The sequence below is a fragment of the Urocitellus parryii genome, chromosome Y, assembly GCF_045843805.1.
Source record: "Urocitellus parryii isolate mUroPar1 chromosome Y, mUroPar1.hap1, whole genome shotgun sequence".
NCBI classification, from domain to species: domain Eukaryota; kingdom Metazoa; phylum Chordata; class Mammalia; order Rodentia; family Sciuridae; genus Urocitellus; species Urocitellus parryii.
This window is the reverse complement of record NC_135548.1, coordinates 4,435,171-4,507,259: the sequence shown is the minus strand read 5'-3', so window position 1 is coordinate 4,507,259 and position 72,089 is coordinate 4,435,171. Positions and strand designations below refer to the sequence as shown.

General features: G+C 35.8%; 1 protein-coding gene across 1 annotated transcript; it reads right to left on the bottom strand.

Moving 5' to 3' along the window:
* Positions 1-35,387: 35,387 nt before the first annotated feature.
* On the bottom strand, positions 35,388-56,327 carry Xkr3 (XK related 3). The gene is made up of 3 exons (XM_077794096.1): positions 55,993-56,327; positions 46,819-47,072; positions 35,388-36,061 (listed from the first exon to the last, which is right to left on the bottom strand). The coding sequence occupies exons 1-3, from the start codon at positions 56,325-56,327 to the stop codon at positions 35,388-35,390; spliced, it is 1,263 nt and encodes a 420-aa protein (XP_077650222.1).
* Between the last annotated feature and the right edge of the window lie 15,762 nt (positions 56,328-72,089).

Genomic DNA, 72,089 nt, shown 5'->3' with positions numbered 1-72,089 from the left:
AGTCATTGGGATTGAAGAAGGCACAGAGATTAATACCAAGGGAATGAGTAACCTGCTGAATGAAATAATTACAGAAAACTTTCCAGAAATAAAAAAGGAAACAGATATACAAATTGTAGATGCATACAGGACACCAAGCACACAAAATCACAGTAGACTAACGCCAAGACACATTGTTATGAAGATATCCAACATACAGAACAAAGAGAAAATATTAAAAGCTGCAAGAGAAAAGAGGCAGATTACATTTAGGAGTAAACCAATAAGGTTAACAACGGATTTTTCATCACAGACGCTGAAAGCGAGAAGATCCTGGAACAACGTATTTCAAACACTGAAAGACAATGGATGCCAACCAAGAATTTGGATCCAGCAAAATTAAGCTTCAGGTATGACAATGAAATAAAAATCTTTCAGGATAAACAAAAGCTAAAAGAATTTGTAGCCAGAAAACCAGCATTGCAAAGCATATTGAGCAAAACATTACATGAGGAAGAAATGAAAAACAATAACCAAAACCATCAGTGGGAAGTGCCTCTATAAGTCAGAGGGCGGGGGGAAAGCTAATCTTGGAGAAACAAACTAAAAGAAGATAAATAATCAAACATGGCTGGAAGTACAAACCATACATCAATAGTAACTCTAAATGTTAATGGCTTAAACTCTCCAATAAAGCGACATAGGCTGGTAACATGGATTAAAAAAACAAATCCAACAATATGCTGCCTCCAGGAGACACATCTGATTGGAAAAGACATACACAGGCTGAAGGTGAAAGGTTGGAAAAAATATACCATGCACACGGTCCTCGTAAGCAGGCAGGAGTGGCCATCCTCATATCGAATAAAATCGACTTCAAGACTAAATTAATCAAAAGGGATAAGGAAGGTCATTATATACTGTTAAAAGGAACCATTCACCAACAAGACATAACAATTATCAATATTTATGCACCAAATAATGGTGCTGCGACGTTCATGAAAGAAATTCTCCTCAAGTTCAAGAATCAAATAGACCACAATACCATAATTATGGGTGACTTCAACACACCTCTCTCACCATTGGACAGATCCTCCAAACAAAAGTTGAATAAAGAAAACATGGAACTCAATATCACAATCAACAACCTAGACTTAACTGACATATATAGAATATATCATCCAACATCAAGTGGCTATACTTTTTTCTCAACAGCACATGGATCCTTCTCAAAAATAGAGCATATATTAAGCCATAGGGCATCCCTCAGTAAATATACAGGGGTGGAGATAATACCATGCATTTTATCTGATCATAATGCAATGAAAATGGAAATCAATGATAAAAGAAGGAAGGAAAAATCCTACATCACATGGAAAATGAACAATATGTTACTGAATGAGCAATGGGTTATAGAAGACATAAAGGAGGAAATAAAAAAATTCTTAGAGATAAATGAAAATACAGACACAACATATCGGAATCTATGGGACACAACGAAAGCAGTTTTAAGAGGGAAATTCATCGCCTGGAGGTCATACCTCAAAAAAAGGAAAAACCAACAAATAAATGAGCTCACACTCCATCTCAAAGACCTAGAAAAGGAAGAGCAAAACAACAGCAAATGTAGCAGAAGGCAAGAAATAATTAAAATCAGAGCGGAAATCAATGAAATTGAAACAAAAGAAACTATTGAAAAAATTAACAAAACTAAAAGTTGGTTCTTTGAAAAAATAAATAAGATCGACAGACCCCTAGCCATGCTAACGAAGAGAAGAAGAGAGAGAACTCAAATTACTAACATCCGGGATGAAAAAGGCAATATTACAACAGACACTACAGAAATACAGAAGACAATTAGAAATTATTTTGAAAACCTATATTCCAATAAAATAGAGGATAGTGAAGACATCGATAAATTCCTTAAGTCATATGATTTGCCCAGACTGAGTCAGGAGGATACCCACAACTTAAACAGACCAATATCAACAGATGAAATAGTAGAAGCAATCAAAAGACTTCCAACCAAGAAAAGCCCAGGGCCGGATGGGTATACAGCGGAGTTTTACAAAACCTTTAAAGAAGAATTAATACCAATACTTTTCAAGGTATTTCAGGAAATAGAAAAAGAGGGAGAACTTCCAAATTCATTCTATGAGGCCAACATCACCCTGATTCCGAAACCTGAAAGATACCTCAAAGAAAGAAAACTACAGACCAATATCTCTGATGAACCTAGATGCAAAAATCCTCAATAAAATTCTGGCGAATCGGATACAAAGGCACATCAAAAAAATTGTACACCAAGATCAAGTAGGATTCATCCCTGGGATGCAAGGATGGTTCAATATATGGAAATCAATAAATGTTATTCACCACATCAATCGACTTAAAGATAAGAACCATATGATCATCTCAATAGATGCAGAAAAAGCATTCGACAAAGTACAGCATCCCTTTATGTTCAAAACACTAGAAAAACTAGGGATAACAGGATCTTACCTCGACATTGTAAAAGCTATTTATGCCAAACCTCAGGCTAGCATCATTCTCAATGGAGAAAAATTGAAGGCATTCCCCCTAAAATCTGGAACAAGACAGGGATGCCCTCTATCACCACTTCTATTCAATATAGTTCTCGAAACACTGGCCAGAGCAATTAGACAGAGTAAAGAAATTAAAGGCATAAAAATAGGAAAAGAAGAACTTAAATTATCACTATTTGCGGATGACATGATTCTATACATAGAAGAACCAAAAGGGTCTACAAAAAAACTATTAGAACTAATAAATGAATTCAGCAAAGTGGCAGGATATAAAATTAACACGCTTAAATCAAAGGCATTTCTGTGTATCAGCGACAAAACTTCAGAAATGGAAATGAGGAAAAACACTCCTTTCACAATATCCTCAAAAAAAATAAAATACTTGGGAATCAACCTAACAAAAGAGGTGAAAGATCTATACAATGAAAACTACAAAACCCTAAAGAGAGAAGTAGAAGAAGATCTTAGAAGATGGAAAAATATACCGTGTTCATGGATAGGCACAACTAACATCATCAAAATGGCGATATTACCAAAAGTTCTCTATAGGTTTAATGCAATCCCAATCAAACTCCCAAAGGCATTTCTTGTAGAAATAGATAAAGCAATCATGAAATTCATATGGAAAAACAAAAGACCCAGAATAGCAAAAACGATGCTAAGCAGGAAGCGTGAATCAGGCGGTATAGCGATACCAGATTTCAAACTATACTACAGAGCAATAGTAACAAAAACAGCATGGTACTGGTACCAAAACAGGCGGGTGGACCAATGGTACAGAATAGAGGACACAGAGACTAATCCACAAAGCTACAACTATCTTATATTTGATAAAGGAGCTAAAAGCATGCAATGGAGGAAGGATAGCATCTTCAATAAATGGTGCTGGGAAAACTGGAAATCCATTTGCAACAAAATGAATCTGAATCCCCTCCTCTCGCCATGCACAAAAGTTAACTCAAAGTGGATCAAGGAGCTAGATATCAAATCAGAGACTCTGCGTCTGATAGAAGATAAAGTTGGCTCCGATCTACATATTGTGGGGTCGGGTTCCAAATTCCTTAACCGGACACCCATAGCACAAGAGTTAATAACAAGAATCAATAAATGGGACTTACTTAAACTGAAAAGTTTTTTCTCAGCAAGAGAAACAATAAGAGAGGTAAATAGGGAGCCTACATCATGGGAACAAATTTTTACTCCTCACACCTCAGATAGAGCCCTAATATCCAGAGTATACAAAGAACTCAAAAAATTAAACAATAAGAAAACAAATAACCCAATCAACAAATGGGCCAAAGACCTGAACAGACACTTCTCAGAGGAGGACATACAATCAATCAACAAGTACATGAAAAAATGCTCACCATCTCTAGCAGTCAGAGAAATGCAAATCAAAACCACCCTAAGATACCATCTCACTCCAGTAAGATTGGCAGCCATTATGAAGTCAAACAACAACAAGTGCTGGCGAGGATGTGGGGAAAAGGGTACTCTTGTACATTGCTGGTGGGACTGCAAACTAGTGCGGCCAATTTGGAAAGCAGTTTGGAGATTCCTGGGAAAGCTGGGAATGGATCCACCATTTGACCCAGCCATTGCCCTTCTCGGGCTATTCCCTGAAGACCTTAAAAGAGCTTACTACAGGGATACTGCCACATCGATGTTCATAGCGGCACAATTCACAATTGCTAGACTGTGGAACCAACCCAGATGCCCTTCGATAGATGAATGGATAAAAAAATGTGGCATTTATACACCATGGAATATTACGCAGCACTAAAAAATGACAAAATCATGGATTTTGCAGGGAAATGGATGGCACTAGAGCAGATTATGCTTAGTGAAGCTAGCCAATCCCTAAAAAACAAATACCAAATGTCTTCTTTGATATAATGAGAACAACCAAGAACAGAGCAGGGAGGAAGAGCAGGAAGATAAGATCAGCATTAAACAGAAACACTAGGTGAGAGGGAAAGGGAGAGAAAAGGGACATTGCATGGTAATGGAGGGAGACCCTCGTTGTTATATAAAATCACACATAAGAGGTTGCGAGGGGAACGGGTAAATAAACAAGGAGAGAAATGAATGACAGTAGATGGGGTAGAGAGAAGATGGGAGGGAAGGGGAGGGGGGATATTAGAGGATAGGAAAGATAGCAGAATACAACAGTTACTAATAGGGCATTATGTAAAAATGTGGTTGTGTAACAGATGAGATTGTGCAATCTGTATTTGGGGTAAAAATGGGAGTTCATAACCAACTTGAATCTAATGTATGAAACATATGTCAAGAGCTTTGTAATGTTTTGAACAACCAATAAAAAAAAAAGACAATGTATGGGCTAGGGCTGTAGCTCAGCATTGAGGGTTCACTTAGCATATGCAAGGCCCTGGGTTTGATCCTCAGCACCACATAAAAATAAATAAAATAAGGTAATGTTTCCAACTACAGCTAAAAAATAAATGTTAAAAAAAGACAATGTATGTTTCCCCCTTATATAAAGTATTTAGTGGGTCAAAATTGTAGAGCTAGAAAGCAGAATGGTGGTTGACAAGAACCAGTTGAAAAAGGTATGAAAGAAGGAAGTATAATTTCACTTCTGTCAAATGAAAAACCCATTCTGGAGTCATTGTGATGTGCATAACGTCTAATATTATAATTATAAATGGTTGCAATGGTAAGAGGTAAAATATGTGTTGTATCATGTTAACTTTGAACTTTACTAGAAATCAAAATAAAAATCCTTTAAAAGGTACAATCTCAAGAATCTGATTATATTACCTCAAAATTTCAATTTAAGAAGGGTGGCAGAAATTATGAAATATATCAAGGTATCCAAGACACATATTTGATTAACTGCAAAATTTCTGAGTATTAAAAATTTTAGTTTTTAAATGAATTTTAAATGATAGAACAGCCAAATGTATAGTGCACACCTGTAATCCCAGTGGCTTGGGGAAGCTGAGGCAGGAGGATTGTAAGTTCAAAACCAGCCTCCAATAGCAAGGTGCTAAGCAACTCAGTGAGACCCTGTTTCAAAATAAAATATAAATAGGGCTAGGGAATGGTTCATCAACCAAATGCTCCTTAGTTCAATCCCCAGTATCTCCCTCCACAAAAAATAAATGAAATAAAATAAAATGTCAGAACACTGAAAAAAAGAAGTAGAAGAAAACACTACAGGTCAAAAGAACCTCCCATATTCTTATATAGGAAGAATTAATATTGTTAAATGGTCCTTTTAGCAAAAGTGATGTAGATTCAATGCAATCCCTATCAAAATTCCAATGACATTCTTCAGAGAAAAAAAAGTTTTAGAAATTCATTAAGAAGAACAAAAGAATAAGAATAGCAAAAGTAACTCTAAGAAATAAGAATAAAGCAAGAGATAGCAAGCATACTATGTCATTTCAAATATTATTACATGGCTATACTAACAACAGTAACAAAAGAGATAGCATGACAGTGGCATCAAAATACACATGAAGACCAAGAAAATAAAATAGAAGACAGAGACAAACTTATATACCTATCGAATCTTGATACCTGAGAAGTGCCAAAAGTATATGTCGGAGAAAAGAGGCTTTTTGATAATAGCTGCTGGGAAAATTGAACAACCACATGTATTAGAATGAACCTACATCTATGTAGAAGAATAAATCTAGTCTACCTCTCACTCTGCACAAAAGTCAATTCAAAATAGGTCAAGGTCTAAGGAATTAGACCAGAGACTATATAACTCTTACAAGAAAATATGGTTAGTACCTCAAAACACATGTATGTGTTGTATCATGTTAACATGTCTCTTGTTATCATGTATAGGCAATAACTCTCCAAAAAGGATTTCTATAGGTCAAAAATACAAAGAATAAAGGCAATAGTGCCAATTTAAAAGGCTTCTGCACAGAAAAGGAAAAAATAAAAAGTATGAAGGCAGCTTATGCAATGGTAGAAATTTTTTCCAGCAGTTCTTCCAACAGATGATTAATATACAGAATAGAAAACTAAAAGAAAATCAACATCAAGAAACCAAATAACCCAAATAAGTGGGTTATTTGAACAAACAAGCAAGACATTTCTCAAAAGAAATGTCAAAATGTTATGAAAAACTGTTCCATATCTTTAGCCATTAGGGAAATGCAAATCAAAACTACACTGAGATTTCATCTCATTCCAGTCAGAATGACAATCATCAAGAATATAAATAATAGGGAGTGCTATTGGCTAAATTATATTGTTACATGGTATGCATTTGAATATGTAACAACAAAAATCCCATAATTATTTAGAACTCTAATGCATCAATCAAAAATATGAAAGGAAAAAAACAACAAATAATAATAAATGTTTGCAAAGATGTAGGGAAAAAGGATAATTTATACATTGTTGATGGACTGTAAATTAGTTCAATGACTATGGAAATCATTACAGAAGTTTCTCAAAAGACTAGGAATGGAATCACAGTTTAACCCAGTCATATGACTACTCAGTATTATCCAAAAAGACATACTAAAGACATACTAAAGGTCTATATGCATACCTATGTTCATTGCAGCACAATAACTAGACCCGTCCAGAAACCTACTATTTTTATTTTATAATGAATACTTAGTCCTCCCTTTTCAAAACATATTTACATATCTAAAATGGCCTTATAAAATGTATTATAAATAATAATGAGTTTAAAATTAATTAAGCCACAAAACAAATATTCCACTAAACAAGTACCTTTCAAATAATTTCTTAAAATAGGCAAAGATCAGAGGGTAACTTCAAGTATTAATTCTAAAAGCAACACATCATCTTCTTTGCTATATATGTTGAACAAAAAAATCAAATTTTGCTCTTTATGTAGCTATAAATTCACTGTTCTCCAAAAGAATAATCAGAACAATTTCATTACTTTTAATAACAGTATATTTTCATAGTTACAAAAAATTAAAGCAAACATTTTTAAGCAATTATCATGCTGTTTACTATTGAGCTGAAAAACAATTTTTTAAATTAACAGAGCTACTAAATTTAGGGTACTTGGTGCGAGGCTTGTTTAGTAACTGACAGATGAAGGAAACTAATGAATTCAAGTAGAAAGAACAAAAAACATTTTTACTTTCAAACAAAGCTGCTAGAATTTAAAAATTTCTCAACATAAAAAGATCTACACAAAAGTTGAAATAAATAATCCATATCAAATATTTATAATGTGTAGTTGCTTTTAGAATTGAAAGTCAGCAAAATAGAAGAAAGATCAGCAAAGTATGAAGGGAAGGAAGAATGGGAAAAAAGCAGAAAAGTGGAATAAATCTGACTGAGCTTTGTATGTATACAGACAAATATAGCACAGTGAATCTCAACATCCAATATATATACAAGATAATAATTATAAATAAATAAATAAATTGCAGAAAAATCAGTAAAGGGAGTGAAGAGAGATGGAAGGAGAAAAAAGATGGGAAGCTCTGGTGACTGAATTAGGGCAAACTATATTCCACACTTTTGTGATTATGTCAAAATATATCCTAATGTATGTATAACTAAAAAGAATCAATGAAAAAGAAAGATTTTCTCTTCTGCATAAAAAAGGGAAAGACAATATTTTGGACCAAAAAATAACTATGTTAACATTAATATTAAAAAGTTAACACCTTACTAGAGAGAAAAATTTTAAATGTTTTCTTGATTACTTTATTTTATTCCTTGAATATATACATATGCATTTCTTTTACCACATCCTATTTTAATTTTATGAAATCAATTAAGATTTGGGGCTGATTATAAACATATTTCTTTTTCTAATATGCATTTCTGTGAAGAACTTCAAATTTACAGAAATAGTTTATGGCAACATGTAATAATGGCTTTTTACAAACATTATCATTATTTTCCAAAGATTTATTTACTCTCATATTCACATGCCATAATTACTTATTTTCTGAAGTATTACCACTTGTTTTCAAAGACTTATTTATTCTCATATTTATGTTTTTTACTGTTTATTTGCCAAGCCACACTCTATGTGCATTAATATTAGATAAGCATTCTTAAAATACAAAATAAACTACAGCATATCTGATTCTTTTTTTTAATTGTTGATGGACATAATACTTTTTTTTTTGTGATGCTGAGTCACAAAAATAAGTGCTCACCTTACTCCTTACATGTAAGGTGAGCACTCTAACACTGAGCTAAAGGCCCTAGCCCTCTGGTTCTTATTTATTTATTTTTTTAAAAAAGCATACTTTTCCCTCTCATGATTATTTCAATGAAATTCTCAACGTACTTCTTTTTTTTAACAATTCTAGATATTAAAGCCTTTTTTTAAAAGTTACTTTAGTCAGGCACTTGGCACATATCTGTAATTCCTGAGGCTGGGGAGGCTAAGACAGAAAGTTCAAGGCCGGCCTTAGCACCTCAATAAGATCCTAAGCAACTGAATGCAACCATGATTCAAAATAAAAAAAAATAAAAAGAGCTGGGGACAGAGTTTAGTAACAAAGCACCTGGATTCAATCCCAATTGCCAATCATCACCATCAAGAAATTTTAAACATCATTTTCTTTAATTAACACCAAGCTTTCTCCAATTATCCCAGGAAATTGGAGACTGAGAAAAACCTCCGAAGATGGAAAGGCTTCCTATGTTCTTGGCAAGAAACATTACTAAATACATTATGTGAAGCCTGTGTAATTCTCACTCCAAAACGAGATAAAGACAGACTCATTAAAGAAAACTAGAGACAAATATCCCTGATGAACACAGATGAAAAAATCCATGATAAAATTTACCAAACTACATTCAAAAACACACCTAAAAAATAATATCATGAAGATAATGATCAAGTGAGCTCATCTCCAGGAGGCAAGATTCCAAGCAATATACAAACATATACAAATCAATAAATGAAAATCACTACTTAAACTAAATTAAGAAGAATCACACAATCATCTCAATAGATACAAGAATGTTTTTTGATAAATCCAACACCCATTAAGATTAAAAGTACTCAAAAAACTTATCTCAGCATTAAAGTCTGTACATGAAAAACGCAAAGCCAACATTATACTAAATAGAAAAAACACTGAAATCATTTCCTCAAAAATCAGGAACAAAGATAAAGATGTCCACTCTATCCACTTCTATTCAATATAGTACTTGAAACTTCAGCCAGAGCAACCAACAAGTAAAGGAAATTGAAGATAAAAAATAGGAATGTCATGCTAATGACATCATCCTTTATTTAGAAAGTCCAAAGGACTCCACCACAGTTGACTGCTGAGAAAAAAATTAAGAAAAGCATCACTTTTTATATAAAAAATATAATAGAATATTTGGGAATTAATCTAACCAAGGAAATGAAAGATCCCACAGTAACTACAGAACTCTGAAGAATGAAACTGAGGAAAACATCCAAAGATGGAAAGAACTCCCATGTTCTTGGATAGGCAAAATTAATACTGTCAAAATGTAATCCTACTAAGCGTCCTTAATTAATCCCCAAAGAGACCTGTAACATAATTGTGACATATAAGCTTCTCCCTTGTCAGAAATATTCTTACGAAGAATGTTAGCAAGATTTTTACAGAGAGCTATTACGCTTTGAAGCTTTTTCTTTCTTGTAACAGTTTTGCAATTAAGGTTGTTGCTGTTCAAAAATTACTATCTCTGTTTTCCTTGGAACTGTTATGTAACTATCCATTGAATTTAACCTCAAGAATTTCCAGACCTGGGGTCCAGTAGCCCCTTTGGACCACTGCAGCAAGATGAAAACCGGCTTCCTGAAAATTCCTCAGCTGTACAGCTTCATCTGTCCTGCATCATTTGGTGACCAGGATGGGACAGTGGCAGAAAAAAATGACATTATTGCTTCTTTTGTGTCTGGGGTCTAGCTTTTCTGGGACCTTCAATGGCAATGCTTTCCCTTGGTATACCCACAGGTCACTCTGCCTATAGGTGAGGCAACTCACCTGTTACCCTGAGCAGCAGCCCCAATCACAACAGTAACCCACAAGGTATAGGAACCAGGGATAGGGAACTTGGAGCACCACCCGATCAGACATGTAGGACCCTAGTTTGTTAGTGGTATATAACCTGACTTCCCCATAGAGGCCTAAGCAGGTGGAAAAGACGCTTGACCAACCTCTAAGGGTCCTTAATTAATCTCCAAAAGGAATTGGAGCTGAAAAGGACCAGAGAAGTTGCTCAAGTAGTCTCTGTTCAGGGGAAAATGTGACTCCTTTGGTTTTGGAATTTGCAGATTTAGGGCAGTATAAAATTTTTTTCTGATTATGTCTGTGTAATAGTATGTGAATAAAACAGTGGAAGGGTTCCAACTCCACTTAAGGGTAGAAACAAATGTTGAGTCCCAATCCCAATTCTATGATGCCTCATATAGTCAAAGGTAGAATTTTACCAATGTCTATATGAAAGCTCCTGGTCCAGGGTTTATACCAACCCATTACAGTTAATTCTCCATGAGGAAATTGGCTAGAGATTGACAAAGAAAATCTTTTCCTAAGTGTGCAACACTGATGCAAGGGAGAACACAGGAGATACATCAAGTAAACTAAGTACTTCAGAATATATGTTAGAAAACTTTAACAAAAGTTTTAAAGGTGACTGTGGGGGTGAACAGAGACTACTTGGGCAACTTGTCTGGTCCTTTCAGTATTCAACAAAAGTTGCATACTCTCTGTAATTCAAAAGTAGCCAACCTTGATGTGTAATGGCCATCAAAAGGGTTATTAGACAGAAGGATATTTACTGAGATCTTTTTAATAATTGTTGGAAGCCCTCAACAATTCCCATATATTGATTGCTGACAAGAGACAGTACAGAAGCAGCTCCCTTAGTTTGCAACTTATCTAGGGCTGGGGATATAGTTCAACTGGTAGAGTGCTTGCCTCACATGCAGAAGGCCCTGGGTTCAATCCAAGTACTGGAAGAGAGAGAGAGAGAGAGAGAGAGAGAGAGAGAGAGAGAGAGAGAGAAAACCTATCTAGATGGACAGTCCAAGTTGATATCAGCTTTGATTACAGCAACTTTTAAGACCCAGTGAGAAGGAAACAAGCAGGAAAAAACTGACAAAGGATAGACAATAAGAAAGTCAGTTTTGCCCAGTGAGTCAGGAGAGAACCCATCACCTTATGTACCATTCTACCTGTCTTTACTGAGACTACCAAGATAGCAGCCTGTTCCGGCAGATATCAATTACTTTACAGCCAACAAAATATTTGTATGTCACTTATATATTTCAAATTTCACCAAGCATTGTCCAAAACAGAATTCTATTAGCTTTTTTTTCTTTTTCTTTTTTTGGTACTGGGGATTGAATTCACTGAGCCACATCCTCAATCCTATTTTGTATTTTTGTATTTTATTTAGAGACAGAGTCTCACTAAGTTGCTTAGCACCTCACTATTGCTGAAGCTGGCTTTGAACCTGTCATCCTCCTGCATCAGCCTACCAGCCACTGGCGTGCACCACTGAACTGGCTCTATAAACTCTTATTGTGTGTTGTATTGGAGACTCAGCAAGAAATTTTTTTTTAAATATGAAAAGTTATCTTTATTCCTCAAGATTCATTATGTTCAGTTGTTTTATAAATTACTCCAAAATAATAAAATAACTATCCTAAAACTGATTTAAGTACTATTTTTCTATACTTAAAAAATGAGAGTAAATAATTTCACTCTCTCCTTATAACTCATGATTAATATTTTCTTAGATGTTTTAAGTCAATATGTACTATTTTGTTGCTGAAAGTTTTAAGAAAATTCATCATAATTATTTTATAAGGACTTAACCTTTTATCTCTTAAACATGAGAATAATTTATGCACCTCAATAATTTTTCTTCTAATACTTAAACTGTTATAAATTAAATAATTTAAACTGAATTTTTGTTAGGGATTTTCTCAGAATTGATTAAAAATAAAATGGGCGGTCAGTATCAGTGTGAGCCTTCTAGGATTCAGTTGTAATATTGTTGCTACTCTATAGTATTGAAATAGAATGCCCAGTCAGAATGCCTAATACCTAATACAAAGAGAGAAAAAGAGCTGGCAAAAGCAAGAATAACAAGTAAGTAGTATAAAAGCAAAGCAGCTTGCATTCAGTGCTCAGCCTTTGAATACAAATCTACTGGGCTAGTACTGGTATTAATAAAAGCTGATTCCTGATAAACATCCCAATGTCTTGTCTCTTTTAAGAATCCCACATTTCTTGGGGCTTGTGTTCTGGATTTGGAGGCAGTTATTGTACCTCCTTTATTGTGGTGGTGCAGACCCTGGGGAGGTAACCACCAGCACCAGATTACCAATTGATCTGTACGCCAGGACAAGAAACCCAGATCATAAAGGAACTTGATAGGGCCCAGGAACCACTTAAGGAAGTGCCACCCATCCGAGATGTGGATCCTGGATTCAAGATGTAGACCAGTCCCTACATGGTGGAAGAGAAACTGATTTGATCACTACCCAGAGTTCCCTAAGTATTCTCAAATGCAAAAGAAAAAATTACAATGCTAATGTATACTGGGTGATGGGCAGGATATGCTTTTTAAGTGTGAGTAAATGGTGACTCAGTGAGAAGAGTTAAGCAAGTGTATGATTTTTAAAATTTTTAATTAAGTATATAGAGTGTATGGTTTTTTTAAATGTTAGATATTCCAGAGGATATGGAGTTAAATTGACTATAGACCTTCTCTGAAATAAACTGGACTTGGTTCAAAGAAGGTTGGCCCTCCAAGGGGTCACTAGATAAAAAGCTACAAGAGCAGGTGCCCAGATTATTTTGAGACAAGGGTTGGGGGGGAGTGTCACTTCTAATTATAAGCTGCAGTGGGATATAAATTCTTGTTTTATCTGTTCTTGTGTTCTGAAATTCTGCTAAATTCCTCTCTAATGCTTGAAAACTGGAAAGACAGAGAGAGGGGATCTACAAAAGCCAGACAGATCAGATCCTGGTGTTGCCCCAAATTGAAGGAGTCAGCTCTATAATTTCTTCAAATGCCTCATAAGAGAGCCTAAGGGAGCCAGGAATATCAGGGGACACAATAGTCCCATCTTATGCTTCCCTTTTTCCAATTATAAAGTCTAAAGTTTATGTGGGTAGAGAACAACAGAGCTTTTCAGTTCCTCTTACTATGATATATGATGAGGATGATCTTCCAGCTCCCCTGGCAGTTTGATTAATCCACCACATTTGTTTCCTATTACAAAATCCACATAATCCCCAAATGATTGATGTTCAGTATACTGCAGTGGAATACAAGTTTATAAAGGATTTAAAAGCTGTGGTCTCTCAATATGGCCCTCAGTCTCCCTTTGTGCTAGGTATGTTAGAAAATTTAGGAACTTCTAAATTACTTATTCCCTTGGAGTGGGAGGCATTAGTAAAAACAGTTAAGGAAGGATTTCAGTGGTTACAATTGAGAGGTTGGTGGGAAGATGAGGCACGGAAAGTAGAGAGAATGAGACTCAAAATCTCCCCGGACTTATGGAGGACAAGTTAATGGGAGAAGATAATTACCATGCCTTAAGAGAACAGGCTCAATATAAAGATCAAGATATTCAACAAGTTCAACAGGATTTCTTAAGAGCTTGGAGACATGTAATACCCCCCACTTGTCAAGCACAACCTTCCTTTACTAAAACCGGACAAGGGGCTACTGAACCTTATACTGATTTTCTTGCCAGACTGCGTACTGCTTTAATGAAGGCAGTGGGTCAAGATCAAATAGCAAAGGTATTATTGGAAACATTAGCATTTGAAAATGCAAACCCTGAATGTAAATGTATTTTGGGGCCCTTAAAAGGGCAAAACGCCTCATTGAGTGAATATGTAAGAGCTTGTGCTGGAGTGGGAGGAATTGAACATCAAGCTTCCATATTTGCTGCAGCGATGGCTGGAGCCCTTAAACCCAATAAATCGGGAACTTGTTTTAATTGTGGAAAAGCAGGTCATTTTCGAAAAGATTGTTGCAAAAAAGGTAACAATAGTAATAACAGTATATGTCCCAAGACAAAAAAGATCCCAACTGAAGTTGCCGACGATGGTGTAAACGAGGTAGACATTGGACAAGAGAATGTCTTTCAAAGACGGATAAAGATGGAAATCATTCATCTCAGTTGGGAAATTACTCAGTGGGCCATCGACCTTGGGGCCCACAAACAATACCAGGGACCACCTCTCACTTATTTCCCACAACAATGACCCCCCCTGCCCCTCCCCGGGTCACCCACCAAACAATGCAGGAGAGTACTAAGTTAACTATTGATAATCTTTATGCAGCTACCCAACAAAGTGCTGCTGCTGATTTACCTATCAGTGAAAATGTTTTAATGTCTCCTGGAGGTGTTATTTACAAAATAAAGACTGGTGTTTGTGGACCTCTTCCCTCTAAGAGTTTTGGATTAATTATAGGTCTTAGTAGCTCTGCCTTTTGAGGCATCCATGTAATTTCTGGAATTGTTGATCCTGATTTTACAGATGAAATTTTAATCATGGCATATTCTACCAAACCTTTTCATTGATTAGTGGAGAACAAATAGCTCAGATTTTGTTGTTACCTTTTTTTCAATTTCCTTCTAAAAATCTGCCACAGTGTGGCTGGGCACAATCAGGAGACACTTGTCAAAATAAACGAACTTTATTTTTAGAACCACACACGCCAAACAAAACAGCTCCTCAGGAAAACCTTCAGAGCCCGTCTGCCAACTCCTGGCTTCTCACAAGCCTCTAGCCCAACCACAAGCCTCTCCACCTCCCACAATCCTCCTGCTCTTGAGGCCAATTGACTGGGTCGCATGGATGGTGCCAAAAAAAGTGCCCCAATGAGCAGCTCCGTTGTCTGAAAGGGCAGAGAAAAAGCCCAATGAGCATCACCACAGAGGAGCCAATGAGCTAGAAGTTTCTGGGGCTGCTGTGAGCCAATCATCAGCTGGCGGTGTGAAAGGGCGGGGAAACAGCCCAATGAGCATCACAGCAGAGGAGCCATCAGCAAGAAGTTGCTGGGGCCGCTGTGAGCCAATCATCAGCTGGCAGTCTGAAAGTTTGCTGGGGCCTCTTCGGCTGTGGCTCTCAACATCTCCCCCTCTCTGTTTAAACAACAAGCATGTGGCTTAGGGACCATGCCTGCCTTAGGTTGTCCAATAGTATATATGGTCCTTACCTGTTATCGGATGAGCTGACCTCAAGGCGTCAGCCTCCTGTCTTAGGTTGGTACCATTGCAATTGGATCTTACCCGTCACTGACTACTGGTCCAGTATACAGCCACATCTGTGGATAGGTATTTGTACCGGGGAGGGAGGGTGAGGTTCTTTGCCTCACCTCTGTTGGCCCCCAAATTTTAGCTGAACGACCATGACAAGCAGAAGGGAGGAAGATTCACCATGCCAATTGACGGCTCCTCTTGGAAAAATTGTACCACCAATGAAATCATCAGCAAAAATACCCCAGCACTACCAAAAGTCGCTGCACCAACAGATAGTTCACAATGCATACAAGTGAGTTCACAATGCATACAAGTGATACATAGTCCAGGCAAGTTCTGCAAGCAGTTCAGAGATGGCTATTGCAGAAGCTGTAGATTGGTTTTATCTTTGTCTTCACTGGCACTGGGATGAAGATAGGAATTCTGGTAAATATGGCTAAAGAAAAAATTATGTAATATTCCAGAAGGCACTAAAAGAAAACAATTTTCTTAACAATTTACATTGTCATCTTAACAATTTACATTATCTTGAAGAGAATTATTAAAAATAATGAAAAGGAAAGGTGAAAGTAAACAAACAGATCTGTTAACCTCCTTTTTTGTTCACATATTAAAACAATCCTCAACAGTTGTTTACCCAATTTAAATTAAACCATTTAAATCACGTGAAATAAAAAAAAAATATTTGGATCCATTTTTTCATGAGTGCTCATTATATATGATATATGTACATACGTACATTCAAACATATAACACAAAACACAAGTGTGCACACATAATAAAATACATACAACATATAACATAATAGTAAAGGCCTTATAACTATTTACAGGTGGAATCTACATTGCAATGTTTAAAAACTCTATACTCAAAAATAGAACTGATCAGCAAAACATTAACCTAGGTCTATATGAGCTCAAAAAACAAAATAGAACTTTATGATATGAAAAAGGGCAATAATAAAATAGATATTGAAAAAAGCATCCTGGTTCTGTTGCAGATGTAAGGATAGCCAAACTGAAGTTTTGGATATCAGCTGTTATGGATTTGAGCCAAATCATCTTCTTTTTGGTCTGTAGAGATCACTTTAGTTAATCACTCTAGAATCCAAATCGGCTGGTGTTCTCCCTGTGGAAACACACAAACAGACCCCGGACTCCAGACAATTACTGGGTCAGGACCTTTCCATTGTCCTGTTAGAATATCCTTCCAAAATAACTTGGGTTTATGCACATTTTTTGGACACATATGCCTTTCCGCAGCACTATGTCCTGATGAATCCAAATTTAAAAAATTTAGAGAAAAAAAGGGTAATTTTAAGTTTACCTTTGGGGAATATATACCCCTTCCCAATTCCCTCTTTTTGCTATACCAAATACATTTTAATAGTTTGATGAGCTCTTTCAACTACGCCTTCTCCCTGTGGATTATATGGAATTCCTGTTATCTGAGTAATGCCAAATGTTGAGCAAAATTGTTTAAAAGAGGTAGAAGTATAACCAGGGGCATTATCTGTTTTTAACTGTTTTGGATGGCCCACAGTGGCAAAATTTTGTAAGCAATAAGCTATAACATCTTTAGTTTTTTCTCCAGCATGAACAGAGCCCATCAAAATACAGAAGAAGGATCAACTGTAACATGCAAATATTTTAATTTTCCAAATTCTGGCAAGTGTGTGATGTCCATCTGCCAAATATGGTTAGGTATCAGTCCTCTAGGATTGACTCCAAGATTAACTTGTGGTAAAAAGGTCACACAATTTTAACATTGTTTTATTATTTGTCTAGCTTGTTCCTTCGTTATTTTAAAATGCTTTTGTAAAGTATTAGCATTGACATGGAACTTTTTATGAAAATGTATAGCTTCTTCTAGTGTAGAGAAAATATGTATGTCATGTGTAGTTTTATCTGTTAAATCATTGCCCAAACTAAGGGCTCCAGGCAATCCTATATGTGCCCTGATATGTCCTATAAAGAATGGATCTTTTCTGTCCCAGATTAGACTTTGTATACTGGAAAGCAAAGAGTAAACAGTTGAAGAAGGGGAAATCCTACCAGCATCTTCAAGGGATACTATAGCATTAACTATATACCATCTATAGGAAAATAAATTAAATACAGAATCTTTAAACATCACAAAAGCTTGTAATAATTGCATTAAGCTCTACCTTTTGAGCTGATTGTTTGGGTACTAAAAATGTAAAAGTTTTATCAGGTGTAACTACTGCTACTGTACCATTATTTGACCCATCAGTGAATATATTTGGAGCATTCATGATAGGTGTTTTTCTTGTCATTTTTGGAAAAATTACAGGATGCGATGACCAAAAAGACAATAAAGGATTAGATGGTAAGTGGTTATCAAATGAAATATTAAAGATTGGCACATGATTATTGTCCAAGTATTTAACTCATTAGCTAACTCATCAATTTGATTCATAGTATATGGAGTAATAATTTTATTGGGAGAAATTCCAAACACCCCCTTTGCTGCTTTTATTTATTTTTTATTTGAGTATCAATTGTCCTACAGCCTCAGGATACCTAGTAAGAATAGCGTTAGGAGAATAAGATAAATGTATCCATAATAATGGACCTTCTTGCCAAAATACTCCTATAGGAATATTTTTTGTTGGTATCACAATAAATAATAAAGGCAAACTTATATCAAATCTATCCAAATGCATATTTTCCATATATGTTTCAATGATTTTTAATGCCTTTCTTGCTTCAGGCATTAACATTCGGGGTGAATTTGGATCTGATGGACCTTTTAGGATATCAAAAAATTGTCCCAACTATCCTGTTGATATACCTAGATAAGGCCTTATCCAATTTATGTCTCCTAATAACTTTTGAAAGTCATTAAGTGATTTGAGTTGATCTACTCGTATTTGAATTTTTGGTGGACGGACCATGGTTGAGGATAATAGAACTCCTAAATAATTAATTGGAAATTTTTTTTTTTATTGTTGGTCGTTCAAAACATTACATAGTTCTTAATACATCATATTTCACAGTTTGATTTAAGTGGGTTATGAACTCCCAATTTTACCCCGGTTACAGATTGCCGTATCACATCAGTTACCCTTCCATTGATTGACAAATTGCCTTTCTAGTGTCTGATGTATTCTGCTGTCTGTCCTATTCTCTACTATCGCCCCTCCCCTCCCCTCCCCTCCCCTTTTCTCTCTCTACCCCTTCTACTGTAAATCATTTCTTCGATTTGTATTATCTTGTCTTACCCCTCCTTTCCTCTTATATGTCATTTTGTATAACCCTGAGGATCGCCTTCCATTTCCATGTGGTTTCCCTTTCCCTCCTACCTCTCATCCCTGTTTAATGTAAATCTTCTTCTCAAACTTTCGTCCCTACCCTGTCCTCGTTTACTCCCCTTATATCAAAGGGGTCATTTGGTATTTATTTTTTAAAGATTGACTAGCTTCACTTAGCATAATCTGCTCTAATGCCATCCATTTCCCTCCAAATTCTATGATTTTGTCATTTCTTAATGCAGAGTAATACTCCATTGTGTATAAATGCCACATTTTTTTATCCATTCATCTATTGAAGGGCATCTAGGCTGATTCCACAATCTTGCTATCGTGAATTGTGCTGCTATGAACATCGATGTAGCAGTGTCCTTGTAGCATGCTCTTATTAGGTCTTTGGGGAATAGACCGAGAAGGGGAATAGCTGGGTCAAATGGTGGTTCCATTCCCAGCTTTCCAAGAAATCTCCATACTGCTTTCCAAATTGGCTGCACCAATTTGCAGTCCCACCAGCAATGAACAAGAGTGCCCTTTTCCCCGCATCCTCTCCAGCACTTATTGTTGTTTGACTTTCTAATGGCTGCCAATCTTACTGGGGTGAGATGGTATCTTAGGGTAGTTTTGATTTGCATTTCTCTGACTGCTAGCGATGGTGAGCATTTTTTCATGTACTTATTGATTGATTGTATGTCCTCCTCTGAGAAGTGTCTGTTCAGGTCCTTGGCCCATTTATTGATTGGGTTATTTGTTATCTTATTGTCTAATTTTTTGAGTTCTTTGTATATTCTGGTTATTAGGGCTCTATCTGAAGTGTGTGGAGTAAAGATTTGTTCCCAGGATGTAGGCTCCCTGTTTATCTCTCTTATTGTTTCTTTTGCTGAGAAAAAACTTTTTTAGTTTGAGTAAGTCCCATTTGTTGATTCTAGTTGTTAACTTTTGCGCTATGGGTGTCCTATTGAGGAATTTGGAGCCCGATCCCACAGTATGTAGATCATACCCTACTTTTTCTTCTATCAGATGCCGTGTCTCTGATTTAATATCAAGCTCCTTGATCCATTTTGAGTTAACTTTTGTGCATGGTGAGAGATAGGGATTCAGATTCATTTTGATGCAAATGGATTTCCAGTTTTCCCAGCACCATTTGTTGAAGATGCTATCCTTCCTCCATTGCATGCTTTTAGACACTTTATCAAATATAAGATAGTTGTAGTTTTGTGGGATGGTTACTGTGTCCTCTATTCTGTACCATTGGTCCACCCTCCTGTTTTGGTACCAGTACCATGCTGTTTTAGTTACTATTGCTCTGTAGTATAGTTTGAAGTCTGGTATCGCTATACCGCCTGATTCACACTTCCTGCTTAGCATCGTTTTTGCTATTCTGGGTCTTTTATTATTCCATATGAATTTCATGATTCTTTTATCTATTTCTACAAGAAATGCTGCTGGGATTTTGATTGGCATTGCATTAAACTTATAGAGAACTTTTGGTAATATCGCCATCTTGATGATGTTGGTTCTGCCTATCCATGAGCAGGGTATATTTTTCCATCTTCTAAGGTCTTCTTCTATATCTTTCTTTACGGTTCTGTAATTTTCATTGTATAAATCTTTCACCTCTTTTGTTAGGTTGATCCCAATTATTTTATTTTTTGGGGGGATATTGTGAATGGAGTAGTTGTCCTCATTTCTGTTTCAGAGGATTTGTCGCTGATATACAGGAATGCCTTTGATTTATGCGTGTTGATCTTATATCCTGCCACTTTGCTGAATTCATTTATTAGTTCTAATAGCTTCTTTGTAGACCCTTTTGGGTCTGCTAGGTATAGAATCATATCATCTGCAAATAGTGATAATTTAAGTTCTTCTTTTCCTATTTTTATGCCTTTAATTTCTTTTGTCTGTCTAATTGCTCTGGCCAGTGTTTCGAGGACTATGTTGAACAGAAGTGGTGAGAGAGGGCATCCCTGTCTTGTACCAGATCTTAGAGGGAATGCCTTAAATTTTTCTCCATTCAGAATGATGCTGGCCTGTGGCTTATCATAGATTGCTTTTACAATATTGAGGTATAATCCTGTTATCCATAATTTTTCTAGCGTTTTGAACATAAAGGGATGCTGTACTTTGTCGAATGCTTTTTCTGCATCTATTGAGATGATCATATGGTTCTTATTTTTAAGTCTATTGATGTGGTGAATAACATTTATTGATTTCTGTATATTAAACCAGCCTTGCATCCCAGGGATGAATTCTACTTGATCATGATGTATAATTTTTTTGATATGTATTTGTATCCGATTCGCCAGAATTTTATTGAGGATTTTTGCGTCAAGGTTCATTAGAGATATTGGTCTGTAGTTTTCCTTCTTTGAAGTGTCTTTGTCTGGTTTTGGAATGAGGGTGATGTTGGCCTCGTAGAATGAATTTGAAAGTTCTCCCTCTTTTTCTATTTCCTGAAATAGCTTGAAAAGTATTGGTGTTAGTTCCTCTTTAAAGGTTTTGTAAAACTCTGCTGTATACCCATCCGGTCCTGGGCTTTTCTTAGTTGGTAGTCTTTTGATGGTTTCTTCTATTTCCTCTATTGTTATTGGTCTGTTTAGGTTGTCTATATCCTCCTGGCTCAATCTGGGCAGATCATAGGACTCAAGGAATTTATCTATGCCTTCACTATCTTCTATTTTATTGGAGTATAAGGATTCAAAGTAATTTCTGATTATCTTCTGTATTTCTGAAGTGTCTGTTGTGATATTGCCTTTTTCATCCCGTATGCTAGTAATTTGGGTTCTCTCTCTTCTTCTCTTCGTTAGCATGGCTAAGGGTCTGTCAATTTTATTTATTTTTTCAAAGAACCAGCTTTTAGTTTTGTCAATTTTTTCAATTGTTTCTTTTGTTTCAATTTCATTAATTTCAGCTCTGATTTTAATTATTTCTTGCCTTCTACTTCTTTTGCTGTTGTTTTGCTCTTCTTTTTCTAGGATTTTTAGATGAAGTATGAGATCATTTATTTGTTGGTTTTTTCTTTTTTTGAGGAATGAACTCCAAGCAATGAATTTTCCTCTTAGAACTGCTTTCAATGTGTCCCATAGATTCCGATATGTTGTGTCTGTGTTTTCATTTAACTCTAGGAATTTTTTAATTTCCTCCTTGATGTCTTCTAAAACCCATTGATCACTCAGCAACCTATTGTTCATTCTCCAGGTGATGCTTGATTTTTCCTTTCTTCTTTTATCATTGATTTTCAGTTTCATTCCATTATGATCAGATAAGATGCATGGTATTATCTCTACCCCTTTGTATTGTCTAAGAGTTGCCCTGTGACATAGTATATGGTCTATTTTTGAGAAGGTTCCATGTGCTGCTGAGAAAAAAGTGTAGCTACTTGATGTTGGGTGGTATAGTCTATATATGTCAATTAAGTCTAGGTTGTTAATTGTGTTATTGAGTTCTATAGTTTCCTTATTTAACTTTTGTTTGGAAGATGTGTCCAGTGGTGAGAGAGGTGTGTTGAAGTCTCCCATGATTATTGTATGGTGGTCTATTAGACTCTTGAACTTGAGAAGAGTTTGCTTGATGCACACAGCTGCACCATTATTTGGGGCATATATATTTATGATTGTTATGTCTTGTTGGTGTATGGTTCCCTTGAGCAGTATGAAGTGTCCTTCTATATCCCTTTTGATTAGCTTTGGCTTGAAATCTATTTTATTAGATATGAGTATGGACACTCCTGCTTGTTTCCGCGGTCCATATGAGTGATATGATTTTTCCCAACCTTTCACCTTCAGTCTATGTATATCTTTTCCTATCAAATGCGTCTCCTGTAGACAGCATATTGTTGGGTGTTGTTTTTTGATCCATTCTACTAGCCTGTGTCTCTTAATTGGTGAGTTTAAGCCATTAACATTTAGGGTTATTATTGAGATATGGTTTGTTCTTCTATCCATATTTGTTTATTGATGTTACTAAACCTGATTTGTTATCCTCTTTGACTACTTTCCCCCCTTTACTGTCCTACCTCCCATTGTTGGTTTTCAATGTTATTTTCCATTTCCTCTTCCTGTAATGTTTTGCCAAGGATTTTTTGAAGAGATGGTTTTCTAGCTGCGAATTCTTTTAACTTTTGTTTATCGTGGAAGGTTTTAATTTCATCTTCTAACCTGAAGCTTAATTTCGCCGGATACACGATTCTTGGTTGGAGCCCATTGTCTTTCAGTGTTTGAAATATGTTATTCCAGGATCTTCTAGCTTTCAGAGTCTGTGTTGAGAGATCAGCTGTTATCCTGATTGGTTTACCCCTAAATGTTATCTGCTTTCTTTCTCTTGCAGCTTTTAAAATTCTCTCCTTATTCTGTATGTTGGACATCTTCATTATAATGTGTCTAGGTGTGGATCTCTTATGATTTTGCACATTCGGCGTCCTGTAGGCTTCTAGGATTTGGGATTCTGTCTCATTCTTCAATTCTGGGAAGTTTTCTCGTATTATTTCACTGAATAGACTGTTTATTCCTTTGGAATGGAGCTCTGTGCCTTCCTGTATCCCAATGACTCTTAAATTTGGTCTTTTGATATTGTCCCATTATTCTTGGATGTTCTGCTCTTGGTTTCTTAGCAGACTTGCTGAGCTGTCTATGTTCTTTTCCAGTAGAAATACTTTGTCTTCATTGTCTGATGTTCTCTCTTCTAAGTGATCTACTCTGCTGGTAGTATTCTCAATTGAGTTTTTAAGTTGGTTTATTGTTTCCTGCATTTCTAGAATATCTATTTGTTTGTTTTTTATTACCTCTATCTCCCTGTGAAATTGATCTTTTACTTCCTGGATTTGTTTGTCAATGTGATCTTTCATTGTCTGATTTTGCTGTCTCATGTCTTCCTTGAGACTCCAGATCATCTGAAGCATATATATCCTGAACTCTTTATCTGATATTCCATCTGTTGCAGCTATTACCTCTTCTAAAGTTGAGTTGACCTGCATTGCTTGTGCTCCTTTCTTTCCTTGTCTTTTCATACTGCTCGCGTTTCTTTCTGCTTGGTGCAACTGTTGTGTTTTTGAAATTTACCCCCTATTTATTTATGTTGCTCTTGTATAGTTGAAAAGACTCCCTTGCAGGTGCGGGCGACGGCTGTGCCCCTACTCCAATTGGGGTGACGTGTCTACCACGCTGGCGGCTCTCTGGGCCTGTTCCGGGAGTGGAAGGCGGCTCTGCTCTGTCCCTATTCCAATTGGGGTGTCATGACTACCATGCTGGCAGGTCGCTGGGCCTGTTCCGGGCGTGGGCGGTGGGCTTGGCTGGCGGGATTCCACCTAATGGCAGTCCCTAACCTCCCTGCTTGCTAATTAATGGCTTCTCTGAGGCGCCACGCCTTCTGTAGCTGCGGGGCAGGCCGCGCGAATCAGTTGGCCTGGATCTCCAGGGTCATGCTGCAGGCTGCTGGGATCCCTGGCACTCTATCACTTTGATTTTTTCTGCTTGCCCCTCCCCCAGCGCTGGCTAGCCAGGTTTCCTTTTGGCTGCTACTGGGAGGAGGGGTTGGAGGACAGGTGTCTCTGGTTTCCCCCTAGCCTGTATGGAGGCTCAGCTTGATACTCCCTCTCCCGGCAAGCCTAGGAGAGATTTTATGCGAATTCCCGCTGTCTGGGGGGTGAGCTGAATGACACCGACCTGTTTTGATGTCGCACTCTGAAGGAGAGTGGCGGTGTATCCTTCAGCTTTCCCGGATGGTGGCCGCTGACTGCCTCGGTGGAGTGTCCGCTGTGGGGGATGGGACTGTACCGCTTCCTTCCCCTTCTGAGATCCTGTGCTCGACCCAAGGGTCCGTGTGGGCTTGGCTGGCGGGATTCCACCTAATGGCAGTCCCTAACCTCCCTGCTTGCTAATTAATTAATTGGAAAATTTAATTGTACTTTATCTATTGCTATCTCTATATTATAATTTTTTAATAAGTTTTTAAGTGTGGCATAACATTCTAGCAATGTGTTTTTATCTTTGTGTGCTAATAATACATCATCCATATAGTGAAATATTTGTAGTTCAGGATTTTGATTTCTAAGTGGCTGGATTACTTTGTTAACATAAATTTGACACATAGTTGGGCTGTCAGCCATCCTTGAGGGAGTACTTTCCACTCATATCTCTGATCAGGACCTTCATGATTCAGTGCAGGGATAGTAAATGCAAAACATGGACTATCCTCAGGATTAATTGGAATTGAAAGAAAAAAAAAATCTTTAATATCTATAACTAAAACATACCAAGTTTTTGGCAAAGCAGACAATTAAGGAATCCCCGATTGAGCAGGTCCCATAATAACCATCTCATTATTAATGGCTCTTAAATCTTGCAATAATCTCCATTTACCAGATTTATTTTGATGACAAAAATGGGAGTATTATGGGGAGATACAGAAGGTTGTATATGTCCTTCTGCTAATTGTTGTTTGACCAGGTCATGGGCTACTTGTATCTTTTCTTAGTCAGGGGTCACTTAGGAACCCATTTGTTAATGGATTCGACCAAGCTTACAGTGAAGGGTGCTTGAGGACCATAGGTTGTTACAGCCTCTTTTAGCTCCTTCACTGTTTTGAAATTTAAACCCTGGTAAATTCGCTGCCCTCCTACCTCAAATACAGGGCATGTTAATACTTGAGATCCTGTCTCAGGATCCCAACTACCAACTGCGGGGGTTGGGAGCCTCCTAGCATATGCAGGTGGTGCTGTTGATTGGACACTTATGCCCTCTGGTGATAGAGTGGTGTTAGTAGCAGTCTCCTGTAGAGGTGGTGCTGTTGGTTGGAGACTTACACTCTCTGACAGAAAGGTGTTATTAGCAGTCTCCTGTTGTAACTTTTCCCCCTGATGGCTTTTTCTGCTTTACACTTTCTTCCTCTGACTGACTAGTTCAAAAGACCTTCTCTTTTACTTGAATCTTTTCCTCTGTCTGATTAACTTGAGAGACCTTCTCTTTTACTTGAATCAATATGTCTTCTCCTTCCTCTACCTTTGTCTGAATTGAAGGCTTTGGACTAAGCAAACAAGATACGAATGTCCACAATGGCAATGTGCCAACTGGCAGAGTCCCTGTGTTGTTCTTTTCTATTCTTTTTAAATATTCACCATGATGGTCCCACTGTGATATATTTAACAACTCCTCCTTAAAAAGCCATGGGCTACATTTTTGTATTGTATCAACATATGCCCTGACTGCTCTTAATTTTACCGGGATGCCTCCTTCCTCTAACAATTTACTTAACACTCTTTCAGTTTGTTTTTTACTAATTTCTGATCCCATATTTCTACTATAATACAACGCAACAAGATAACACCAAACAAAACTGAGACAGAATGAAATAAACATGGAACCACAAAAATTCATTATAGCCTTTCTATCCTCCTGAAATGTCCATTTCTCCCTATCTGTTCCTCAGATGCAAATAGTTTTTCCTCAGATGTGAGCGGTTTTTCTTCCGTCTCACTCATCTCCAGGGACAGGCAACTTAAAACAAAAATGAAGCAAAACAAAAGAGGAATCTTAGAATGGCTACCCATCCTCTTGCCCTGCCCTCAGGGGCGAGCAGTTTACTTACCCTCTGTCTCTCCCCGTGCGAGCCACCAAATGCCACAGTCTGGCTGGGCACAATTCAGCAGCCACTTGTCAAAAGAAACTAACTTTATTTTTAGAACTGCAAATGCCAACCAAAACAGCTCCTTAGGAAAAAACCCTCAGAGCCCAACTGCCACCACCGGCTTCCCACAAGCCTCTCACCCCCCCACCAGCCTCTCCACTTCCCACAATCCTCCTGCTCTTGAGGCCGATTGGCTGGGTTGCATGGGCGGAGCCAAAGAAGTCCCCCAATTAGCAGCTCCATGGAGGAGCCAATCAGCTTGATTTTGCTGGGGCCGCTGTGAGCCAATCATCAGCTGGCAGCTAGAAGTTTGCTGGCAGCTGGAAGTTTGCTGGGGCTCCTTTGGCTGTGGCTCTCAACAGATATTAATCTTATATAGAATTAGAGAATTCCATAGAACTAATTCTCTTTCATACTCCTTATTCCCTGTCTGGAGTGCTAACTCCAAATGATCATATAATAGAAAAGATTTTTTACCTAATAAGTATAATAAATGATTAACTAAATATAGATAAACTAAGGTGTCTGTTAAGCTTATAGAATCTAAATTCTAAGGGAAAATATTTTTTAAGGAAAAATAATTTTTAATTAAGGAATTGAGCACAAAGAAATTATCACTCTTTAATGAGTGATAAAGATATTTAATGATAAAGATATTTTAAATAAACACTAAGAATTTTCATCTCTCATAGATAGACCATTGCTATAATAACAAGCGGACAAATACTAAGAAATATGTTCCAGAAGAAAAAAGATGGATGTTAGAATGGAGTGCAGATACAAGACACTTAATATCACATATTCATGTTAAAAACTTAATGGTGACCATTAAAATTAAAATTTCAAATGTTTAAAAAAATAATAATAATTAAAGGTAGACCTAGACTATTACAATTGAGTGATGGAGACCCAAATCAAATTATTACTCAATTAACTCATCAACAAATTTCTAATAATCTACAATTAAATGAGAATTGGCAAAATACTTTAGATTGTTATTCTAGAGCTTTATCTACTCAATATCCTAAATCTAAAGTCTTTGAATTTTTAAAAAATATTCTATGATATTAGTAAACCCTATTTCTTCAATTCTTCTTTCCGGCATTATTGTTTTTACTGACACAAACAAAACTTCAGCAGGATATTGGAGTCCCATAGCTTCTAAATTGTATCCTCATAAGTTTTCCTCTGTTCAGCCTACTGAATTATGGGCTATTACTTTAGAATTATTAGATTTTTTCCAATATTCCTCTTAATATTGTTTCCAGTTTTAGTGTGCATGCATCTATCTTTAATTAGTCTTCCTATCAATCCAAAAACCGTAATCGAAAAACTATTTGCATTTACACAAAGATTATTATTATAGAGAACTATTTCAGTATATTTTACTCATATTAGGGCACACTCTACCCTGCCAGAATCATTAACTAAAGGAAATCAAAATATTGATCAACTATTGTTCCCTTTACAAGAGGTACATCAAGAACATGCTCTACATCCTACAAACACTGAAGGACTTTACAAAAAAATACAAAATAACCCCCAAACAAGCATGTGACATTATAGCTAACTGTTCATCATGTACTCCTTTTAATATCCCTTACTGTCCTCCTGGTATTAATCCAAGGGGACTCCATTCTAATGCCCTTTGGCAAATGTTGTTATAATTCAGTCATTTGGATGACTAAGATATGTACATCATACCATTGATACTCATACTCATTTTCAATGGGCCACAGCATTTTCTTCAGAAAAAGCTGATGCAGTCATTTCTCATTTATTATCTTGTTTTGCTATCATGGGAATTCCTAGAGAACTTAAAACTGACAATGCACCTGCTCGTACATCATAAAGATTACATTCATTTTTACAGAAATATGACATTACACATACATTTGATATACCATATAATAGTCAGGGTCAAACTATTATAGAAAGGGCAAATTGTACATTATGAGAATATACACATAAAATCAAAAGGGGTAAGATGGCTATGGCTTATACACCTCAAAATATACTTCATTAAAAAACCTTACTAACTTTAAATTTTTTAAATGTTTGGTCAGTTTCCAAGGTTCCTGCAGCCCAACAACATTTCCCAACATTTAATCACAGCCATTATTTCAAAAGTCAGAAATACCTATATGGTTTAGGGATGAAAATAATGGATTTCTGGGTCATTGCACCACAACGGAAGGGGGTTTGCTCTTATTTCTACAGGTTAAACACCTTTCTGGGTACCTTCAAGACTTATCAAATTGTACAATGAGTGACTTGTGGGTCAGACAATTTCAGAAGCTGTCAATGCAGAGAACCTTTATGATATTGAAGAGAACAGCAGACCCCCCAACATGGGGACAGATGAAAGGTTGACTCAAGAAGCTGCAAAAAACCTTTAAAAGATGAATCAGCCTTTAAATCCTGTTAATCTTTTATTGGCCATGCTTGCAGTTATTAACTGCCAGGTAAATTCAGTTTCTGCTCATCCTTTTGCTTATTGGGCCTATGTACCTAATCCTCCTTTGTGCGAAGTGTTTCCTGGGGAGAATCCAAGGTTTGTGTTTGTTTTAATAATACTAAATTTCCCCCCCCCCCGAAGGTGGGGGAATTGAAGATATACCATTCCATAAAAATCTGTATAATATTTCTAATAATAAGTAGAGCTATTGAAGGAGTTCCGTTGTGTATAGGGGCTTGTCCTTTCTGTTTACCTGTTATAGCACATGAAGATTCTCAATCTTATACTACTAAGGGAATTAGTTATCAAAGTTATTCTATTGCTGCTTTTACCATGATGATGTCGTCCCAAGGGTTTAATACTTATAATATGTATGTTAATCAATTATCATTAACGTCTGAAGAATGTTTTGTTAGAACTCATCTTCCTCTATGTTCAGCTAAATATTTTGAAGCCTTATTAACTCATTTGGAGTGGAAAAAATGTCATGATCATTACCCTAAAATGGGAGTCAAAAATCAAAATATCACAATAGTAGATTGGAGTCCTGAGCATTTGAATTTATAGAAAGTTGGTCAAATTGTACTTTAAGATGGCAGCAATATAATGGGACAATAAATGCTTTGGGTAATGAGACAGTTAAAATGCAACATCATGCTTTGGTCCCTCCAAAGTTACAGCATATAAATTTTTTCAATGTTCAAGGGGATATATGGAAATTATGGCAGAGTTTGAGAAACTTACTGTTTGGTCTGGGAATTTCACATTAAATGTATCCCATTCCTCTCCTTTGGGAGTACAACTACATAATAATCTAACTTATTTTGCATCAGCATGTGTAAAATTATCTTATTCTCTAATGATTGGAAACTGGGTATGGAATGAAACTTGGGGAACAATATTGTGTGACGACTGTAATCTTACTCAATGTGTAAACAGAACTAATTGGGATTGAATAGAATCTAATAATTATTCTTTAGTTATTGTTAAAGCTCGCATGGAGTTGTGGATGCTTATTAATTTGACTCGTCCTTGATCCTTGGTCTGATTCTTTGAACAATGCTGTTCAAGTTTGATTACATCGCTCTCAACAATTAATAGGAATAGTTATAGCTCAGTCTTTGCAGTCGCTTCTGTTACTGCCACTGCTGCAGTAACTGGCATTTTTTTTTATATCAAGGCATTCATATTGTGGATTTCGTGAGAAGATGGCATCAGGATGCTCACTTGTTATGACAACAACAAAAAGATTTAGACTCTCAGTTAGCTATAGATGTGATAAATTTACAACATACTGTTTCCTGGCTTGGCAATCAAGTAACTATTTTGGCTACCAGAAGTGTTCTGAAGTGTGACTGGAATTCTTCTCATATTTGTCTGACTCTTGTATCATATAATACCAGTGATTAATGGGAAACCGTTAAAAGATGGTTAATTGGACATCAAAATTTAACTTTAGAAATTATGGATTTGGAAAAAACTATTATGGACACTTTTAGTAAGAAATTACCTGATTTACAAGATCTGAAATTTTACAAGGATTTTCTTCAAGTATTGCTAATTTGAATCCTTTAAGTCATTTCTCTACCTTGTTGTCAACTTCTTTTGGTAACATTGTAATAATTTTTATTTTATGTTTTGTTTGTTTATATTCTTCCTTCAGTGAAGGCAACTGAAACATGAAACCTCTCTAATAGCTTCTGCTTTGACTCACTTACAAAAACAAAAGGAGGGAGATGTAGAGAATCAGACTGCTTGTGTGCTTGCAAAGAAGACACTGTGCTGTCTTTTGGTGGAGCTTGCCTGCAAACAGGATGTAGAGAATCAGATAGGATGACTGCATATGTGCTTGCAAACAAAACTCTTTGCAGTCCTTGATGGACCTTGCCTGCAAATAGGATGTTCTGCCAAGTGGGCTGGAAGGATTCTGAAAAAAGAACATTATTTGCAAACAAGAATGTTTATCTGTTCTTGAGAAGGAACAGAGCTCAGAATGCTCCAGCCCAAGAGTAGATTATGATATCATCAGTAAGTTGCTTCTGATTAGTAAATTACTTCTGCACATAATGTTTTGCAAGCTTATAGACCTGAGTCATTGCTCCTGGAATTCTGCCTTCTTTGTCCACAATACTATATAAAAGACTACTGTATTCAATAATGAGATGCTTCTTCGTCTTCTTCCTTGCTCATGCTGACTTCTGTTTGAGTTCTTTGCAACATCTCTATTTCATTTATTTGTTTTTACGTGGTGATGAGGGTCGAACCCAGGGCCCTGCATGTGCAAGGTAAGCACCCTACCACTGAGTCACAACCCCAGCCCCTATTACAATGACTGTATTGAGAAAAGAGAAGTGTTGATAAAGATGTGGAGAAAAAAGAGAACTAGTATGGTGCAGTAGGAAAATAAATTTTATGGAGGACATTTTAGAGGTTCCTCAAAAAATTAAAAATAAATTTGTCATATGAACAGTAATTCCATATCTCGATATATATTCAAAAGAAATGGATATATATAGCCAAAGGAAATAAAATTGGCATGTGGAGGAATCTTTGCAAGCAATATTCCAATTGCAGCATTATTCATAATACCAAAATATAGAATTATCATAAGTGTCCATCAAAAGATGAATGGATAATAAATATAATTTATAGACACCATCAACTACTCCTTCATTTAAAAAAGTTGTGTGGGGGAGAGATTCTGTTATTTTCAAGAATGTAGCTGGGTACCTAGAGAACATTAAACTAAATGAAATAAGCCAACCACAGAAAACCAACACTTCATGAAATCCAAAATGGTAATACAAAAATGTAGACAGTAGAATTGTGAATACCAGACACTGGTGCTAGGATCATAGGAGGTGTCGGGAGAAATTGTTCAAACTGTATTAAGTTTCAGAAGGAAATTTTATAGACCAACCTACTATAAACCATAGTTGAGTACAATTAGCAACAATATGCTGCGTATTTGGAATTGTTTGTTAAAAACTTAATTTTAGGTGGGCATAGTGGTGCATGCCTATAATCCCAGCAGCTCAGGAGGGTGAGGCAAGAGCATCACAAGTTCAAAGTTAATCTCAACAAAAGTGAGGCGCTAAGCAATTCAGTGAGACCCTGTCTTTAACAAAAATTCAAACTAGGGTGGAATGTGGTTCAGTATCCTTGAATTCAATTCTGGGTACCAAAAAAACAAACAACAACAACAAAAAAAAAACCCCACTTGATTTTAAATATATTCAATCCTCTTGATTTTATCAATGCAGTAATATACATATCAGCATTTATATACATATACACACGTATATATGTATATGCCCATTAACATATACAATAAATATTTAAAGCTATTAAAAATTTACTGACTTCACAAATGTTTCCTATTAAAAACATGTGCAATATCATTTCCTATGTGTCAATGTGCTTCCATTTTTATAGTGGCTTAGTAAGGCCTAATTAGAAAACAGCTATCAATTTCTTACTTTCTTTCTGGAAAGGACAATAATATTAAAATCTTTGAAAAATCTAAAAATTATGGGTTATCAATTTATGTTAAATTCTTTTCACCAGTGAAATAATTTTTTCTCTAAGGACTGTTATTTAAATATTTTGGATTTTTTTAGCACATTGATTTATAAATTTGTGCAATTTACTAAAATGTGTAAATATTTAATAGATAATACCTGAAATGTCAAGCTTTTTATTAATACTTGAAATCATATAGTAGTTAAAATACTATTGAGTTTTTTTCAAAAAGGCTGATTTACAAAACATGTGATTTTCCTTTATGAGAATATAAAAAATGGATTATTTTAATTTCTGTAAATGAAGTGTGCACTTTTGATTATTTTAGATAAAACTCTTTTGTAGTAAGTTTCATTATATTAAATCTAAAAATTTAATTTGCAGTCTGCTAAAATGAGAGTCAATTCTTCTCCCTTTAATGTTGGTTACTGTGTTGGGGAAAATAAAGGTGGCCTGGTTAAAAACATGGTAGAATATTAATTTGGGAGCAGCCCAGTTTTTAATTTCTATAGCAGTCAAAATTTTAACCCTCATCCTTTATCTTTCAACTCCCTTTCCTTTAAACATACATATTTAGGATTACAAACTAAGAATATACAACAATTTAAAGATACTTCTCCTGAAAAGGTAATTCAGGTCTAGCAATCAACAGAAAAGTACTTACTGAGATTATTTATCTCGTAAATCAGCTCAAGTATAAAGCGGCTCGACAAACAGCAGAAGTTCATAAGCTATGGTCTTTCTTGACTCCAGCAAATAAGAACATAAATTATGACTTTCACAACTTAAATGCCATAACAAAACCATTAAAACGTTAAGGACAGAAAATGAGCATGTGCAATCATCCTTTCTTGCCGGGCTCACAAGTATACTGAACAAAGGAAAGGGGCTGTGGCCACAAACATTTAAACAGTGTGTGTGTGCCTGTGTGTGTGTGCCTGTGTGTGTGTGTGTGTGTGTGTGTGCACGTGCGCGCGCAGCTATTGCCATTTTTTTATTTTTGCGAAATTGGTGAGGTGGGCCTCCAACTTGCTATGGTCTTGTCTTAGCCTCCTGAATTCCTGGCACTGGGTTACAATTTTTTGCTATTTCTTCCCAGTCTTGAAAATCAGCTACCTACTTCTGCTAACTGGTGTATGTGTGTGGAGCGGGTAACATTATTATTTTTTTAAATATTAGTTAACTAAAGAAGTACAGACCAGGCTTGCATGTACTTTATCACAATCACATGTTCATATAAGGTGGATGAATTTTTACTTTTAAAAAAAAGTCAAATAAAAGCAAATCTAGACTTATGTAAGGAGACCTTCCGATACGATGAATAGGGAGAAATATCCAGTTTGAAGACCTGCAATCATCTCAAAAAACTAACATAAAAATGAATTTTTCTTTTAAAAGTAGGGGTAAATGAGAATTAAGTTGAATGGATGAGAAGAATGAACGGAAAAATCATAAGAAATGAAATCAACAAATTGTTTTGTGCATGTATGAATGTCACAATGAATACCACTATTATGAGTAATTATAATATACCAATAAAAATTTTTAAAAGAATGTGGAGATAAGGGAATTTTGTATACCCATTGGTAGAAACATAAATTAGCATTTTAATTAATTCTGGTACTTCTCTTAATAAAAAATTGTTTTAACATGTATCAATATGGTGTTGCTTTTGGGAGGGACACTGGGATTAAACCTAGGGACACTGGGTTGCCAGTCCTTTTGGGGGGGGGCGGGGGGGTACCTGGTCATGCTAAGTTGCAAAGGTGGCCCTCCTGCCTCAGATACCAAAGTAGTTAAAATTAGACATTCCCTACCACAAATGCTGGTATTATTTTTGATGGTGAAAGTTCAATGAAGAGGATGGTAAATTACCCTACATCAGTATTAGTGTTATCATTTCAACCAGACTTATCTGTTCAGGCAGTTGTGGTGAGGCACACCTCTAATCCTAGCTACTCAGGCAACTAAGGCAGGAGTACTGCAAGTCCGAGTGCAAGTCCAAGTGCAAGTCTAAGGTTAGCCTAAGCAATTAACAAAACTTTCTCAAAATAAAATGAAAAGTGCCAAGGGTATATCTCAGTGGTAGAGCTCTTACCTAGCACTCGTAAAGCCCTGGATTCAACCCACAATGGGGAAAAAAATAGAATTCTCTTCCATATTGTTCTTTAGTAGAGAATACAACCTATGATATCACTTTAATTTTTAGGTGGTGAGATTAAACCCCAGGTCCCACACAATTTAGCAAAGTGTTCTACCACTGAGCTACACCTCATCAGTCCAATTATTGTGCTGAAGGATGAGTGTTCATAGATCCTTTATGTGCTAAATTACAAATACTATAGTTCAACTTGAAGACCTAGTTTCCAAAAAGATATACTGAGAGAAATAGATGGTAGTATTTGTCCTTCTTATATGGATATTTCTTTTAACTAATCCCATAATCAGAATTGAGAAAACAAATATATGAGGTCATCCTTGGAAACAATGATAGAGTTCAAAGGACTATACATTCACAAGAGAAAAATCAATTTTATTAGCAACTGCTTCCAAGCTTTTGCTGAATAAAAGGAAATTTACTTTTGTTTCTATTCAGATTATCTTAGTAAAGTCAAATTTAGCATTTTTTAGTTCATTTTTCTGTGGAAATTCTGGGTTGGGTTTTCGTGAATATCATATAATTTATTGGATAAAAAATATTACTCCTACAGGAGTAATAAATTTTCAGCTGTTATTTTGACTCTTTTTATTGAATTCTTTCTCTGCATTTATGTAATATCACATTGCTTCAAGCTGATTTTCAGTATGTTCTGGTAATGCTTTGTCTGGCCAGCTTGGATGCAAATACTGATAGAAGAGTAGCATGAAGCCAATGGATAATAGGTATGAGATAATGAGCTGTGTGGCGATTAATGATTCACAACAATTCAATAAAGTTTTCGCACCAAGTAACCTAAATGCCAAAATCATTATCACATTTTCTATAAACCGAAAACTATGGTGTAGGGTTCTATGACCCCAGTTTGGTGTCTTGTCAATTATTTCCTCTTTGGACAACTGCAGTTTCACTGCTGACCAGCAGGAGAAGTTGATAGCAGCATATAATAGAGTGATCAAGATAAGCGTCAGGATTGTTCCCACTGGATTGGAATTATTTTTAGTATGGCTAGGAAGATGGGCACCATTTCTCCAAAACTCTAGCCATGGTGCCAAGAATAATATAAAAAATACAATTAGTAAAAAGGGAATGCTCTTTAGCTTTAGAGATGTAGTAAAAAGCACCAGAGTCACTACACGTGTGGTAATTTCCAAGCACCGCCATACTATGATGCAGATGAATTCTATTGCCCGAAGTTTAATGTTTACATCATCATACTTCATTTGGATAGCCAGTGTATTGCAGAGAATAGCTCCATAGGTGATTGATATTAATGAAAATGTCATCAGGAATGCTATTAAAAATAAATATAAAAATATTAGAGAATATATTTAATAAATGATAAAAATATTCTATTTAAAATCTTTTATTTTAAAATATATCCCTCCTTACCATTTTGTATGGATTATAAAGTTATTCACTTATTCAAGAAAATAAGAACTTATTAATAATTCTATAATCAAGACAATAAATGTATTAATGCAAACATATATATTCCACATGGAAAAATAATCAAATTACAGACAGATAGATAGATGAAATTGAGGAACTAGATTCAGATCTCATATGATATGTTAAACACAGAAGTAGTTTAATAAAAAATCATATGAATTAAACTTAAAAAGATAATTCAGTTTTTTTGCAAAAGCTAGCATAATACCTGGTGTAAAGAAAAAATGTAATATCATATGCTAAGATTGCAGCAGAAAAATGTAAAATAAAGTTACAATAAATCCTAAAATGGAGATGACAGATGGGATAACAGGTATTGGAGAATTTGAAATATTAAAAACAACAAAATTAAATTAAATGTAAGTTATTTTCAAGAACATTTCAAGAAAAATTTATATATGAATGTTTGATTTTCCTTCAATATTGTTCTTCCTTAAATAAGACAAAAACATATGGAAAAATAGAATATAAAGAAAATTAATAGTCTACTGAAATAATTTTATACTATGTTCCATTGAAAGGATAAATTCTTTTTGCATATATTGTATAAATAATGCTGATATGTTCTTCAATCATTATACAACTAAGCTAGGAAAAAAGAAAGATCAAATAATAATTCCTCTTATAAGTTAAAAAGAGGAGAGCCAAATTCAATAAGTACATAATTAAAAATAAAACTCTAAAAGCAGCCAGGCATGGTGGCATACACCTTGAATTCCAGTTATTTGGGATGCTGAAGCAAAAGGATTGTACGTTTTCAGTCAATTTTAGTACTAGTGAGACCTGTCTCTAAAAATCCTCTCAATCATTACTTGAATATATCAAGAAATAAAGTTAATTGAAAGTAAATGACCTAAAAATCCAATTTGAGAAAGCAAAACAACAAATTAAAAATCCACAACAGCTGAGAAAAAATTAAGAAAATAAAATTATTATGAATTATAAAACTCAATATGAATAGTAATTTGAAAGCTGTAAGTATTTGTAATATAAACCTTTTTAAAAATGAAATCGATAGGAAACATAAAGATAAATATTGTAATACAAACCTTTCAGAATACAAGGGAAACCAACTCAAAAATCAATAGAGAATATTTAGGATCATTTAAGAATAGTAAGTAAAATTTTACAAAAATTACTTCTAACGTCTAACTGAATGTTCAATTTTAAGAAAGACAAAAATTAAAATTCACTCAAAGAACAAGTTAATGTTTTCAAAAGAAAAGTTCTAAAAATTGTAAAATATATGTTAAGTATTAAGCATAGGTCTGAGTTGTAGCTCATGGTAGAGTGCTTGTCTTGCATGTGTTAAGCACACCATTCAATCCTCAGCACCACATAAAAATAAATAAATGAAATAAACATGTTGTGTCCTTCTACAACTAACATATTTTTTTTAAATTAAGGGTAATAGCAGAGAAGGAATTCTAACAAAGGAATTTGTAAGTTTTCAAATCATTTAATTATATTAAAAACAAATTAATATAAGCTTAATGCTATTGTAAGCATTTATCATTATTTATTTATTTATTTTTATTTTTCTTATTTATTTATTTATATTGTTTTGGTACTGGCGATTGAACCCAGGAGTACATTACCACTAAACTATCTCCCCAGTCCCCCTGCCCTTTTTTGTTTTTTGGTTTTTGTTTTTTTTTTTTTTTTTTTTTTTTTTTTTGGAGATGGAGGACTCCTAAATTCCTGCAGTTGTTCTAGTTACTGACTTGGAATTTATAATCGTTCAATAGAGTCAGAGATTACAGGAATATATCACTGTGCTAGGGTATTGTTAAACATTTAAAATGTATTAAATTCAATAATTTTGACAAATCTGCATTATCTGTATAAAGATATATATATATATATATATATATATATATATATATATATATATATATATATCTTTTAGAGATAAGAAATAAAAAATTAAGAAACCTGCCTCTGAACAGTAATTGATAAAAGGACATGAGCACACAATTCAAAACAGAATATCTGGTCTTCCAACATGGCGGTGGGTGTGGAGAGATCAAGTCTCTGACCTCTTCAGCTGTGCGGGCATAGGGAGTCGTCGTAAACAGTCTGAATGCTGTTTGCTCAGGATCACTAGGCAATGCTGAGCTGACGTGGATCTGGGGCGAACAGTCTGGGCCTCTCAGAACACACACTGAGCCCGGATCGGCTGAATTCAAGCTCCCATTCGCCTGCTTCCCGCAGACAAACAGCTGTAACTCAGCACTAATCCATCCAGCTGAAACAACTGGTCAGCCCCTCTGATCCTACGGAGGTAATGCCAACCGTGCCTTCATAGGTAGTGGCCACAGGTTTGAAACAGGGCTTGGGAGAGACAGTAAGGACCTACCCGTTGCATTGGTCACCCTGCAAAGGGAAACGAACTATCGTCATTTGCAAGAGATACTACCATGGCAGAGAACTGACGTCACCAGACTGCAGTGGAAGAGATAACTTCATTGAAACCTGCAGCTACAGGTGTATAATCCCCTAGCCTTCCCTCTCCACACATCAGGGAAAACTTAAGGGCCCCTCCCAGCTCTCCCGTGAGCACGATAGCCAGACCGAGGGAATCAGAAGTGGCGTGGGACCCACAGGGCAGAACTCCCAGCTACCACTCCCACCAGTGCTGACAACTGAGGTCTCTTGCACCAGCTACCAGGGGCGTGGCTACCAGAAGGCAAGTAAAATTCGCTGGGGATTCTCAGCCCCAAGCTCTACAAACTTAGGGTCTGAGGGAATCGCAAACAGGGAGAGTGTGCTCAGTCATTCATGAAAACAGGGCTCCCGGGAGCAGCAGACCTGGCATGTAGCCAGTATTGTGGTGAGTGTCACTGGTGAGAGGGGCCTGGCTAGAAGAAAAGTGGGGAAGTGACTAGACACAAGAGGAGGCCCTAGGCACACAGGATTGGAGACTCGCCCAGTCTGGGAGGAGGAGCTGCTGCACAGTGATTGGTTCCCGCATATTGACAGAAGCTTGGCCTGGTGGGCACAGCTCCACCTACTGGAAGAGAAGTTAATCAAACTCTAAGACTGCATTTATTAGGTTTTTTTTTTTGTTTGTTTGTTTTTGATTTGGTTTTTTTTTTTCATTTTCATTTTTCTTTCTTGTTGTTTTTTAAAAAAATTTTTGATTTTTTTTCTTTTTTTATTTCCTATTTTTTTCTTTCTTCTTTTGTCTTTTCATTTCTTTTCAATTTTCTTATTCCCCATTCCTTGAATTCTACCTGCTTACTCTCATTCTCTTTAGTGACTTCTTCCCCTCCCTTCTAATACCTTTCCTCCCAAGCATCAAATAAATTTATAGGAGTAAATAGTAACTCAGCAGTCAAACAGAACAAGAAGAAACATGAGCAGCATGAAAAAGCAAGGAAGAAAAGGAGTACAAACAATGCAGGACAGCCTAAATATTCAGGAGGACCTAGAGTCATCAGAAAAATGGTCATATAAAGAACTCAAGGAACACCTTAGACAGATGGAATGGAACCTTAAAGAGGATATGAGACAGCAAATTCAAACAGTGAAAGAATACATTGAAAATGAATTACATAAACAGATAAAAGAAGAAGTTAAGCATCTTTATCAGGAGATAGAAATTATAAAAAAATCAAACAATAATTCTAGAAATGAAGGAAACTATAAACCAAATTAAAAACTCAAATGAGAGTATCACTAACAGAGTGGAGCAAGTAGAAGCCAGAACGTCAGATAATGAAGACAAAATATATCATCTTGAAAAGAGTCTAGGGGTTGGGGATGTGGCTCAAGAGGTAGCGGGCTCATCTGGCATGCGTGCGGCCAGGGTTCAATCCTCAGCACCACATACAAAGAAAGATGTTGTGTCCACCGAAAAACTAAAAAATAAATATTAAAAAAAAAAAAAGAAAAGAGTCTAGCCAATTCAGAAAGGCTGGTAAAAAATCACTAGAAAAACATCCAAGAGATATGGGATAACATAAAAATAACAAACTTAAGAGTCATTGGGATAGAGGAAGGTATAGAGATTCAAACCAAGGGAATGAGTAACCTGCTGAATGAAATAATTACAGAAAACTTTCCAGAAATAAAAAAGGAAACGGATATACAAATTGTAGATGCATACAGGACACCGAGCATACAAAATCACAGTAGACCAACGCCAAGCCACATTGTTATGAAGATATCCAATTTACAGAACAAAGATAAAATATTAAAAGCTACAAGAGAAAGGAGGCAGATTACATTCAGGGGTAAACCAATAAGGTTAACAACAAATTTTTCATCATAGACTGAAAGCAAGAAGGTCATGGAACAATGTATTTCAAACACTGAAAGACAATGGATGCCAACCAAGAATTCTGTATCCAGCAAAATTAAGCTTCAGGTATGACAACGAAATAAAAATCTTTCAGGATAAACAAAAGTTAAAAGAATTTGCAGCCCGAAAACCAGCATTGCAAAGCATCTTGAGCAAAACACTACACGAGGAAGAAATGAAAAACAATAACCAAAACCATCAGTGGGAAGTGCCTTGGTAAAGACAGAGGGTGGGGGGAATGCTAATCATGGAGAAACAAACTAAATTTTTTAAAAAAGAATAAATAATCAAACATGGCTGGAAGTACAAACCATATATCAGTAGTAACTCTAAATGTTAATGGCTTAAACTCTCCAATAAAGCGACATAGGCTGGTATCATGGATTAAAAAAACAAATCCAACAATATGCTGCCTCCAGGAGACACATCTGATTGTAAAAACATACACAGGCTGAAAGTGAAAGGATGGGAAAAAATATACCACGCACACAGTCCTCATAAGCAATCAGGGGTGGCCATCCTCATATCGAATAAAATCGACTTTAAGACTAAGTTAATCAAAAGTGATAAGGAAGGACATTATATACTGTTAAAAGGAACCATTCACCAACAAGACATAACAATTATCAATATTTATGCACCAAATAATGGTGCTGCGAAGTTCATAAAACAAATTCTCCTCAAGTTCAAGAATCAAATAGACCACAACACAATAATTATGGGTGACTTCTCTCTCACCATTGGACAGATCCTCCAAACAAAAGTTGAATAAAGAAACTATAGAACTCAATACCACAATCAATAACCTAGACTTAACTGACATATATAAAATATATCAACCATCATCAAATGGATATACTTTTTTCTCAGCAGCACATGGATCCTTCTCAAAAATAGACCATATATTATGCCATAGGGCAACACTCAGTAAATATAAAGGGGTGGGGATACTACCATGCATTTTATCTGATCATAATGGAATGAAACTGAAAATCAATGATAAAAGAAGGAAGGAAAACTCCTACATCATATGGAAAATGAGCAATATGTTACTGAATGATCAATGGGTTACAGAAGACATAAAGGAGGAAATTAAAAAATGCTTAGAGATAAATGAAAATACAGACACAACATATCGGAATCTATGGGACACAATGAAAGCAGTCTTAAGAGGGAATTTCATCGCCTGGAGGTCATTCCTCAAAAAAAGAAAAAACCAACAAATAAATGAGCTCACACTTCATCTCAAAGCCCTAAAAAAGGAAGAGCAAAACAACAGCAAATGTAGCAGTAGGCAAGAAATAATTAAAATCAGAGTGGAAATCAATGAAATTGAAACAAAAGAAACTATTGAAAAAATTAACAAAACTAAAAGTTGGTTCTTTGAAAAAAATAAATAAGATCAACAGACCTTTAGCCATGCTAACGAAGAGGAGAGAGAACTCAAATTACTAACATATGGGATGAAAAAGGCAATATCACAACAGATGCTACAGAAATACAGAAGACAATTAGAAATTATTTTGAAAACCTATATTCTAATAAAATAGAAGATAGTGAAGACATTGATAAATTTCTTAAGTCATATGATTTGCCCAGACTGACTCAGGAGGATACACACAATTTGAACAGACTAATATCAATGGATGAAATTGAAGAAACAATCAAAAGACTACCAACCAAGAAAAGCCCAGGACCGGATGGGTATACAGCGGAGTATTACAAAATCTTTAAAGAAGAATTAATACCAATACTTTTCAAGTTATTTCAGGAAATAGAAAAAGAGGGAGCTCTGCCAAATTCATTCTAAGAGGCCAACATCACCCTGATTCTGAAACCAGACAAAGAAACCTCAAAGAAAGAAAACTACAGACCAATATCTCTAATGAACCCAGATGCAAAAATCCTCAATAAAATTCTGGCGAATCGAATACAAAAACACATCAAAAAATTGAGCACCATGATCAAGTAGAATTCATTCCTGGGATGCAAGGATGGTTCAATATATGGAAATCAATAAATATTATTCACCACATCAATAGACTTAAAGATAAGAACCATATGATCATCTCGATAGATGCAGAAAAAGCATTCGACAAAGTACAGCATCCCTTTATGTTCAAAACATTAGAAAAACTAGGGATAACAGGAACTTACCTCAACATTGTAAAAGCTATCTATGCTAAGCCTCAGGCTAGCATTATTTTGAATGGAGAAAAATTGAAGGCATTCCCTCTAAAATCTGGAACAAGACAGGGATGCCCTCTCTCACCACTTCTGTTCAACATAGTTCTCGAAACACTGGCCAGAGCAATTAGACAGATGAAAGTAATTAAAGGCATAAAAATAGGAAAAGAAGAACTTAAATTATCACTATTTGCAGATGACATGATTCTATACATAGAAGACCCAAAAGGGTCTACAAAGAAACTACTAGAACTAATAAATGAATTCAGCAAAGTGGCAGGATATAAAATCAACACGCATTAATCAAAGGCATTTCTGTATATTAGCAACAAAACTTCTGAAATGGAAATGAGGAAAAATACTCCATTCACAATATCCTCAAAAAAAATAAAATACTTGGGAATCAACCTAACAAAAGAGGTGAAAGATTTATACAATGAAAACTACAGAACCCTAAAGAGAGAAGTAGAATAAGATCTTAGAAGATGGAAAAATATACCCTGTTCATGGATAGGCAGAACTAACATCATCAAAATGGCGATATTACCAAAAGTTCTCTATAGGTTTAATGCAATGCCAATCAAAATCTCAATGGCATTTCTTGTAGAAATAGATAAAGCAATCATGAAATTCATATGGAAAAATAAAAGACCCAGAATAGCAAAAGCAATTCTAAGCAGGAAGTGTGAATCAGACATTATAGTGATACCAGATTTCAAACTATATTACAGAGCAATAGTGACAAAAACAGCATGGTACTGGTACCAAAAAAGGCGAGTGGACCAATGGTATAGAATAGAGGACACAGAGACTAATCCACAAAGTTACAACTATCTTATATTTGATAAAGGAGCTAAAAGCATGCAATGGAGGAAGAATAACATCTTCAAAAAATGGTGTTGGGAAAACTGGAAATCCATATGCAACAAAATGAAACTGAATCCCTTTCTCTCACAATGGAAAAAAAGTTAACTCAAAATGGATCAAGGAGCTTGATATCAAATCAAAGACTCTGCACCTAATAGAAAAAAAAGTTGGCTCCAATCTACATATTGTGGGGTCGGGCTCCAAATTCCTTAATAGGACACCCATAGCACAAGAGTTAATAACAAGAATCAACAAATGGGACTTACTTAAACTAAAAAGTTTTTTCTCAGTAAGAGAAACAATAAGAGAGGTAAATAGGGAGCCTACATAATGGGAACAAATTTTACTCCTCACACTTCAGATAGAGCCCTACTATGGAGAGTATACAAAGAACTCGAAAAATTAGACAATAAGATAACAAATAACCCAATCAACAAATGGGCCAAGGACCTGAACAGACACTTCTCAGAGGAGGATATACAATTAATCAACAAGTACATGAAAAAATGCTCACCATCTCTAGCAGTCAGAGAAATGCAAATCAAAACCACCCTAAGATACCATCTCACTCCAGTAAGATTGGCAGCCACTATGAAGTCAAACAACAACAAGTACTGGCCAGGATGTGGGGAAAGGGTACTCTTCTACATTGCTGGTGGGACTGCAAATTGGTGCAGCCAATGTGGAAAGCAGTATGGAGATTCCTGGGAAAGCTAGGAATGGAACCACCATTTGACCCAGCTATTGCCCTTCTCAGACCCTGAAGACCTTAAAAGAGCATACTTCAGGGATACTGCCACATCGATGTTCATAACAGCACAATTCACAGTAGGTAGACTGTGGAATCCAGGTGCCCTTCAATAGACGAATGGATTAAAAAAATGTGGCATTTATACACCATGGAGTATTATGCAGCACTAAAAATGACAAGATCATGGAATTTGCAGGGAAATGGATGGCACTAGAGCAGATTATGCTTAGTGAAGCTAGCCAATCCCTAAAAAACAAATACCAAATGTCTTCTTTGATATAATGAGAGAAACTATGAACAGAGCAGGGAGGAGGAGCAGGAAGAAAAGATTAACATTAAACAGAGACATGAGATGGGAGGGAAAGGGAGAGAAAAGGGAAATTGCATGAAAATGAAAGGAGACCCTCATTGCTATACAAAATTACACATAAGAGGTTGTGAGGGGGATGGGAAAATAAACAAGGAGAGAAATGAATTACAGTAGATGGGGTAGAGAGAGAAGATGTGAGGGAAGGGGAGGGGGGATAATAGGGGATAGGAAAGGTAGCAGAATACAACAGTTACTAATAGGGCATTATGTAAAATTGTGGATGTGTAACCATCGTGATTGTGCAATCTGCATTTGGGGTAAAAACTGGGAGTTCATAACCCACTTCAATCTAATGTATGAAATATGATATGTCAAGAGCTTTGTAATGTTGTGAACAACCAATAAAAAAGAATATCTATAGAATCTGCAGTATAAACACCCTACCTTTAATCCCAAACAGCACAAAAGAATAAGATAATAAAGCCAAAGGTTGTACTCAGTCTGGAATTCACAAGATTAAATTATTTTTCATGTATTCACATTGTATTTTCTGCATTTTAACATCTTCAAAATATTTTTTTCACAATAAATTACATTATAGATCATTCCATTCTAAGACAAAAATATTTATCCCATCATTTGTAGTGGCTTCCATAGTTAAGGCTTAATAACTATATTTTGGCTTAAAAACTAAAAGCTTTATGTAATTCAATGATTTAAGATACATAAAAATGTGCTTTTAAAAAATATTTTTATGTATTTATTTATTTATATGTGGTGCTGAGGAAATGTGCTGACTGGTTTTAAACTAGAATCTAAATCCATTTATCATCTATTTCTCTGATAGATTTTTTAAAATAAAAATGTTTTGTAATATATATATATATATATATATATATATATATATACAGAGAGAGAAAGATTATCCTTATATAATTTTCAAAACTATGACTATTTTAATATTGAAGTTCAGATATATGCTAAAGCAACTTTATTTTCCTCACAAAAAACATATTTTTATCATTTTTAAAAATATTTATTCTTATTGACATCTCTAGCAATGTATTACATGATTTCTATCTTTTAATGGTATTATGTTAAAGGATATTTTAGTCAAGTTTGAAAATTGCAAAATGATTGTTTTCAAGAATTAATTCAATTTTCTATTTTCCTCTTTAATACTAAGTAAAAACTATTATAATTTTGTTTTATTTATATAGCTTAATTTTTCAAGTCATTCTATTATTCTTTCTTCTATTTACATAACAAATTAAACTATGAGAGACATATATATCAAATGTATACAAACCTAGTGACTGTTTTATTATTATTTATTTATTTTGGTATTGGGGATTTAACTTGGGGGCACCCAGCAATTGAACCACCCCTATTTTGTATTTAATTTAGAGACAGGTTCTCACTGAGTTTCTTAGCACCTTGCTGTTGCTGATACTGACTTTGAACTCTTGATCCTCCTAAGCCTCTGGAAATATGGGCTTGAGTCACAGATCTGAGCTTTTTTCTTTTTACTTTTTATTTGGTAGGTTTATAGACAATTGTTAATAGGGTCTAGAGTGGTTCTGTGTACATAATACACAGCTCCCCCCTCAAGGATTGCATTTTATATAATCCAATTTATGGGAAAATAAGAAAGTTTCAATGCATGTGAATTACCTATTTTATCCATACATAACTTCAAGTAACTGTCACTCCAATCAAGATACAAAACCAGAAAGAAATTGGGGAATGAGAATGATCAAATTATGTTATGTTCATGTACAACAATGGTATAATGAGCTAATGAGTTCCACCATTACACATAATTGTAATACACAAATAATTTAAAAAAAAAGATATAGAACCGGGTGTGGGGGCATAGTCCTGTATTTCCAGTACCTCAAAAGGCTACGGCAGGAGTAAAGTAAGTTCAAAGCCAGCCTCAGCTACTTAGAAAAACACAAAGCAATTTAGTGAGACCCTGTCTCAAAATAAAATATAAAAAGTGGCTCAGTGGTTACCTATGATTTAATTCCCTGTAGCCAAAAACAAAACAAAACAAAATTCAAGGAATAGAACAGTCATAGATTAAGTATTTCAACTTCTCAATTTCTATTATCACATTATTAGAGCTTATCTACATTATGGAACTGCCTTTAAGCAACAAATAATTCAACTTACCTCTACTCAAAGGCCATTCTCTTATGGTGAAAGTGATATACAACTGAAGAATTAATTGTGGAACAGAACCAAGAAAGGCTTGGATCACTGACATGCACTTGAAAGCCTTGCACTGCATAAAAATTCCATGGATTGAGAGAACAATCTCCCTTTTCAATATCATATGTCGTCTGCTCATACTAACTTGAGTCTCTTTCTTCTGTTGTTCAAGCTTTTTCAGCAATTTATGGTAATTTATAATGACATACAAACACCTGTTAAAATGAAGTAACATGTAGGATTAACATTCTTGGTGACAGATGTGTTGAAATATTTAGTAAATTATTAAATAAATTTCCAATTCTTATAGAAAAGAATCTTATGGAAAGATTAACAAGCTATATAATATACAATTCAATTTGTCTCTTCCAAGTTACTTACTATTTTCACCTTGACACATAATATCCCCATCTTGATCCATGTGTTTCTATCCTCATATAAATGTTTTTATAAAAAGAAAAATAAAGAAATGCTTTCTATGTTACTGAAAATCTTTTGTAAATATTAATGGTTTTAGATGTTTTTTCCATGATATAAAACTATTTCAGTTCTGTTTCAAAGTACTCAAATTTATCATTGTAATAGTTTTATTATTTTTATTAATATGTTATCTAATACCTTTTAACACTATAGTCATATATTTTTGAATCAAAATTTTAAACTTTAATTAGTAAAGAAAATGACAGAAACAAATGAAAAATATAAAAGACCTTGCAGTAGAATTTAACTTCAAAATAATTAAGCAATTTTTGTAATTCAAATTCTATTAAAAAGTCACAAAAATACCATGTTTGAATAAGAAAATTAACTAACCTCAAAACATTTCAGATATAATACTTATAAGACAGAAATAAAAACAATATTTTTAAAAATAAAAGTTTCACAATTATAAAACAGAAAACATCTCAACATTGAACAAATCTTATGAACAGAGAACTTGTACACAACAATAAATAATAGTTGAAACAAGATATAAATGTAGTTTAGAGAAAAAACAGTAGAAAATAGATGATTATACTTCATGTCTCACTTAGAAGTGACCATACTTCTAAATTAATTACAAAAAAATAGGAAATGACATTTAAAAAAATAGGAAATTTTCAGTTGTTAAAATCATAAATTCTCAGATACAAGTAGTCTTATGTATACCAAAAAGATATATAAAGACTAAATGAGTTACATAGTTATAATTCACATATATGAAAGGCTCATACACAGAAACAAATAAATCAGTGTATGACTTGGAGGTTGACTGCGCTAAGAGAAACAAGACTTCTTTTCCCAATAGTGCAAATGTTCTAAAAGTGATTGTCAAGATGGATTCACAAATCTGTAAATCTACCAAAAACACTGAATTTAAAATTTTAATGGGTGAAATGAATAGCATATAATTACAACTTAAATTATGTGAAACATTTTAAATCTTTTTTAAAATATATTGGTGTGATGCAACATAAAAGGGACCTAAGCATGGTAGGCAAGCACACTATCACAGAGCCATATCCCCAGTCCTGGTTTTGAGCTTTTATGATTTGTGAAGAAAATTAAGATATTTAACTTTATAACTAAGATAATGCATATAATTAGTCAGATAAAATATAAAAATTTTAGGGTAATTATATCTACTAATATAAAACATTAAATTCAAAACCAATGCAGTTTTTTTCTCTTTCAAAAAATAGTGATTAAATAAATTGTCAATTCAATTAATGTATGGAAGGGGCAATGAAGAATGAGAGGCTATTTCCTAAAATCTTAATAATCATAGAAAATGAAAATGTTTAAAATTCATTGTTAAGAGACATACCTGAAATATAAGAATTTTCAAAAGATGAAAATAAGACAAAAACTAAGAACTTAACTTACTTTTCTTGTTTTGTTCAAAATATTTAGTATAAAACTCTCAATAATTTTATATAAAATTAATATATAATTATACTTTTCAACAAAACATTAATAAGTTTGATAAAATGGTCATTTTGAAATACTTTCCTAATTTTGTTCATATGAAACATTTACAGTAGCAGTCCTCAAATCAGTGTATAAGATTTAATTTATAAGGCATAGTCTAAAATATATAAATTATTATTTTTAAAAGCAGTACTTTTTATAGTTCATTGGCATATTAATCTTGTTATCTAATTGTGGTGAGCCGCTTCTGCCGCTTTTGCAGACTATGGTTGCCATTACAAGATGGCGCTGGCTCCGCTGTGGTTTGTGACAAACAACTCCTAATTTGGGAGAGTTGGCACATGGTTTTTCAGCACCCTATGAGAAAGTTGCGTCGTGGCAGCTTCGCATTGGGGCTTGAGGTGCTTTATTAAGGCTGGGAAGGGCATCCGAGAGAGAGAAGAAAAAGTATCAAGGACCTGAATAAACTGCTGAGAGAAGATTCCTGAGTTGCGTCTTCCTTGCGGGCAAGGGGTCGCGACATCTAATGATGACTATTTTTTTTAATTTTTTATTTGTTTTAAATAGTTTTAATTAGTTACAGTACAATGACCTTGATATTTCATACATTTGAATCAGATGGGATATAATTTCTCCTTTTTCTGAGTATATGGTTGCAGAATCACATTGGTCATGCATTCACATATATGCACAGGGAGATAGCAAGGATAACCACTTTTTGAATGTACCAGAGACTCTGACAGTCTGTACACTTGTTTGTTTTCCTCATTTCATCACTTATTTTATCAAAAGTGCATTATTGCTAGCTTCAGTGGCACATCTGTAATTCCAGGAAGTAGGGAGGCTGAGGAAGTAGAATCCCAACCAAATTTAAAGCCAACCTCAGCAGTGTGGTAAAGCCATAAGCAACTTGCTAATATCCTGTCTCAAAAATTAAAAAATAAAAAGAGCTTGGTGTTTTGTTTTAGCATTAAAACACCTCTGGGATCAGTCTCCAGAACCAAAACAAACAAACAAAAACCCACAAAATCCCCAAAATCTACAAAGTAAACAAAATCTAGGAGACCTGAATAAGATATTTATTTAAAAAGTATATGTATGCTAAGTGAAATAAGCCATGTACCGAATGATATATTGTGAATGTCCTCACTTATTTGTAGGAGCTAAAATATTGAAATCATAGAAGTAGGGAATAGAATAGTGCAAAAAAAAAAAGAAAATATAGAAGTGTTAGATATTGTGCACCAAAATAGAAAAAAATAGAACTGAAAGATCCCCCAAAATAGAAATGAAAAATGTTTAAGGAGATAGAAATTCTAATTACCCTGATTTCATCAATAGATACTGTATATATGTATTGAATCATCTATCACACTGTACTCATACAAATAATACATGGCACTAAAACAAAATGTCTAATATGAAAAATATATGCAAGAATGTGCAACTACTTTTTTTTTAATGTGAATTAAACCTGGGCATGGTGGCACATGTCTATACTCCCAGATACTGAGGCAGAAGCCACAGCAATTTAATGAAGGCTTAAGGAACTCATCAAGACCCCATCTTAAAATAAAAAATTCATCCCTGAATTCAGTCCCTAGTACTAAAACACACACACACACACACATACACACACACACACAAATTATAATTTAAACAAAATGCAACAATTTTCATCTATCCAGTTGAGGGGAAAAATCATAAGATGTTTATAAGTATATTAATTATAATATTCCTTTGAGGAAAACCTGGATGCATCTACCAAATTTTAAAATTTACTGCATATTTTTTCATAGATTCTTTTAAGATAGCAAAAAATATTAATTTGGGAAAAACATTAAGTAAATTATTGTTTAATCATATGTTGATTTATTATGAAACTTCTACAACAATAAGTGCATAAATATTTTTTTAAAAATAACTAGTATTAAGAAGCTTCTAAAGCTCAATAGCTAATCTGAGAAGAAAAGTTTTTTTTTTTCTTTAAATTATGTGTTGATTCTCACGTGTAATTCCAGTTACTAGGGATAGGCAGAAAAATCACAATTTTTAGATAAGCCCTTGTAACGTAGCAAGCAAGACACTCTTATAAAAAAATAGGTATCTATATAATATTTAAAATATTATTCAGGAGCCACTTGTCAAGGAGGAACAAACTTTATTTTTAGCACCCACACAGCATGCCACACCACTCGAGCTCTCCAGGAATTGCTGAAGAGCTCATCCTCCACGTCCAGCACTTCCCAACCTGAACTCTACCCGCCAACTCCACCCACGCGAACTTTCTAGGAATTCAGGGAGAGCTCCATTGGAACTCCAGGAACTCCGCCAACTCCACCCTGGCAAAATGCCAGGTGCCATGCCGACTGGGCTACATCTCTAAATATCCGGTGGCAGCTCTCAACATCTCCCCCTCTCTGTTTAATTAAACAATAAGCATGTGGCTTAGGGACCATGCCTGCCTTAGGTTGTCCAATACTACATATGGTCCTTACCCGTCTTTGGATGAGCTGACCTCAAGGTGTCAGCCTCCTGTCTTAGGTTGGTACCATTGCAATTGGATCTTACCTGTCATTGACTACCGGTCCAGCATACAGCCACACCTGTGGATAGGCCTTTGTACCAGTGTGGGGATGAGGTTCTTTGCCTCACCTCTGTTGGCCCCCAAATTTTAGCTGAATGACCAACACAAGCAGAAGGGAGGAGGATACCAAATGCCATGACACCAAGCCAACTGACGGCTCCTTTTGAAAAAAATATATCAATTTCCTCCCAAAGCAAATCGACTTTTTGATTGAGCATCCCTTGTTGAGTTACATTATTCGTTGATGCATCAGTTTATACAGTTTGTTGTGATAGCTATTGAAGAAGCTGTAGTTTGGTTTTATCTTTGTCTTCACCAGTACTGGGATGAAGATAGGAATTCTGGCAATGATGGCTAAAGAAAAAATAATGTAACATTCCAGCAGGCACTAAAAGAAAGCAATTTTCTGAACAATTTACATTATCCTGAACAGAATTATTAAATATAATGAAAAGAAAAGGTGAAAGTAAACAAACAGATCTGTTAACCTCCTTTTTTCTTCACATATTAAGACAATCCTCAACAGCTATTTACCCAATTTAAATTAAACCATTTAAATCACGTGGATAATAAAAATATTTGGATCCATTTTTTCATGAGCATTCGTCATATATGATATATGGACATATGCACATACAGGCATACAACACAAAACACAAGTGTGCACACATAATATAATACACACAGCACATAACATAATAGTAAAGGCCTTGTAACTATTTACAGGTGGAATATCTATTGCAATGTTTAAAAACTCTATAGTCAAAAAATAGAACTCATCAGCAAAACATTAACCTAGGTCTGTATGAGCTCAAAAAACAATATAGAACTTCATGATGTGGGAAAGGACAATAATAAAATAGATATTCAAAAAAAGAATCCTGGTTTCATTAGCTTCCAGGTGTGGGAGAACCACTGTAACAGATGTAAGGATAGCCAAACTGGAGTTCTGGATATCAGCTGTTATGGATTTGAGCCAAATCATCTTCTTTTTGGTCTGTAGAAATCGCTTTAGTTAATCGCTCTGGAATCCAAATCAGCTGCTGTTCTCCCTGTGGAAACACACAAACAGACCCCCGACTCCAGACAATCACTGGGTCAGGACCTTTCCATTGTCCTATTAGAATATCCTTCCAAAGTACCTTGGGTTTATGTACATTTTTTGGACACATTTGCCTTTCTACAGGATTAAGCCCTAATGAATCCAAATTTTAAAAGTTTTGAGTAAAAAGGGTTAATTTAAGTTGATCTTTGGGGGATATATACCCCTTCCCAATTCCGTCTATTTGCTTTAATAAGTACATTTTAATAGTTTGATGAGCTCTTTCAACTATGCCTTGTCCCTGTGGATTGCATGGGATTCCTGTTATATGAGTACTGCCAAATGATGAGGTAGAAGTATATCCAGGGGCATTATCTGTTTTTAACTGTTTTGGAACTCCCACAGTGGCAAAATTTTGTAAGCAAAGAGCTATAATATCTTTAATTTTTTCTCCAGCATAAAGGGAGCCCATCAAAAATCCAGAAGAAGTATCAACTGTAACATGCAAATATTTTAATTTTCCAAATTCTGGCAAGTGTGTGATGTCCATCTGCCAAATATGGCTAGGTATCAGTCCTCTAGAATTGATTCCAAGATTAACTTTTAAGCCTTCAGGGGAAATGTTACAACAGGAGATTTCTACTAACACCTTTCTATCACCAGAGGGTGTAAGTGTCCAACCAACAGCACCACCTCTACAGGAGACTGATGCTAACACCTTTCTATCACCAGAGGGCATAAATGTCAAACAAACAGCAAACAGCGCTACCTCCATATGCTGGGAGGCCCCCAACCCCCACAGTTGATAGCTGAGATCCTGAGAAAGGATCTCAGGTATTAACATGCCCTGTATTTGAGGCAGGAGGGCAGCGAATTCACCATGCTTTAAATTTCAAAACAGTGAAGCAGCTAAAAGAGGCTGTAAAAACCTATGGTCTTCAAGCACACTTCACTGTAAGCATGGTCAAATCCATTAACAACTTGAACATGACACCAGCAGATTGGGCTAATATGTGTAAAGCTGGGCTAAATGGAGGTCAATACCTGTTATGGAAGGTTGCCAATAGGAATTTTGCAAGGAGACAGCTAGGTGAAATTCAGCAGCTGGTTATCCTCAGAGAAATCTAGATATGTTGTTAGGAAAGGGACCTTATGAGGATCAGCAGCAACAAATTGCATATGATTTTGGCGTATACTCACAAATTGCTGCAGAGGCAGTTAGGGCATGGAAGACTTTACAAGGACATGGAGGTTTACAAGGTCAATTATCTAAGGTAATACAAGGAGCTAATGAATCTTACACTGAATTTGTAGATAGGCTTATTCAAACAGCTACCAGAGTTTTGGGGAATAGAGAACAAGCAATGCCATTAATAAAACAACTGGCTGATGAGCAAGTGAACTGTTGGTGCAGAGAAGTCATTAGACCATGGAAACATGAAGATTTAAACACATATATTAAATTATGTAGAGACCTTAATGAACAGGAGCAAGTCACTGCAGCTGTAATAAAACAGGCTTTAGATGCCAGAGACATGAATGAAAGAGGGCAAATCATGGCAGGCTTTAGATGCCAGGCCAAGAACATGCTACAATTGTGAACAAACAGGACATTTTAAAAGGAATTGCCCCATAGGAAGAGGGTTTAACAAAACTAAGTATCAAAGGAGTAGAATACCAGGTATCTGCCCAGGATGCCATAGAGGGAGACATTGGGCTAATGAATGCCATTCTCAAACCACCATAGAGGGTACTCCATTATCAAAAAATGAACAAGTACCAGGTGTTTATCCACGATATCGTGGAAAAAGGCATCAGGCTCCATTGTCAAAAAATGGCTGGGGTTGTGCGGCTAAGCAGTACAGAGCTTGCCTTGCACATGTGAGTCCCTGGTTTGAATCCTCAGCACTACATAAAACTAAACAAATAAAATAAAATATTGTGTCCATCTACAACTAAAAATGCTAAGGTCTGCACATGTATCTAGTAGTCCATTAAATTCATGTCCTTGAATATTTAGTTTTAGCATGGGGCGAGAATCTAAATTTAAAGAAAGCATAGCCCAATCTACACCTGTGGAGCCTAATCCCCTGAAACCTGTTTCTACAGTATGACTGGAAAATTTATCATGTAGGCTGGGTATTATTAGTAACTGTGCTATTCTATCTCCTGGTAAAATTACTGATATACCCTTTGAAGAACTGGCTATAATTTTTATTTCACCTTCATAATTGGAATCAATTACCCCAGGACTTATCATAAGTCCTTTTAGAGTAGAAGAGCTGCGTCCCAATAATAAGTCTACTGTTCCTTTGGGAAGAGGTCCTTTTACCCCTGTGGGAATGATTTGAACTCCCATCTCTGGAGTTAGTACTGATCTGGCAGAGGCGCAGATGTCCAATCCTGTGCTTCCTCTGGTTTGTCTGATGAGGGATCTAATGGACAATGTGTCCTGGGCACTATCCTGATGGGGTTGCTGGGTTCCTCCAGTGCTCCGTATATTTGTGGTTTTGGGCCCCGGAGCATTGGTCCCCCCGTCCATTTAAAAAAAAAAAAAAAAAAAAAACTTAGGGAGGCCCTAAGCAAGTAAGCAAGACCCTATCTTAAAGTAAAAAATAAAAAGGACTGGGAAAGTAGTGCTCTTTCTTTAATTCCCAGTACCAAAAAGAAAAACAACAACAACAACAAATATATATTCCTCCCACCCTCACACAAATCAACACAGTAACAAATTATAAGGAAATAGTTTTTTTTTTTTTTTTTTTTTTGTACCAGAGACAGTCTACTCCAGAGTCCATTCTCAAACCTTTTTATTGTTTAAGATAGGGACTAGCTAAATTGCTGAGGTAGTCCTTGAATTTTGAATATTCCTGTCTCAGCCTTTCCAGTGGATGGAATTACAGGCATCCACACTATGGCCTATGTAACTACATATTAATATTTCAAGTTTTAGCTATAAATTCTAGGTGCCTTGAAAACCTACAATTAAAATGGTAGATCCCTTCAACTTACAAGGAAAATGAGATGATTTTTCAAAGAGTTTCTCTCCTTTTTCTATTCTCATTTTTAAAATATAAACTGTTATCTTTATTTCTCCAAACTATTTAAAATACCTGGGCTGGGCACAGTGAAACATCTGTAATCCAGGAGGCTTGGCAAACTGAGGCAAGAGGATTTCAAGTTCAAAGCCAGCCTTCATAATTTAGTAAAGCCATAAGCAACTCAGTGAGACCCTGTCTCTATAAATAAAATACAAAAAGGGCTAGGAATGTGGCTTAATGGTCCAGTGCCCTTGAATTCAAACCCCCACATCAAACAGAAAAACCAAACCAAACCAAAAAAAAAAAAAACTATATTGGCAGAAAGAGAGAAATGATGAAGATCAAAATTTGATAAATGCACAAAACACAGAAAACAATTGATTCCTATTTCATTATAGACAATGATAATTATTTACTGACTGTTCTAGAAGTATGAAAATCAAACTAAAAGGAAAACATTTCTCAAGACAATGGTTTTACAACCTAAATTTTGGAAGTCTAGTATTTATAATCTGTTTGAAACAATAAGTAAAGGGGGAAAAAAAGGCACTTACCTCACTATCGGTCCTAAAAAAAAAATGTGCCAAAATAGTAGTATAGCTTTATTTTTGTTCAAATCTTTGTGAAAAAACATTAGGGTAACCTGGTCCAAAACTATTCCCACAAAAAAGAAGCCGATGGTAAATGACATCCAGAATTTGTCATTATTATTTCGATAAATGTTAAACATATACAAAGCAGAGACAGTCTCACCACAATAGAGAAGAGTTGAAAAAATAATACTAAATGGAAATTTTATATGGGATCTGTGGCCCAGGACCATTCTTTCTTCAAAAGATGAAACTCCATCAATATTTTCTTCATCAGGCCTTTCAAGCACTGTCTCCATTCTTGAGGTCCTGACAATTCAGATTTATTTTTTTTAAATCAGTTAATTAATATGGTAGCCAATTCAAATAGAAAAAAAATCTGTATAATTTAATATTCATGAAAAACATTAATAGGTAGATATAAATGTAGAATTCCATATGATAATTCTACACCTAATAAATATTGAACCACATGATATATTTGCCATTTCATTTCAGAAAATGCTTTATAAACAGATAATCAAAAATGTTTTGAGAAAAAGGAAAAATAAGTTTTAAATAATCAAATTTTCATGAGATGTAATAATACCAGCTCTTACCAATCAGATATCAATGAAGAATGAAAGAACTACTCATCCTGGTGTCTTTTCCTGTTTCTATGTCTTTCAAAGTAATAAACTCCACAAGTTGCACTTATTGCTAGATATTGGTCATTAGGATATGAAATACTATTTTTTAATTGAGTTAATCGTAGAAAATTACTGTTATTTTAGTTTAAAAATATACAGTGTCTAAGGCTTTCCACATATGCAAATAAATCTAAGCTAGCTCTCTCTCTCTCTCTCAAATAAATTTCAAGCTTTTTTGTCTGTTTTTTTATTATTTATTTTTTATTTTTATTTTTTGTGGTGCTGGAGACTGAACCCAGGGCTTTTTGCATGCAAAGGAAACACTCTACCAACTGAACTATATCCCCAGGCCAAATTCCAGATTTTATCTGCAATATTTGCAAAGCTAATAATAATGACAGAATATAAAAGAGAATTAGTCATCAATACCTTAAGACAGATACAAAATAAAATGAAAAAGGAGGAAATGAAATGAAAATTATTAGCATGAGTAAGGACCCAATGAAAATTTGTAAGAAAAGATGAAAGCATGTCTTTAACACTTGTAATCCTTCTGCTTTGGTCTCTCAAGTGCCTGAGATTACAGGTATGTGCAACTCAGTTTATTATTACTGCAAAGGAAATACACCAAAAAGAATACACGACAGTAAACTTTTGTACTCCAAACATCTGTGTACCTGATGTAAAACAAATGAACAAACATTAAAGGATCAAATACAACCCAATGCAATAATAATGAATGACTTTGACATACTACTCTCACAAATCGGTTATCCAAAGTCCAATAAAGCCTCTTCATACCTAAAACTTGTAAATCAAATGGACCTAACAAACTAACATATATAGAATATTTCATCAAACAAGAGCTGAGTTCACTTTACTCTCAACTGCTCATGGAACATTCTCCAAAACAGACAATATTATAGGCTACCAAATGAGTTACAGCAAATAGTAAGTATCATGCCCCCTCAAAAAAGTATGATTCCTTGCATCTTGTAAAATACAAATGGATTAAGATCAGAAATGAAAAGCAAGAAGAACTTCTAGAAATGTAAAAATACATGGAGATTAAATAATGCATTTTTTCCACTAGGGATTGACATTTTACCACAGAGTAGAATACTTAGTCCTTTTCATTTATTTTGAGACAGGATCTCACTAAATTGCTTATGACCTCATTAAATTAATGAGGCTGGCCTAGGATATGTGATTCTCCTGCTTCAGCCTTCTCAGTGTTGGAATTATTGTCATGTGCCACTGCAGCCAACAACAATACACTTTTGAATGATGAATGAGAGATAAATTAACTGAGAAACCAAACCAGAATACAGAAAGAATATATCAAAATCCCTGGTACATCCCAAAAGTGGTCCTAAAAGGAAAATTTATACCTGTAAGTACCTACATAAGATTACCTTTAAGGAGTTTACTTCCAGAAAAAAAGCCATGGAAGATTAAACAAATAAAAATATACCTCTAAGGCAAAGGCCAAACAGCCTTGCCATTTGAAAATGTCAAAAGACTGGGGGTCTCCTAAAGATAGGATTTCTCACTTGTGATACTTTGATGGTTAGGATAAAGAAAAAAATACTAAATCTTAAAGAAAGGTTCATGAACCACTGAGATACAAAAAGCATGCTTATAAATTTTTTACTTTTACCTTTTTCTTTGAGTCCTTTGATGGCTTCTCTTACCTTGGGTGGGTGGGGGGAGAGAGTGCACAGTCACTGAACCCTTTTCCTGAGAAGAAGCCTTTTAAATGAGGCAAGGGGTCAGGTTTCAGGGAATTGAGTCTAGCTTCATGATGTCTATTGTCAGCTATTTACTGACATCCATGAAGGCTACATCCAAAGGCAGAGCAAGAGAAGGGGACACACAAGAGAAGGGAGCTTCCATGGAATATTACAAAGGGATAGGATTTCAAAGGAATTGGTGAGTGTCACTCAACCCCAGGGGTATGCCAACTCAGAAGACTGGCCTTGCTATCTGAGTTGAGGGGCAGGGAGAGTCACAAGTCATGGCACTATCATGCCAGACTATAATAATCTTTCAGATCCCTGTGGTGTATCAGGACTGGAAGCCATAGTAAGTCAAAGTGGTTCCTCACATATTCTCCCTTCCTTAATATTTCAAGGCAATTAGCGAATCATATATTTTAGTCACTGGATTCCTGTTCCGACATCAGGATCTACTATTGAAACACAAAAGGAATGAGTAGAAAACATATTATCTCAATGACATAATCAACTTGGAAGATCCAGATTATTATTATTATTCTGCAAACACTCATCAGAAGATTTTTAATCTTTTCCCAATTTTATTGGGAAGCATTGTGTTTGGCCATAGTAACAGACATTTTCATTGGCATGGCATTTAAGCCTTTCCACACACCATAAAGCAGAGGGCTCATTCACATTATTGACCTCTAGAGCATTTTAACTTAGTTTCCATTCTTCCAACAATACACTGGTGGATATTTTATGTAAATAATTGGACTGAATAAGAAAAATATATTTTAATAATCTTATCCAACTATAAAGGATCTTGGAAGTAATTTAAGACAAACTATTAAGAAAATTTACATGTTGTAAGTTTAAAACATAGGCTGTAATTGTAGATGAAAGGAATAATATTTACAATAGTTACTCCTAAGAGCAGGAGCTTGCCTAGGTCTGATTAATTGACATCCACCTGTTTCAAAGCCTGAACATTAATTTCAGCATATTATAGCTCTGAAATATTAGCTGGCAATAACTAATGATACAATAAGTTGTAGTTTTACAGGATACAGGATATTCATCATCCTTTCTCTAAATTCTCACATTAAGGAGTCTACTAGGCCTATCAGTAATGTAAAAAAAAAAAAAAATGAAGAAGTCAAACATCAAAACATTCTTTTGGGTGCCATCTCACTGAAAGTTAAAGTTTCTAGGAGTTATGGCATCCTCAGGTGATTGTTCCAGTCCATTCTAGGAGACCAGCCTAAAATATATCCACTATTTCAGATACCTTGTGTTGTAGTGACAAGATATTTGTACAATATATCTACTTAGGAAAGGTGCCAATTTCTATTATAGAATAATCAGGGCAACAATACTTTGGTGTACATTTTATGTAAATAACAGGCCTGAATGAGAAAAATCTATTTTTAATAATCTTTCTGACAAATGTCCAGATAAGTAAATATATATACTTTCTTTTTCCTCAAAAGATAATCCCAGATAGCCTGATTATCACAGGATCAACATATAGGTATAACTGACCATTGTAACCAGTACAATTAATCTAGATTCATGGGTGGACTTTCCAGTCCACACTGCAGTGTACATTAAAAATCGACCTGAGAAATGGGTCCATTGAAATCTTTTCATAATTTTTACTTACCTGACAATCTCATAAAGCTGCATGGTTGTAAACTCTGTAGTTGAAAATTTATTTTCCTGTACCAGGTTTCTCAGTCATTTTCATTACATCAGGGTTTAAATTCTATCTTTGAAATCTGATTTAATTTACTGAATCATGTTCAGCAACAGTAAAACTCTCAATGTCACAATTTAAGAAAAAAATTAAGATATTTTATAAGATAAATTTATCTTATATATTTATGAATGTGGGCCTGTGGGGTCCTGTTTTCCCCCTTTTCTTTGTTTAATGAAATTGAGTAAAACCTTGGCATAAGGCATAGTATCATCAGTTTAAGTTATAGATAATAGTACAAGTATTTAAATGATAAGAAAAGATTTACCTTTTATTTGTTTAATCTTAGGTCACAAAAATTTATTTTTACATTCTAAGACTTTTATAATATGAGCCAGAAGATTCTTCTTTTTGGAAATTTCTACATATTTTTGCAAATGGTGTGAAAGAGGAAGTCCTGCTTTTGCCCATGAATATTACAGCTATTTTTGGAAAAGCTGTTTTTTCAGCACTGAATTATCTTAGTATCTCCAGTTACAATCAACTGACCACAAGTGAGAAAACTTTCTAAGTCAAAATTGTACTCCACTGACATTTTTACATCAGAATCACATTGGGTTGGTATGAATGTGGAGGCTGAGGATTTAACCCAGGAGTGAATTGTGACTGAGTTATATCACACCACTTTTTACTTTTAATTTTTGAGGCAGGGTTTTCTTAAGTTGCTTAGGGCCCTCCTAAGTTCATGGTCTTGATCTTGTGATCCTTGTGCCTTGGTCTTTTACTCCTCTGGGATTATAGATCTATGCCCAGCACTTGGCTAGAACCACATTAGATTGATGATTATAGATTTATAAAGATATGTGAGTCCTTTTTGTTCATACTTTCTACTATTATTTTGGTTATTCTAGGTTTTTGAATGTTCTTATGAATGTCAGGATACCCTTCTTCAAGACAGTCAGCTAGAATTTGAATTATTTTGGTATCTCCAGTTACATTGAATCTGTGGTTCAAGTTGGAGCACTAGCCTTTAATACTGTAGTACAATCCATGAATATCTTCCCAACTATTTAGATTTTCTTAAACTTCTTTCAACAATCTGAAACCTACTTTTTTTTTTTGCAAATCTGTTATATTTAATCCTAAGTATTTCATTCTGATGACTTCTCTGTAAAATATTTTTCTCCATTTCACTTTTAGATTGATATTTGTTAATATATAGAATTATAATTGATTTTAAATAAGACAGATAGTAAAATATGCAGACAGATAAGGCAATCTCCCCATTCACAAAGGAGGCTTCTTTAAATGAAAAGTAACTCCATGAAATGAACAAGTAGAAACATTCCAAACACTCCTAACAATGCATATGTCCCCGGGCAGTGAGGAAAAAAAGGCAAGGTAGACCTGAAAGAGGGCTACAGAGTCAAGAACTAACAAATCAGAATGCTATGGGTCAAACCAATTAGGCTTCAGACTTTTCCACTGCCTCATTAGTGTAGCTATTGATCAACATCCTTAGTACTTTCCCAATACCTAACTAGCATAAATATTGATTAATGCCCCTACTAAATAGCTATAGAAATCCTCAAACTAGTACACTTGAATGGCAACCTGATATCAGTTTCCCTATCACCCAGTAAGAACTGTTTTTCTTCTCACTTGAATAAGTTTTACTCCTTCCATTGTCTTCTACTGTCTGTGGGTTTCACTCTTCAAATTTGTGAGACATCTGGGAAGAAGTTAGTGGCAGATGGCTGGGGTCTGCTCCTACACTATAACAATAGAGCCTAAAAATACAGTTGCAATTTGGCATGTTAATCTTGTAGTTTATCCAGGCTTGATAGCACACCCCTATAATCCAGAAATTTGGGAGGCTGTTAAAGGATCACAAATTCAAGTCCAGCTTAAACAACTAAATGAGTCACTATCATAAAAAATAAAAAAGGCTGAAGATGTTGTTTAATTAAGCATTCCTGGATTCTATTCCTAGTACCAAAAACAAACAAAAGCTTGTTATCTACAATTTTGTGAGACTTATTAGTTCTAATAATCTCTTTAGTGTATTCCTGAGGACTTTCTGTATACAAGATCATTTCATCTGCAAGTAAAGATAGTTTTTCTTTTCCAATCCAGATGCCTTATATTTCATTTATTTGCCTATTTGTCAGAAATTAAAATGTCATAAAATGTTGAGAGAGGAACGAGCCACAATGGATAGGCTATTCTTTTTTATTTATTTATTTTGGCAGGGGATATTGTGGATTGAACCCAGAGGTACTTTACCAGTACTGGTGTTAACTCTTTGAGGTCTTACAGAACTCATTGAGAATTCTTCTGGTCTCAGCTTTTCTTGGTTGTAGGCTTTTGATAGCATCTTCTATTTCATTTATCTCATTAAATTGTTTATGTCCTCCTAATTCAGTTTGAGTAGATCATATGTCTCTAGAAATTTGTTAATATCTTCAAGATTTCCTATTTTATTATAGTACAAACTACCTAACACTACAGAAAGGAATGGAAGAACTTAGAAGATGAAAAGATTCCCTGTGCTCTTGGATAAACAGAATGAATATTGTCAAAATGTTATACAGATTTAATTCGTATAAAAATTCTAATGACCTTCGTCATAGAATTAAAAAAGGAGTTCATGAAATTTATTTAGAAAATTAAGAGATTCAGAATAACCAAAGCAATTCTTAGCAAGAAAAGTGAATCAGGAAGTATCACAATATCAGATCTTAAAAATTCTACAGAGCTACGATTACAAAAACAGCATAGTATTGGCACCAAAACAAATATACAGACCAATGGTACAGAAAAGACACAAAGACACACATAAGGCATCTCATACTAGACAAAGGTGCCACAAACATATCTTGGAGAAAGATAGCCTTTTTTACAAATGGTATTAAGAAAACTGGAAATCCATATGTAGCAAAATGAAATTAAAACCTTAACTCTTTCCTTGCACAAAACTCAACTCAAAGTGGATCAAAGACTTAGGTATAGAGATGTTACAGAAGAAAGAGTAGTCCCAAATCTTTACCATGTCAGCCTAGGATCTGACTTTCTTAACAAAACTCCTAAAGTACAAGAAGAAAATCAAGAATCAATAAATGGGTTGGATGCAAACTAAAAAGCTTGTTCTCAGCAAAGCAAACAATAAACAATGTGAAGAGATCCTACAGAATGGGAAAAAAATCTTTACCATAAGCATCTCAGTTACTGCATTAATTTCTAGGATATATAAAGAACTTAAAACACTCAACACCAAAAAACAAACAAACAAAAAAACCCCAAATACCCCAATCAATAAATGGACTAAAGAACTGAAAGGATACTTCACAGAAGAAATATACTTAATCATCAAATATATGGAAAAATGTTTAACATCTCTAGCAATTAGAGAAATGCAAATCAAAACACTAAGATTTCATTTTACTCTAGTCAGAATGGTAACTATCAAAAATATATGTGACAATAAGTGTTGTCGATTATGTGAGGAAAAGGTACACTCATACACTGCTAGTAGAATTGCAAACCAGTGTAACCATATGTAAATCAGTGTGGAGATTCCTCAGAAAACTTGGAATGCAATCATCATTTGACCCAGCTATCCCACTCCTTGGTTTATAGTCAAAGAACTTAAATTCAGTATACTATAGTAACATAGCTGCATCAATGTTTGTAGCAGCTTAACTTAGAACAGCTAATCTATGGAGCTAACCTAGGTGCCCTTCACTAGATAAACGGATAAAGAAAATCTGGTATTTATACACAATGGAATATAAGTCAGCCTTAAAGAAGAATGAAATTATGGCATTTTTTGGTAAAGAGATAGAGCTGGAGAATATTATGCTAAACAAAGTAAGCCAATCCCAAAGAACCAAAGGCAGAATGTTTTCTCTGATATGCAGATGCTGATTCATAATAAAGAGGGGAAGCTAGGGAAGAAAGAGGTACTTTGAATTAGACAGAGGGAATTGAAGAGAGGAGAGTGGGGGTGGGAAAGACAGTAGAATGAAGTAGATATTATGACCCTATGTGCATATATGACCCACAACCAGTGTAACTCTACATCATATACAACCAGAGAATGAGAAGTTATACTCCATTTACATATGAAGTGTCAAAATACATTCTATTGTCATGTTTAACTAATTAGAACAAATTTAGAAAAAGAAAAAAAATGCATCTTATTCTCTTGTATAACAAAGTAGAACAAATTTTTTAAAAAGAATGCATTTTACCATATAGGGGAGACAAAGATTCTAACATGTAAAAGGAAACTAACAGAGGCAACACCCTGCAGCATTGCATTTGGATGTGAATCCACTGGGTCAGTGCTGTCATTGATAAAGCTGCTTCCTGCTGAACTACCCAGTGTCCCTTCTCTCTGTATAAGAATTCCACTATTCTTGGAGGCTGTGCCCAAGATTTGGAGATGGTGATTTTACTTCCCTTGCTGCTAGGGTATGAGCCCTAGAACACCAGGAGAGCCAACCTCACTTTGGCATCAGCAGACCAATTGATCTATGAATGCTCTCAGGGTGCTAGGGCAAGGACCTAGAAGCATAAAGGAACCCAGTGGAACCCAGGAACCAGCATGGGGAGCACAACTAACTAGACAGGTAGAAACCCTGGTATAAGAAGTAGATCTGCCCCTAAGTGGCAGAAGAGGAACCTGATATTTTCCCAGAGTTCCCTAAATATCATTGATAATACTAGAGGAAAATTCAACTCTAAGGTACTGGCCAGAGAGCTGGAGCTCCAACTTCATCAAAGAACAAAGTGAGTGTACAGTCCTGATTCAGGAATTTGGAGTGATCCTCGTCTGATTTAGGGTCCTCAGAGGGGTTCTGATGCTCAAGTTTATACTGTCCCACATATGCTGGGGCACCTGGAATATCTCATTGAGGAAAGCAGCTGTAGAAAAAGCATTTGCTCATTCTTTCCCCTTCTTCTTCCCCTGTGTGTGATTGACATGGTTTCTGGGAGGAAGTGGGTAGCAAATAAGAGTAAGTTTACTCCTTAGAGACTATTAAAATAATTTCAATAGTTGATATTCTGGAGACTATGGAGTTTACTACCACAAAATCAAGACCTGTGGAATAAATAGTTCAAAATAGGTTGGACTACAAGAGATCACTAGATAAAGAACTAGTTAGCAAGGTCATTATAGGAACTCTTGACCACCCTTACAAATTCCCCTACATTGATTGTTGATAAGACATGGTCTCTTTCAACCACATTAGCTTACATCTTGTCCAGAAACTAAGATAAAACTAATAAAAGAAAAACAAAATGGAAACATAGCTGTTATTTTGGACTTCTCAAATGCATTTAATATTGATGATCTTCCCAAATAATTAGTCTCACTGTGTACTGATATTATCTGATCAATATCTGATATTAAAAGATCAATTACAAAATAAAGAATGTACCAGCAGATAAAAAAAGAACTATAAATAAATATGATAGCTCAGGTGATGGCTTATTCAAAATGCTGACTGCAATCTAAGAAGGCCATTTAAATTGGAGAGCCAGAGGAGATTCCCCTACTTGAATCCTCCAGTGTTGTCTCAGTTTCTTATATCTACTGCAGCCAGAATCTTGCCAGAGGATGCTTATATACCTGAGTCCACTCCTCCCACAAGGCTACCCCAAGCAGCCTTAACAATAGCCACCCTGACACTTTTAACCCAATATACTCCAACTGAGAACTACCAGGAGAACCCTGCACAATTCAGGAGCCACTTGTCAAAAGAAACGAACTTTATTTTTAGAACACACACACAGCACCACACAGCTCTTCAGGAAAACCCTCAGAGCCCAACTGCCACCACCAGCTTCCCACAAGTCTCTCAACCACCCCCCCCAACTCCTCCTGCTCTTGAGGCCAATTGGCTTGGTGGAGTGGGCAGAGCCAAATAAAGGTCCCCCCAGAAAAGGTCCCCCAATGAGCAGCTCCGTGGTCTGAAAGGGCGGGGAAACAGCCCAATGAGCATCACCACAGAGGAGCCAATCAGTTGGCAGCTAGAAGTTTGCTGGGGCCGCTGTGAGCCAATCATCAGCTGGCAGCTTGAAGTTTGCTGGGGCCCCTTGAGCTGTGGCTCTCAACACCTCCCACACATGCTGAGGTGTCCTATAGATGCCACTGAAAAGAGCTGAAGGACCATCTACTAAGATCAAGATGCTCAGGTGCAAGGGAGACAATGCACCTTCATATATCAGCCTTTTACTACCATAGATCTCTTGAACTGGAAAAACCAAACCTTCTCCTTCACTGAGAAACTTCAGGCTATAATTGATTTAATACAATTCATCATCCAGATCCACAAGTCTGCTTGAACTTATTGTGCCAGCTACTTCTGACTTTTTCTAGTTGAAGAACAGTTACAAATCACCCATGCTGCATTAAAATAGTTGGAGAAACATGCAAGAACTGTGAATCAATTCCTCAAGGAAGATCCCTGATGGGACTCTAATGATGACCAGAAGTTTCAGATGCTTGAGTGTTATTAAGAGGCACTTTCTGGTAGCATGAGGAAGGAGGGAAGAAAGTCATAAAACGAGCAAGACTTCAGAGGTGCTTCAGGGATGTAAAAAGAGCCCATGTCAATTGTTTGAGAGATTATGCAAAGTTACATCTCCACACCCTTTGATCCAGAAGCAGCTGAGTGTCAGTGAGTGGTTAATACAGATTTTATAGGTCAGGCCTAGGAACACATCCAGCATAAACAACAGAAGTTAGAGGGTTTCACTGGAATGAATACAATTCAACTACTTGCAATGGAAGTGTTCATCAACTGAGATCAAGGAGCCCACAATGAGGCAGAAAGGAAAAGAAGGTAAATCTGCTTGTTGCTGTCTTTGTCGATAGTCCATACACTCATGGAAAAGGTATCCCATCTAGATGAACCTCAGGTGAGGTTAGAAAGGAACCAATGACACCACTGTTGTCAATTGGAATGGGTGTTGCGGTGTTCACCTTTAATCCCAGCAGCTCAGGAGGTTGAGACAATAGGATTGAGATTTCAGAGATCACAGCCTCACCTGTTTCTAAATAAAATATAAAAAGGGCTGAAGATGGATGTGGATCATTGGTTAAGCACCCCTAGGTTCAATCCCTGGTATCCACCACACCCCCACAAAAAAAAAAGAAAAAAACTCACTGGAACACTGAAAGAATGAGAGCCCCCAGTAGTCAGAGGATTATCACCTGGCCCCTGGGCCAAGGGGATGAGGCCAAGTGGTTCAAGGATGGTACAAACAATGAAAGTACCTTATGGAGACCTTGAGGATGATTTTGTTGGATTGGCTGCTATGGGAAACTATGAGGAAGACTAGGACTGGTTTGCATTTTGTTAGACCCCAGAAGCCTCTGGTCCAAATAAATGTAGGGGACTGGGTCATGGATTTCATGATTCATACTGGGGCAGAACATTCTGTGGTAACTTAACTGGTGGGCCTCTCTCACAGAGATAAGCCACAATTGTGGGAGTCAGAGGTAGCTGATCTTGTCACCAGTGCTTATTGTCTTGATGATGCAATTTAGGTGGCCACGAAGTTATTCACAAACTTCCTATATCTCCCTGACTGCCCTGTGATGTTAATGGGTCAGAATCTATTGGGAAAGCTGCAGATCCACAAAACTTTCAACTCTCACAGTGAAGTGACTCTGGCCCTAGGAAATCTAGAAGTAAAAATTCTGACTTTCACAGTCCTGCAAGGAGAAGAGTGGTCTTTCAGCAGTCTATGCAAAGGCTGTTACAAGAACCTGAGTGTCCTTTCAAGGTGCTGGGGGTATGAGGCCTGACTTATACATCCAATAATAGTAGAAGTAAAGCAGGGGGCTAAGCTTGTCTGAGAAAAACAGCATTTCATTCCTTATAAGGCACAAATTGGGATCCACAGGCACCTAGAGAGACTTCTAAAGTATAAAATCTTCTAACCCTGCCAATCATCTTGGAACACATTTTTCCTGCTAATCCAAAAGCTGGAAACAGTTGACTATAAACCATTCCAGACTATTATCCTGCTAAAGCTGCCTTCTTAACATGTCTATCGCTCAAAGATGCCTTCTTCTGTATTTGCCTGGTCTCAGAATTAACCTATCTTCCGTCTCCATTGGGGAAATCTTAAGAATAGAGACAAAGGTAGGCTGACATGGATTAGACAGCCTTAAAGACTGAAAAATTTCCAACCATTTTCAGCACTATGTTAGCCTCTGATTTAAAAGCTTTCCCAGCAGACCAATACAGATGCTCTAGCACTTAGACCAGTGTGTGGACAACCTACTGCTCGCCAAACATAGGAGGATTTTATGGATGGAACACAACTACTCCTCACCCTCTTACAGAAAACTGGCTGAAAGGTTTCAAGAACAAAGGCCAAGGAGAGTGTAATGGTACACATCTGCAAACCCAGGAGGCTAAGGCAGGAGAATTGAAAATTCAAAGCCACTCTCAGCAAGTTAGTAAGACCCTAAACAATTCAGTAAGACTCTGTCTCAAAATAAAATATAAAAATGGGCTGGGGATGTGATTCACCCATAAAGAGCCCTGGATTCCAAAAAGAAAAAAAAGAAAAAAAACTTTGTTTTTCAGCTCTCCCAAGAACAATGCCAACTTTGCCCAGAGAAATAATAGATTATCTGCACAACTCTGGTTCTGTCAAACCAACATTAGGAAGGAGAATTCATCAAGGTCATAGGTTTCTGGATTTCTCTGTCTTGGCAAAACTCCTTTATGAAGCCACAAACTGGGTGAACAAAATCCTTAGTTATGGAAGCTCAACTAACAAACTTTGAGGAGATTAAGTGGGGCTTCACTCACTCATATGTTCTTGTGCATACACAAGATTGCTGGTGTTACAGTGGGATCCTGATCCAAATACTGGGTCCATGGCATCATCTTTCTTTCTAAACAACCTGAACCTGTTGCCCAATCTGGCCATCCTACTCACAGCATTTGCAACCATGGCATGGCAGTTTTAGTGTCAGAGGCTGACAAATTATGAAACAAGAATTAATGGTCCAAGTGCCACATTCTAGATTGACAATAATGGAGCATAAAAGGCAAGACCTAGCTAAGACCCAAATGGTCAAATATCAGGGAATTCTGGGCAAAAACCCATACATCCCACCTGGAAAGAGTGCAAATCTTAAGTCTGTGTCATATAGCCTATTATCAAGCCAGGTTGACCAGATCAAGGTTGCATCAAAATCATGGATGAAGTATATTATTCCTGCCAACTGGAATGAACAGACCAACCTCTCAAAGACCCTAAGGCTGAGTACTTTCCAAACAGAAGCAGTTTTGTGGAAGAGGGTAAAAATATTGCTGGGTGCTTATAGTGACCTCAAATTCTACAACTGAAGTACAACTTTTGTCTTTGCCAAAAGGAACCTGAGCACAAAAAGTAGAACTCACTGCACTGACCTGAGCCCTTCTACTGGAAGCAGGGATATGTGTCAACATATTAAGGCTGAAAATATGCCTTCACTACCTCCACGTGCACAATCTTTGAATAGATAAAAGGCCTAATCAACTCAGGAGGGAAAGACATAAATAAAGTAGAATAATGAAATCACTCTAAGATGCTATAAGGGCTCCTGAAGGATGACAGTCACTCATCATCAGATACATCAAAGGGGAAACATCAGAGTTGCTCAGAGAAACTGTAAAAGCAGACCAAGAGGAAAAGTTCATGGCCTCCAATGTAACAACAGAATCAATGGCTCTGTCTGTCACCCTGTTCTATTTCCTAGTCCATTGGCAGTATGGGACTCTAACTATCAGAACATGAAACACCTGGCTTAAAACTAAAAGTAGGAGTCATCTCCTGGATTGATGGTAGAAATTTGAAGAATAGCAATTCCTAGACCTAGCCTTTGTCAAGCAGTCCCACCAAGAGATTGACATTGGCCAGATGGCCACATTGTTCAAACATTTCTACATTACCCAGCTCTCCAACATACCCAAGCAGTATGTTAACAATGTGAAACATATGCCTAGAATGATCAATGTCAGGGACCTATGGCCTCCCCTGGAGTACAAAATGTTAAAGAAGCCTCATTAAAAGATATAGTATGGACCTTACTGAGCATCCTCAGGTCTGGGGCTACTCCATCTACTATCCCTGCCCCCCACCACCACCAAAGATTGAACCTAAGGGCACTGAGTCACATCCCCAGCCCTACTTTGTATTTATTTGGAGGAAGGGTCTCACTGAGTTGCTTAGGACCTTTCCATTGCTAAGGCTGGCTTTGAACACTTGATCTTTCTGCCTCATCCTCTAGAACCACTGGAATTATAGGTGTGTGCCACCATGTCTGGTTTGGGCTATAACTTTTTGCTAGTCTTTCTGTAGACTTTGTCAAGCTACATTTGTCAAGCTGGAATTTTAACTAAGGAAATTGAAAGAAACCTCAATTTACTGGCCAAACAGAGCACTAAAATGCACAATGCTAACTATCAAAATCACTTAGCCTTAGACACTTGCTTGCTTCTGAAAGTGGGGTATGTGGGAAATTTAGCCTGGGCAAATATTAGAAGCCTTCCCTATTTGCACAGAGAAGGCACATGAATTGGCCTGGTCTCTCCTAAAGGAAGGTTTCTTGGTTCAGAAACCCAATTACCATGGGATCAAATAATGGGCTGGCATTTATGACTGATGTGGGGCAATTAGTTGCAAAGGGATTGAAGACCACCTAGAAGTTAAACACTACATACCACCCTCAGAGCTCTGAGAAGTTGGAGTGGATAAACCAAACTCTGAAGTTACAAGTAAACAAATTATCAGGAAACCCACTACACTGGGACTAGATGTTGCCAATTGCCTTGTTGAAAGTTAGGCAAAATTATTGTGAAGCAGCCGATGCAGGCTCTTGGCTTAACCCTGATCCCTGTACACCATTAATTTAGACAAAACAGGAAGCTAAAAAGCTATACTTTCATGAAGTCTAGCTAGTAAAACAATGTTTCCCCATCCAACTACTACTGTTTGATTCTAAAAACCTCAGTTATTGGAAAATATTGTCTTACCCAAGAGAGAAAACAATTTAACATCTTCATTGGGACTTTGACATGTCTGGGCCAAAATTCAGTGATGTAACTATTCAGAAAAAAAACAGTGGTGGGAATTCTCAAATCATATAAAGTTCTCTAATCTCAAACAGGCCTGGGGCAATGCCAACATAGAAACTGAATGGCAAGCCCCAGATTGACAATTCTGGATATGTGGAAGCAAATATTACTTACACATTAATGATATAGATAATAAAGATAATAAAGGAAATCACAGATCATATGGGAAGGAAAGTATGCCTATATGGCAGCCAGACTGGAAAGGTTGAAAACTGGGGATTATTTAGAGTTGGTTTTACTTTTGGGGCATTCAAAACTCTCATAACTGTTGTGATTTTCATGCTAAGGGCATGCCTGCTCCTATCTTGTCTGCTATCTCTGGCTTAAGATCTTGTCTCCAGCCTCATGGAAGCCGTGGTTAAAATATAAATGAAAATGGCTACATATTTTATGATGTTACAGGTATTTAAGCCATTGAATCAACATGTTGCTCTTTGATCCTGAGAAGGTCCAAGCATCAAAGGGGTTACTTGGAAAGGCTGCACACTCAGTAACTGTGTGCACATAGGCATATGAAATTCTGTTGCAACTCTATAATATAGAATATCTGATCAGAGGGCTAGGGCTATATCTCAGTGATACAGCACTTGCCTCCCAATGCATGTGAAAATTCTGCCAAGAAATTCTGAGAGGTGTTGTCCCTTCTCTCTGAGAACTCTTTGGACTGTTCTCTGGAGACATCTCTTCTGTGACATTTTCTTTGGGTCACATACACAGATGCTCAAAAGTGTTCTATGACTTAATCTGTTAGCTCCTCATAGAACCTCTTTCAATACTTCTTCATATTCAAAGACTAAAAAGCATAACCTTGATTCACCTCACCGGCTATTGCTTCCCTTCTTGGGTGGCTGAGAAATTCCCA

Excerpts from the sequence above, each read along its gene's own strand:
- Xkr3 (XM_077794096.1), bottom strand. The coding sequence starts at position 56,327 with ATGGAGACAGTGCTTGAAAGGCCTGATGAAGAAAATATTGATGGAGTT. Across the intron at positions 47,073-55,992 it reads TTTTTAGGACCGATAGTGAG|GTGTTTGTATGTCATTATAA; the intron begins GTAAGTGCCTTT and ends TCATTTTAACAG. Across the intron at positions 36,062-46,818 it reads AGAATGGCCTTTGAGTAGAG|CATTCCTGATGACATTTTCA; the intron begins GTAAGTTGAATT and ends TATTTTTAATAG.